Raw genomic sequence first — 72,089 nt, 5'->3', positions numbered from 1 at the left:
AAATAAGCCAGTCAGGGAAAGATAAACACCATATTATTTCACTCATATGTGGAACCTAATCAACAAACTGAACTAACAAGCAAAATAGAGACATACTCATAGGTGACAGCAGGATGAGAGCAGGATGAGAGCTAATGGTGGGGGGAGGTTAGGGAGGGAGGGGTCAAAGAAAAAGGAAAAAGGACTCATGAACAAGGACAACAGTGTGGTGATTGCAGGGGAGGGGGATAAGGGTGTTAAGTGGTAATGGAAAAACATAATAAAAAATAAAATGCAAAATTTTGGAAGGAAAAGAACAAATACCCAATGAAGTCTAAGACGGAACCGGGTGAGATCTGGAGGTAAAGAAAGCCATGGAGAGGGAAAAGCAATTACAAAGGCCTGAGGAAAAAGTGAGTCAAGTTCAAGGAAGACCAAGGAGGAAGGAAGAGCTAGTTTGGACAGTGCTAAACATATACTTGTTTTTTATAATCTAGGGAGATAACCTGTCACTAGTTCAATAACAAAGCAACTGAACATAATAGTAGGAAATGAAATAAAGTCCACAGAAGCTATGAACTTGATCTTTGACATTCCATTCTCATGGTCCTGATGGAGTATGTGAGCTTTGCTCTACTGTGAAGTCACAGTGGATGAGGGACACATATGGCCCTCAGGAAAGGTTGAGAGAACAGAGCTTTTCCTGCGTGACACACCACAGTGAGATTTCTAGAGAACCTCAGTGAAAAACAAGGATTTCCCCACTACTACAGAGAACTCTCGATTTTCCACCTTTTTTGAAGGGGCTCTGTAAACTACACAGCTGCATTTCTGTAAAACCTTCAAATACTTGAAGATGATATATGAAGGAATTAAACCAAGTGATTGATTTAGTGAATTGAACAAATATTTCAAATTAAATGAAGAAGGCTGAGAATGGAGTTCAAGATTGAATACTGAAAATTAAATATGGGAAAACAATAGGGGAGAAATAAGAAAGAGGAAAGGGGAAAGATTGGAAAGATTTCTGCTGGATGTACGCTTCTGGCAGATATCTGGTTTGTCTGGAGATGGAACTGGTAAGCTGGAGTACCTGGACCCTGGGAGCCAAGACTCCAGAAAGCCATGGCTGATTATTACATTGCTTTTCTTCTAGAGAAGATCAGTGGTCTGGGACATTGGGATATGCTCACTGCAGTCTTTCAGCTGCTCCAGAGCTAGCATTTTGTCATAATTATTTGATAAAAAGGAATAGAGGTGTGAATTAAAAAGGGGGGTTCTAAGGAAAGTAATCTAACAGGGTGATCTGATCATAGATTCATAACTGAGCAGATCATGGTGAGTAGTCATGCCTTAGGCATATAACTTTTAGCAAAACATTTATCTTTGCCTTAAGCAAGCCCTGCCAATTGTTTCTGTGTGTCTAGGCTAACATACACTTGAAATAAGCCAAAACTACGTTCAAGAAAGCACATAAATTATCCTGTAATCCAGTCCTCACCATGCTTCCTTGGGTCTACTTAATTTCAAAGACATAAAAAAAAAGCTGCAAATAGTTAATCTTCAGAGCATTTGAGATCTTGCTCTCCAGCATATGTTTCCAGTTTGGCTGAAACAAACTTTTACAAAACTTCTCTATAGGTTTGCATGTTTGTTATGCCAATGGAGGGAACATAACTTTTATATTCAAGCCTTTCTGTGGCAGCCATGGGAGCCCACCATACAAACTCTCTTCAGAAAGAACCTACTGTTAAGGCCATGATAATGAGGGTACTAAAGCTGGACTATTCCTGCCTAATGTAAATTTCTCTAGTGGGCAATCTTTGTTCTGGGGCTGCCTGTTGCCCTGATGGAGACTTTCTTAGAACTGAGGCTCTTTGTACTCACTTCTCCTTCTTCTTCCTCTTTCTCTCCCTCCACATGGGTCAATATGTACTGAGTTGAGTGGTGTCCCTCCAAAACTCATGTCCACCTAGAACCTCAAAATGTGATTTTACTTGCAAATAAATACTTTACAGATATGTTGTTAAGATAAGGTGGTCCTAGGCTAAGGGTGGTCCTGAATTCCAATAACTAGTGTCCTCACAAGAAGACCATTAGAAGATGTGGAGAGAAGAAGGCAGTGTGAAGAGGCAGAGACTGAAGAAGTGCATCTACAAGCCAAGGAACACTAAAGGATTGCTGGCAACCACCAGAAGCTAGAGCAGGGGCATGGAACAGATTTTCCTGCAGAGCTTCCAGAAGAAACCAATGCTGCCAACACCTCAATTCCAGACTTATGACCTCCCAAACTGAGGAAAAATAAATTTCTGTTTGTAGATACCCAGTGTATGGTGCTTTCTTATGGCAGCTCTAGAACCTAGCACAGAGCTCCACATTATTGTCTGAAGCTCTCCTGGTCTTCTACTCTCCTCCCCTCATCCATCCTTTACAGGCATTTCCACCTAAGACATTTATTGCACTTTTAGTTCCATCTTGGCATCTACCTTCCAGAAATTCAAACTATACAATGCCCCCCCCCCCCGCAAAATGTTATCTCAATTGTCATCTTTCTCTCAAAGTCTTCAGAAAGGCTCTCTACCATCAACTGAAGAATTGTCAAGCTGCTACTAAGCCCCAGGTACTGTGCTGAGTGAAAGGGGTATAAAAATGAATGAGACATAAGCTCTCCTTTTATGGGAGCAGTCAGGTGGCAAGGTTCAGCAGAAAATGAATTGTGTGTAACCAGTCTTAACCCACAGGGCTCATATGGGGAGAACAGAAATGCCTTCTCACCACCCCTTGGTCATCCATCTGCCTAGCTGAGATCTCTATTTGGCCATCATTGTCATTTTTCAATGACCAAATTTACCTTTATAAAATATTAACTGAGCGTCTGAAAGCTCACACCATGGCTCTACCAGGCTTAATTTTTCAGAATTTTAAATCACCCAGGAAATTAATGCACTGGAAAGGTAAAATCCAAAGTGTTTATATCTTTCCTTTATCCTTCTGTGGAAACTCCTTCTATTTCTGTTTCCACTTTCTCACTCCCCTGAAAGGGGAAGGGGTTGGAGTGAATTTTATACCTTGAACTTGGTGAATTATAGCCATATCCAGACCAATGAAATGAACTAATGTACTGGTTGTCTCCACAGATCAGTCAACAGTGGAGAATAAAATCATTCTGAAATTACAAAGTGAATTCATGGGGATGGGGTCTGCCTGATAAGAAGTGGATTTGCACAACTTTTCAGGAACACAACCGCTTTGTAAAGTGAGGTACTCCCACACTCCGTCCATCCCATGTCCTTCACTCTTGAGGCAAAAAGAGAAACTCCAGTCATCTGGAAATCAAATCTTTGGCACAATACATACTAGCCTGGACTACTGAGGAACTTGAACTTCCCTTTCTTCTTTCACAAGTCTGATTTCCTCTGATCCTGATAACTACCTCCAATCACTTCATTTCTCTCCTCCTGTTCTTTTTCTATACCCCTTTATTTGTCATTCTATAAACGTTCTGCTTAAAAATTCTCTTCAGAGGAAAAGGTTTATGTATAAATGTAACAAACAGGCCATACAGCTAAAGCCTTGCAGTTAATTCTGAGCCACATGTGCTGAGGGACAATCGGAGCTGGGCTGGGCTACTCCAGGCTGTGCTGGGCTACTCCAGGAGAACAAGTGAGGGGCTTCAAATATTTATTCAGCCTTATTCAACAAGGAAGGTAGGATGACTTATATGAACAAGAGAAGAAAATAAAGTAGGGTCCAATTAGTTTGAGAAAACCAGTTGCCTTAGCCTTTGCTATCGTATTAAGTGATCACATAACTGTGGCAGACAATACAAAGGTAGTAGCTCAAAGTAAAATTCCAATATTTTTAAAAGCAAATAGGCAGCTCTGAACTTACCAAACAATTAAGAGGAGAGATGAAAGCCCTCCTTTTGGAGAGCTGAACTTCAGCTAAAAAACAATGTCCATTCTTTCTTTGTCTGTTGTTCCTCTGTTCTAATTTAACATGAAATGGTAATTTCTAATTTTTCATGGGTAGGAAGAACAGACAGTGAGAAACAGAGAAATAGTCCATCAACCCCAAGTGCTTGTAACCTCAGTCCATGGTCATTCCAAGCCTTGGTTTCCCTTTCAAGAATGTGTCCTTTATTTCCCACCAATGTAAATGATGGAAAAGAAGAAAGAGTACTTGTTTAACAGTCAATCAGTAACACAGGGAGCCTACAGAACCATTCCCACTGTGGAGGGTATCAGTAAAATTTCCATTGCTGGATGACTGAGTGAAAACCAGACATGGTGATATATGAGATTTCTGTAGAGATAAATAAATTAGAAAAAGATCAAAATGGGTCTTCAACAAAATGGAGTCATTTCTATTAAAAAAGTTCTCCTTAGGAGAGAAGATGGTAGAAGCTGAGTCTACTTGCTCTTGCCCTCAACTTGGATACTTGGATGATTTTTTAAAAAAATAGACTGATCATTCAACAGAATCTTAGCTGATATGAAGTTTGGAAAGCCAAGGAGTACAGAAGACACTTCACAGCAGGCGGTAAGGAGATCTTAGAGGTTGAAAGAGAAATACTCCAGAAGTGGTGCCTGCAGACACAGAGAACCTGGTCAGAAATCACAGCTCTGAGGCTCCTTCCCATCCCAGGGCAGAGAACCCTCCAGACTCAGGATGGGAGTGACTTGGATACACAAAGTTGGGGAGATCCAGACTACACACACACACACACACACACACACACACACACACACACTTCAAGCAGCACCCCCATAGCTGCAATGGCAAACACCAACCAGGAGAATGCCAGAGAGAGAGAGGGATTCCATCTGCACCTGGATCAGGCAGAGACAGTCCATGGTCAGCCATGACTATGGGAGACTTTTGGATTTTTGGAGAAGTGGTGTGTGAGAAAAACTGGACAATGACTCAGTGCTGCAGTGACAGTGCTCAGAGAGACTTTTTAAAAGGGGAGCCGAGGCATGCTAGGCAGAGACCCTGTGTTCAGCTGCCCTGCCAGAAAGGGGAAAGAATTGGGGGTGTGGTTTGCTCTCATTGAGTGCAGCTGGCAGAGAGATCAGAAAGGTGCACACCCAGGAGATTTCTCAGCCCCAGCCCAGCACAACTGGAAGGCCAGAGGCTGCAGAGAGTGGAAAGCTGGAAACTGTGTCTGCTGTGAAGGCAGTGGATTGGGAACTAGACAGGCAGGAGTTGAGCACATAAGACTATTTACAGCCAGACAGAACCTCCTTCCCAAAAGGACACACCCAACCCCCACCCCCTGCAGGTTTACAAGCCACCACCAACAGGGAAGCTCTGCAAAACAGGCAGGACAGGCTCAAGAACCCTCTGCGGGTGCATATCCACAAGAGAAAGACAGAAAGAGAAACACCTAACTGGCCCATTTTGAACTTCTCTCAGAGAGACAAAATACACTGAACTCATTCTTAGGGCCCTATTCCACTGAGGCCAGCAAACTAGGCACATCAGAAATTGGTGTGGCAAGGAGAAATCAGGGCTCGGCCCAGCCTCAGCTCGCTCACAGAGCTGCCATCAGCACCAAGCAGGAAAGAGTTGACCCTCTTACACAGATTGGCTGCTCCCTTAAAACAGACAGCTAATTCAGCAGAAACTACACATTACTGGAAATAAGCTGGGACAGACCAAGGCAGGTGGTGTGGGGGCAGAGGAAAACACCCACAACTTTCCCAGAAGAATGAATAATGCTTCCCAAGGGAGACCCAGGTGTCCCACTCTCCATATCACAATAGAAGTCCCCTCTAGAGGCAAGTGAAGGTAATAAAGGAGATGCTACCAGAAGCTGGAGGACCCAGCCTGGGACCTTGGGCTGATAAAAAGCCAGAGGTGGATCCAGAAATAGAAAACAGAAGGAAAACACCAAATTCTGCTGAGACGAATCCCACCTCATGCTTCTTCAGAATTTCTGTTAATTTTTTTCTTTCACATAGCCTTTAAATACGTCTTCTTTTTTGTCCATTGTATTCCAAATAATTCACTATTCTTCATCTGTTATTTCTTATTTTTTATTTATATTTTTATATTATTTTTTATTTTTATTTCAAATCTCATATTGTACCCTTCCCTTGTCTTACTTCACTTTGCCTCCTTCCTGCCCTTTCTTATTTTTGTTGTAAATTTTATTTTTCCCTACACTATACCTTGTTCCTATTCCTTATTCTTACTATTTCTCATCCCTCTATTCTCTCAAAATCATTCTTCCTTCCTTTAGTCAGTTCCCATTATTTTTCCCCTTCTTATAATATTCTTATTTTCTTTCCACCTTTATGAATTGTGGCTTGTTTGGCATGGATATTATAGTTATTGATGTTCTTCTTCAACTGTATTCCTATTTGTTCACTATTTTTTATTTCAAGTATCATAGGTTACTCTCCCCCTGTCTTATTCCATTCTGCCTTCTTCCTGCTCATGCTTAGTTGAGTTAGGAATTTTATTTTTCCCTTTATTAGCCTGGATTGTATTCCTGACTTTTATTATCTTACCTCCCTCTATCCTCTCAAAATCATTTTTCCTTACTGTAGACATTGCACATTCTCTTTTCTCTTGTGTACTATTCTTTGTCTCCTTCTACTTTTATTAATCTTTGCTCAGCTGTCATTGTTATTGACCCTGTTGTGCTTTTTCTGCCATTTGGTTCCCTTTGGTTAACTACTTTTTAAATTTTATTTCAAACTTTATATTACATGCTTCCCTTTTCTTGCTCCATTTTGCCATGACCCTTCCCTGCTTTACTTACATTTTAAATTTTATTTTCTTCCTTTCTTTGCCTAGTTTCTATTCCCTACTCTTATTATATCTCCTTCCTTTTCCCACTCAAAATCATTTTTCTCTCCTTTAGTCATCTCATATTCCCTTTTCTCTATCTTATAATATTCTTAATTTCTCTCTACCTTTATTAATATTTGCTCAATTGCTGTTGACATTTCTCATGTGGAAAGGATATTTTTTGCTGGCATGAATTTGGTTTCTGCATAGCATTGCTTTGTTAACCAGCACCCATACAACAGCTTACAAGACTGAGTGAGGGTTATGACTCCCAGTCAGCCAGCTGGAGGGGAGAATCCACCAATGAATGAGCCATCAAGAATCAAAGCCCAAGTACAACAAGAGAGCCCACATAAACTGAACAAAAAGCTACCCTAGAGCATACAGATCAGGAGATCAAAGAGACTATACTACTTAGTCCCACAGAACTCTTACCATAGAAGCCCATACCACAAAGACTGGCAGGCAAAGCAGAGCAACTTGGAATGCAGAAACAAATAAAAAGAGTCTCCTAAAATGTGGAAACAAAGAAATAACCCCCAATCAAAAAGAAAGGAGGAATCCCTGGAGAAAGAGTTGAATGAAATTGAGACAACCAATCTATCAGACATAGAATTCAAAATAATGTTTATAAGGATGTTCAAGGAACTCAGTGAGAACTACAAGGAACTTTATGGGAGTTATAAGAAACTTACTGGGAACTATAGCAGCATAAAAAAAGGATAGAGAAACTATGAATAAGAACCAGGAAGAAATGAAGAATAAAATATCTGAAATGAAAAATACACTACAAGAAATTAAAAGCAGGCTGTATGAAGCAGAGGACCAAATCAGCTAGCTGGAAGGCAAGGTAGAAAGAAATACCCAGTCAGAACAACAAAACAAAAAGAGACTCAAAAAGAACAAGGATAGTTTAAGAGAGTTTCAGGGCAACATGAAACATAGCAATAGTCACATCATAGGAATATCAGAATGAGAGAAAATGAGAAGGATAGAAAATCTCTTTGAAAAAAAAATAATGGCAGAAAACTTCCCTAACTAGGTAAGGGAAAAAAGTCATACAAGTTCAGGAATCACAGAGGGTCCCAATTTAGATGACATAGAAAACCTTACAATCTCCACAAAAAAATAGTTGACCTAATAAGTGAATTTGGCAAATCAGCAGGATAAAGTCAATATTCAGAAATTGTTTGCATTTTTGTACACCAACAATAAAATATCAGAAACATAAACTAGGGAAAAAATCCCATTTGCTATAGTAACAAGAAAAATAAAGTACCTAGGGATGAATTTAATTAACCAAAGAGGTAAAAGACTTGTACTTGGAAAACTACAGAACACTAAAGAAAGAAATTAAGGAAGATACAAATAATTGGAAGCATATGCTGTGTTCATGGATTAGAAGAATTACCACCATTAAAATGTCCATACTACCCAAAGCCATCTATAGAGTCAACACAATTCCTATTAAATTACCGATGGCATATTTCACTGATCTAGAACAAATATTTCAAAAATTTAAGTGGAACCATAAATGACCATGAATAGCCTCAGTAATCTTGAGAAAAAAGAACAAAGTAGGAGGGATTACAAAAACAGTCTGTAACTGGCATAAGAACAGACACGTAGATCAATGGAACAGAATAGAGGGTCCAGAAATAAACCCACATCTTTATGGTCAATTAATACTTGACAAAGGGAGCATGAACATACAGTGGAGTAAAAATATCCTCTTAAACAAATGGTTTTGGGAGAACTGAACTGGTATGTGCAAAAAAGTGAAACTAGACCACCAACTTATACTACCAACTTATACACTAGAAACTCAAAATGGATAAAAGACTTAAATGTAACTCATGACATCATAAAAGTCCTAGAGGAAAACATAGGCAGGAAAATTTCAGATACACCATGTGGCAATGATATGGAATTTCCTCAAAAAATTAAAAATGGAACTGCCTTTTGACCTGGCAATTCCACTGCTGGGAATATACACTAAGAATCCCAAATTACCTATTCAAAGAACGTATGCACCTCTATGTTCATAACAGTGCTATATACAATAGTCAAGTGCTGGAAACAGCCTAAGTGCCCATCAGTAAATGAGTAGATCAAAAACTATGGTACATTTATATAATGGAATACTACACAACAGAAAGAAAGAAGGAACTCCTCCTACATTTTCAATGGCTTGGATAGAATTGAGAGTATTATGCTAAGTGAAATAAGCCAGTCAGTGAAAGACAAATACCATATGATCTCACCTGTAAGAGGAATCTAATGAACAAAATAAACTAAGGAACAAAATAGAACCACAGGCATGGAAATATGGAACAAACTTACAGTGACCATAGGGGAGGGGAGAGGGTGATAAGGATAAAAATAAGCAGAAATGACTAGACAAAGAACATGTATGAATGACCCACAGACATGGATGACAGTGTGGGAATTGACTGTGGGAATAGGGATGGTGGGATGGGTGGAGGAGGGCCAAGGGGGAAAAACTGGGACAACTGTAATAGAATAACAATTTTCAAAATTATTTTAAAAAATCCTTAGAGGAGTCCCACGTGTTAGCTCATTCTTCTAACAAAGAAATTCCAATCTGGACAAAATAGCTCTCTCCAAATTCCCTGTATGAGAAAACTGATGATTTGAATGTGATCACCATCCAAAAAGGGTCTAACATTTTTGATAAATAAGGTATTTTCCAACAAAGAATAAGATATTCTAAAACTGTTAAAACAAGTGGATTGTTTTTGTCTATTTTTGTGTACAATGTGAGTATGGAAAAAATTAGGCACTATGAACCAGCACCATTGAAGAGGTTATTAAAATAACTAAGAAATGAATTATGTGTTTTTAAAAAACACACCTGTTTTAAAAAGATGTTTGGAAGCAAAAGTTGTGACTTCTTTAATAAGAGAATTATAAAATCCAAAGAATCTAATGTAAAATATATAACTGTTACTGAACAGACCTGTGGGGGAGGGACAATATACTATTACTGAATGGGCCCCCCTTCTCCTGGGGACCCCTTGTACTAGGTTCACCCTGCCCATCACCAGGGCATTATAGCTCTCAACATCAGAGATTGGTGAAAAGGAAAGGAATTGTTTATTCAAAAGTTACACCAATTTAAGAGAATGGCTTAATGTCTTCACTAAAATCCCAAGTCCCTTAAAACACCCACAAACACACACAGTCCTTCTTTCCCAAACTTCGCCCAGTCCAGGGTACCATATCTCAGGAAAAGAAATAGAAGTCCATGAGTCAGGTAGCCCTCGGTTCTTCCCAAGTAATCTGTGCTGGGCTGGCAGGCCTCCCACAGTTCCCAGCACCATCAGCTGTGTTACCAGGATCTCCAGTTTGTAATCCAAATCCACGTGGCACCTTCTCCTGGCCCACCAGCAAGAGTCTTTTCACCCCTTTCCTTACCACAGCATCTCTCCTTCATTCTTCTAAACTGCTAAAAGAGAGCTCTGCATCACTGCTACATCTTGCTTTCCAGCTTCCTAAGCTACATGGCAAAGAGAGCTCCAAGCTCTCTATTTTTCAAGCTTTTTTGGTCTGCCATAGTAAGTCCAGGCAGGTGTGGCCTCATGGGGTGGAGCCAATCATCTCCAAGCTCTCATGCAGGCTCTGTAACCAAGGGGATTTGCCTCCTAGTTAAATCCTGGGTGGAAGTCTCCCTGGCTCAAGGCCTGGCCACAACCACTTAACATATCCATGAAACCAGCCAAAAGTTATAGATATGTTCAATGACTGTTCTAGAGGTTATTTGAAAAACTGTTGATATGCAAAATAACTCAATGGCCCTACTCCAAGCATCCCATCCTCCAATTCAGACTTGTGAGGATGAGGACATCCTATATTTTTAATATTTCCTGGACACCCTCAGTTCTGGACCCCATTACAAATCCCTCTTTTGGGGGGGGGGGGGAGGTGCTGGCTGCACCCTATTACATTACCACAGTGATTTTCCTCTTGTATATTGCAAAAATTTTAAAAATATGCAATACCTGACTATTTAGTCATAGGCACTGACCTCTTTTCCCTTAGATTATCAAATAAAAAATAGCAACAGCCAAATTTTGAAAGAGATGACAGTGGCAAGGTAGGTGGGACTGGAGCTGATTTCCCCCTGTGCACAGGTGGAATACCAGAGGAACAGAGTAAACAGCCAATGGAATTCCAGCTTACATGAAGGTCAGAGGCCAAAAATTGTAGAGGACATTGAAAAACAGATCATAAAGAGATTGTGTTCGGATGGTAAGGTCCCTGGGAGCAGCTCAGGGAACAAGGCTGTTGCGGCCCGGGCCCAGCATATGCCACAGGATCCTTGGATGAGAACCAAATCAACATCTCCCTCCCCTGCCAAACAGGGAGGTTAGAGAAGCACCAGGATGGACCTGCATGTTTGAAGTTGCTGTAGGGAATAAAGACAAAATGGGAGACACACAGGGGTAGTGTTCATCTGCTGGAACTGTGGATGCTGGCTAAGTCATTACCAGAGAAATTGGGTAGCCGGGAAACACCTAGAGAAGAGAGAAGAGTTGGGCCATGATGGGCCCTGACCCAGATAGTTGCTGGTCTGGTTGGAGAGTCAGGCTGTGTGAGAAGCCTGGCACTTATTGAGCATGGTGGGCTTAAACAGGAGGATTTCATTTTAAAAAAAAAGGCTCTCAGTGCTGTTTGAGGAACTCTTGCACAGCAGCCATCACCCACACTCTTTCGTGAGCCGTCTCCTTCATTGTGCCTGAAGCACTGCTGAGGCCAGCCTTCACAACACTGCATGGCTCCTCGCTAAGAGGAAGGAGGAGGCACCCCACAGAGGAGAGCAGCAGGGCTCAGAGTTAGCAGTCCACAGAGACACTTAACTCAGTGGGGGAACTGAACTACCCTGAAGAGACTTTGAGAGTACCCAGCACCTAGGACAGCAAAGAGAGAGTAGGTGGTGTGTGAGTTGCCCCAATTAGTGCACCTAAAGTATGGCACAACTGGTGGATTAAAGGTGCTGGCCTGGGGCAGATGGACAGTGGGGGCCTTGGGCTGGAGATAGGAAAACTATGAATATTGTCACCCAGACCTGACCCCCATCCTCACAAAACCTTAGGAAGGGAGAAAAACAGAGCTCAACCCCCCTCAGCCTGTGGCATCCAGGAAGACCAGCAGAACTTGACTGGTGGGTTTAAAGTCAGCAGGGAACTTTAAAGGAGTAAAAGACCTTTACTCAGAAAACTACACAACACTGAAGAAAGAAATTAGAAAAAACACAAACAAATGGAAGCTTGTACCATGTTCAGAGATTGAAAGAATCAACATCATAAAAATGTCCATACTACCAAAAACAATTTATAGATTCAGCACAATCCCTATTAAAGTACCAATGGTGTATTTCACAGATATAGAAAAAAACATTTCAAAAATTTATATGGAACCATAAACAACCCCAAATAGCTGCAGGAATTTTGAGAAAGAAAACCAAAGTAGGAGGGATCACAATACCCGGTATCAAACTGTATTATAAGGCCACTGTAATCAAAACAGACTGGTACTGGCATAAGAACAGATGCATAGACCAATGGAAGAGAATAGAGAGCCCAGAAATAAACTCATGTCTCTATGGCCAATTAATTTTTGACAAAGGGGGCAGAAGCATAAAATGGAGTAGTCTCTTTAACAAATAGTGTTGGGAGATCTGGACAGCTACATGCAAAAAAAAAAAAATGAAACTCAATCATCAATTTATACCATACAGAAAAACAAATTCAAGATGGATAAAAAACTTAAATAATTCAAGATGGATAAACAACTTAAATATAAGTCACGACACCATAAACATCCTAGAAGAGAACATAGGCAGGAAAATATCAGATATTCCATGCAGCAATATTTTCACTGAGATGTTCCCTAGAGCAAGGGGCATAAAGGAAGAATAAACAAATGGGATCTCATTAAAATAAAAAGCTTCTGCATGGCTAAACAAAACAGCACTAAAATGAAAAAAGAACCACCTATATGGTAAAACATATTTGCCAGTGATACCTTGGACAAGGGTTTGATCTCCAAAATATATAAAGAACTTACACAACTCCACTCCAGGAAGACAAACAACCCAATTAAAAAATGGGCAAAGGACTTGAACAGATACTTCTCCAAGGAGGTCATACAGAAGGCCCAGAGGCATATGAAAAGATGCTCAGCATCACTAGCCATCAGAGAGATGCAAATTAAAACCACGATGAGATATTACTTCACACCAGTGAGAATAGGCATCATAAACAAATCAACAAACAAGTGTTGGAGAGGATGTGGAGAAAAGGGAACTCTAGGGCACTGTTGGTGGAATTGCAGGCTGATACAACTGCTATGGAAAGGAGTATGGAATTTCCTCAGAAAATTAAAAATGGAACTGCCTTTTGGCTTGGCAATTCCACTGCTGGGATCATACCCTAAGAACCCTGAAACATTAATCCAAAGGACCCCATGCACCCTAATGTTCATAGCAGCACAATTTACAATAGACAAGAGCTGGAAGCAACCTAAATGCCCATCAGTAAATGAGTGGATCAAAAAGCCATGATACATTTATACAATGGAATTTTATGCAGCAGAAAGAAAGAAGGAGCTCCTACATGACAGCATGGATGGAACTGGAGAGGATTATTCTAAGTGAAATAAGCCAGGTGGTAAAAGACAAATACCATATGATCTCACCTGCAAGTGGAACCTAATCAACAAAACAAACAAGCAAGCAAAATATAACCAGAGACATTGACATTAAAAACAAACTGACAGTAACCAGAGGGGAGGTAGGAGGGGATAATGGGGGGAAAGTGGGAAGGGTTTTCAGGAATAACTGTAAAGGACACATGGACAAAACAAAGAGGAGGGTGGGATCAGGGATGGGAGATGGGGATGACTGGGGTAGGGGACAGTGGTGGGGGGAAAATGGTGACTGCTGTACTTGAACAATAAAAAATAAAATAAAAATTAAAAATGACAACAGCCATCACAACAATTGGCATCCAGTGTGAATGATTCAAAATTATACTTATTTTTTGTCACATTGGCAAAAAATGTAATATATTTTTGGTGTGTACGGAATTTTAGTAATTAGTTTATATGTGCCATGAGATTTAAGAAAAAGGTTGAAAATTGCTGTTTTTCCAGATAGTTTTATGAACATCTGGTAACTTTGTTGAAGCCACCTACTAATGCTGCAACACTGGTTCTGCTACAATGCTGACCTTGTACTTAGTGGAACAGGAGGTTAAAGGGGAAGGGAGGGATCCTGGGGAAAATGGAAGAAGGGACAAATGAATGACAAAAGAATGTCATCACAGGAGAAGACAACAGATGGAAGAGCAAAATTAGAAAAAGGGAGTGGCAGGAAGATTGAAAAAAGGAAAGAGGGTCTTCTTAGTAAACTCTGCCACTTTAGTGAAAAGAAAGGGTTTTCTAAAAAATAGAAACCCAGAATTTGCTAAAACAGGAACAAAATAGGTACAAAAATACTAAACAAAGGGCTATAGAAAGGGAACAGGAAATCTGCCACCAGCTAGTCCCCTATCTCTGCCGCAGGCACATTCAGCACCTTCCTGGCCATGACCGGCCACTGTTGCAACTGGATCTTGCACTTCTCTGCAAACAAACTGTAGCTGACAGAATTTTAAACGCTTGCATTCAATCAGTGTGTGTTATCAGAGCCTAGTCTCCTCCAGGCTGTCTCTAGAAACTGAGGAATCTCTCTCTGGCATTCATAAGAAGCCAGGGGCTCACAAATGGCAGGCATGTGCAGAAATAATAGTGAAGGACCTTAAGGAAGGGTAGAATGATACTAGGTGCAGGCTAGCCTCTACTTTAGGAACAGCTGTCTTCATACCCTATAAAAGTAGTCTCCTCAAACTTTAATGTGCAGGGAGTCACTTTGGAAATCTGGTTCTTTGGCAGATGCTGGTTCAGAAGGGTTAGGATGAACCTGAAATTCTCCATTCTCATCCAAGTGATGCCAATGGTGATGGTCCTCAAATGACACAGGGAGAAGCAAGTTATAGAGCACTCTGGTGAACCCCAAGTCAGGGGAAGAGAGAGAGAATATGAATGGGACCAGCCAGGTGGCTTAGTTGGTTGGAGTGTCAGCCTATACCAAAAGGTTGCAGGTGCCATCCCATCAGGGCACATACCTAGGTTGTGGGTCCCATCCTTGGTCATGGGAGGCAACTGATCAATGTTTTTCTCTCACACTGATGTTTCTTTTTCTCCTTTCCTCTCTCTCTAAAATCAATAAACATATCTTTGGGTAGGGATTGAAAAAAGAAAGGAGAAAAGAAAAGAAAAAAGAAAAGACAAAACCAGAAGCACATTCAGAGAGAAGACAGGAAGGATTTTTTTATCCATTTATTGCTATTTTTTTTTCCAGTTCCCAAGAATTCAGAGTTTCTACAGTTTCCTATTAGGACTTTCAGGCAGATGAAATTCTCTACCCATGAATGTGGACACAAAGCTATACTAGCTGTTAAGCCCAGCGAAGGTAGTGTGATGAGGCGGGCAGCATTCTAACAGTGTTTGTCACCCGCCTGGCTCCCTCCAACTTTTCCTACCTTGTTCTCAAGTTATCTTTTTTCCACCAAGGAGATAATAATTGTCTCTGGATCGTGCCTACTTGAACATCAAACATATGTTGAAAACTTGAAGAATTGAAGCAGAAATATTGAGAAAGTACTGAAAACCAGACTTCAGGATTGATGTTAGTGATTTGACTCTGATTTGTTTTCCCGCTGTAATGATACTCCTGAAATAGAAGCTTCCTCGGTGTCCTGTGTGTTTGTATGTGAGACAGAAGGTGTGGTGAATGAGTGCATGCACCCCCTCTACAAACCAGAGAAGACCAAGGAGGGGCTGTGGTCTGGCCTCACAACAGGAGTTTGAATTCATTGTCCAGTCCCAATGGGAGTGCTGTCATATTTATTTCCTTTGACAGAAACTGCAGGTTGCGTGATGCAGTGTGGGTGTCCTCAGAGGTAGCTAGCTAAGTAAGTTTGCATACTTCCTGACTGACAGAACACTCCTGCCAGTGCCTCAGGACAGGGTGGTAAGTGTCGGTGGGAGGAGTAACCAAGTTTCACTTCCTTGCGGGTTGGGGACTCACAGCTGGCTTCTCTCAGAGGAGAGTGTGAGGAGCAGCAGAGCCCATTGCTTCTTCCCTCGGCACCTGCAGGGGCTTCACAGACGTGAGGAGCGCGAATGGGCAGAGCAGAGTCTCTAGAAGGGAAGATGAGCACCCAGGATCCTTCAGATCTGTGGAGCAGATCCGATGGAGAAGCTGAGCTGCTGCAGGACTTGGGGTAAGAGAGCAGATCCAGTTTTCAAAGCGCTTCTTGAGTGAGCATTAACTCCCCGTTCCCTAACGCTCACTTTGATTAATGGTTCTCTCTAGCACTCTGCCACCCCCATTTTCCATCCCTTTCACTTGACTCATTTGTGTCTGTTAGGTGTCTTCCTGCTTGGAACTAACTGCATTGTAAAAGAGCATATTATTTTCCCAGATGTGAAAGCAGGTAGATGCAGACTATGGGACAAAATTCAAATGCTAGACAGACTCTGAGAGTAGGGACAGAATTGAAATGTGTAAGTTGATGTTGCTTGGTTTCCTTCATGTTGATCTGGTTTATAAATAAATGCTGTTAAAATATTTTATCTCTATTAAGCTGTTGCCAGTAAGATAAACAGAAAGCCTCCCCTACTGTACAGGAGAGGGACTTTTTCAAAAGAGAAAGGAGGAAGTGTCTGCAGCAGTGTCCATATGCCTTTCTTTTTCCTGACACTGCTTTTGTGAGCTCACTTATGTAGGCATGTCTGCAGGGGCAACTTTGAGCCTCTAAATATTAGCAAGTCAGAAAGAGGATACAATTTCTGCCTCAAACAGGTAATGAGTTTGAGTAGTCAGAGTGATCATAGTCCTGTCTTTAAGAATGGACCAGATGAGACAACTCATCAGGATATTTAATCAGAGAAACAAATATTACATAAGAGAGGAATAGGGGATTTCCTAGAGACACTGAAGCTTTACCCTAAAATACCAAGAACAGCCTGGTGAGGCTGCTTTTGACACCTGTGCTTCACGAGAGGCAAGACCTACACCTTCTGTCCTAGTAAACAGCTCAAATCTTCACAACAACCCAACAACATAGGAACTGCTATCATGTCCATCTTACAAAGGAAGAAAATGAACACCAAAAGTGTTGACTACTCATCCATGTCACGCATCAATTAAATGGCAGAGCTGGGATTCCAATCTGCCAAAGCCTGTTCTTAACCAGAGAAACTCAGAAGCAGGGATGAAATCTCTCTGCACTAACGTGGCAGGGATTGTGTCTTTTGTGTTGTATTAGTGTAAAAGTTCTCAATAAGTCCTATCTTTAGATTTTAAATGTGAGGTCTCAGAATCGAACTCTACCTTCAGAAGGTAAATCAGATATAACAGCTAGAATTTTCTATAAAGTAAACTCTTCTTATTGTAAATTCAGAGTTCCAGAATATCACTAACCTTCTAGATTTCCCCAAAGAGAAAAAGTAAAATGCCCCTGAGCACCCAAAGCGGGTGTCACAAATCTGGGCACTAAAGCTGGATGCTTGGGCTCTCAAAGCCTTAAAAAATTGTTAAACTATAATTCTTTAGTACATGCTTCCTTATCTATATTCCCACCCATGATCAGTAGGAAGCCTCCAAAGAGAAAAGAGCCAAAGGAGATATTCAACTCTGGCCCTTTAATTTAATAATCCTGGAGCCTAGATCCTGTGTTTGAGTACCTTGTCACTCACTTAGATGACAAGGTAAGCTATATGATGTCCCTTCTCCCCACCACAAAGCCAATGGCAGGAAGCAAGTACAGGTGAAACCCACAAAGAAACAATTCTGTGTCTTCTCTCCATGTGCAAAGAATAGACATTCAATACAATCCAGAAACACCCCAAAATGTGCTTTATGTCCAGACTTCTCTATTCTAGAAGGCCAGGTAATTTATTAAGCACCTGAGGATGGTTTCTGTAACAACAAGCAAGCTACAATTATCTGGAGAGATTGCTCCACACTTGTGGTTCTAAATGTTGGTGGAACACTGGAATCACCCTAGAAGTTTTAACGAAACTTCCGCCCAGGCCACAGATCAGACTAATGACATCAGTGTTGTGGGAGTGTTTTCTTATTAAACTTTCCAAGTGATTCCAGAGTGACACAAAGCTTGAGAATCACTGCATAGAATATAAGTCCATCAGAAGGGCTGAGTAATATGGCTTCACCTTTCATTTATCGGGTATGTATCTGAATCTTAAAGCCATTAATACATGCCAACATTTTGTTTGTTAATTCAGGGACAATTTGTTGAATAATTTTATTGAGGTATATTTTAGAGATTGTAAAACTCACTCATTTCAAGAGTATACAACTCAATAATTTTCAGTGACTTTAAAGACTGGTACAACCATCACCATAATTCAATTTTAGAACATTTTCACCCCAACCCCATAAGACTCAGAAGAGCATGGTTGATTTAAATATACTCAATAGTGTGCTGATAAGCCACATGGACAAGGGGTAGCCCTGATTTCCAGAGTCTGCCTATCTCCCTGGTATAAATGCTCTTACTTTGGACAATACCAAACCACCAAGGATTTAACAACCAACTTGCAAAATTCCTGAAAATGTACTAATGGCCTTGAGCCAGTACTTGCCCCTCCCAGACATCACTGATATACCTTTTATAGGTAATAATTTCTGAGAAAACTTGAAAATAACCTGTTGCTTCTGGCAGAATTCTGAATATAATAGAAGGATTTTTTTCCCCAACCATTAAGCCACTGATTAGGTATGACCTATACCAAAACTTCTGGGTAATTTAGATTTTAAAAGCTCCATAGAAGCAAAAAATGGCTTAGAGTACTTGATAGATTAAAATACCTCGTTTTGAAATGATCTTTAATAGGTTGTTTGATTAAGTAGATAGATTTTTACATTTGTATTTCTAACCCATATAGACATAATACGATGATTAAATTAGACAGATTATGTCTTTGTTCTCTACTCCCTGTTTTTCTTCAGACTCAGGAATATGGAAGCTCTATAAATGAAACCCTGCACTGCAGCAAATCCATCATTTGCCTGCCTAGGACACACGTGACTTGCTCAGAGCACAGGCTTATTCTTTCTACAGTACTTGAATCAAGTAACTCAGATGGATTTCTGTCTCATTTATAGCGTCAGTTTAAAAAAACATTCATTTTCTTTCATCTTAAAGGTGTTAGTGTGTTTTATTTCCTTCTTGGAAGAGGAAATAAAACAATCTGTGGTTGTCACTCAGCCTCACCGGTACCTTGGCAGTGTGGGAGTGGGGGAGGAGTGGGTAGTGGCAGAAGAAGGGGCGACAGGGTAGAAAATGGCCTTGAGAAGCAAGAGGTGAGCTGGGAAGGGTCAGGCTGTATGCTGCTTTCAAAATGAAGCAATGGGGAAATTAAACCAGTAATGAATATTAGAGTCATCACCTAAGTAACAAACTGGTGTAGAATTGCTAGTCAATTAATAATCTAAAATTCCAGAAATTCTTTGACTGCCACAAAGTTTCCTATGAGATAATTAGGAACAGTATAGTTATATAGTTTATAAGGGAATAAGCCTTTATAAACTATATAACTACAGACACAAAAGGGATACTGAGAAATACAAATATTTTAGGATATTTTTAAATTAGATATTCAGATTATCTAGTCACACATATTCCCTCAGGTGATAAATATAATAACTATCCCCTTTTCCATATAATTTCCCAAATCTTAACATTTATAAGAAGTGTCAGTGTTTGGCTGACCAGTGTCAAGAAACTAGACTCTAAGCTCTGGATATTTAAGTAAATAAGTCAAAATACCTCTCATTTCTTTACCTCTTATCCTTCACATATAAGAGAAGATTAGAATAGATCAGGGATTAGTAAAATTTTTTAATAAAGAGCCAGGTAATAAATAGTTCAGGCTTTGAAGGCCTTATGATCTCTGCCAGAATGTCTCACATATGCCAGTGTGGTGAGAGCACAGCCCGGATAACAGGAGCAGTGACCATGATGGTGTTCAAACAGAAAGCTTCTTTTGGACACTGAAATGCAAATTTTATATAATTTTCATGAGTCACAAAATCTTTTTTCCCCTCCCGACCATTTAAAAACATAAAACCATTCTTGGCTTTCAGTCTATACAAAAACACATGCTCTGGCAGGAACTGGCCCTTGGGCAATGATTTGCCAGCCCAAGGAATAAATAACCCAAATGAGTTCTTATTATGAGGCAGACATTTTGCACACACCAGCTCCGGTCTTTAATAGGTACTGGTATTCCAACTTTACATGAAAAGAGACCCATTAGCAGAAAAGTCAGGTTGCCCAAGTCCAGTGAATCTGGGTCCCCGGCCCATGTGCGGTCCACCAAACCAGGATGCTCTCATGTCACGATAGTTATTCTTCACTGAGCCCCTACTCCTTGCCTGCACCATGCCATGTGTCATTTAGCTTTCACAGTGACACTTTCAATAATATTCTATGAAATGCACCTTGTGTATTTCATAGATGCACAAGGTGACATCAAATAAGTTCAGTGAACTGTCCGGGTCACTGACCTCCTAAGTGGGACGGCTGAGTGACATGCCTAGGAGATTACCCCAAAGCTGATACTCTTTCTACTGATCCAAGAAGGTGTATGTTCTAAATGTGGCAGTCAGTACTTACTGGATGCTTGCTCTGTGTCAGGCACTATTTTAAACCCTTCGTGTGCATGACTTTTAAATTCACACATCACTGTATATAGATACTATCACTAATGTCATTCCCATTCACAAATGACAAAAGTGAAGGACAGAGCTTTGATCACATGTCAAGTTTACATGCTCAGAAACCTTCAGATCCAGTTTTGCTCCAGAGTCCATGTACCGGTCCACCAATGCAACTTCTTAATTTCCATCAAACTTCTTTCTTCTTACACTAGCACTATACACAAGTGCTAGTGTGAACTGAGACAAATAAAAAAGTTCTGTGATTACTACAACCAATACATTTTATTACTAAAAGATATTAATTATTCTTTCACATGATTCACATTATACATATACATGATCATGACAAAACCAAGTTAATATCCTAATTAATAAAAACTTTATTGAGTTTTGTAGATTTCATTTTGAGGTCTAGACAAATTGACAAGGCTAAGAAGAAGAATAGAAAAGTCAAACCTTTATAGAAACCTGTTTACAAATCTGTGATACCAAATAGAGCAATAACATTTGTTTCTCTTTTGTGCACAATTCTGTAATCTTGGAGTCTAAAAACGGAAGGTGAGTCTCTTACGGCGGTAGGAGACTAATATGTAACTAGTGTACAGTTTGCTCTCTCTTTGAGTCAAGTGAATTTCCTCTTCTGTTGTTTTCTATTCCTCTATGGCTGATGTTGTCTTCCTTCTACTTACATGTGGAAAGCTGTCCACCCAGGTTCTCCACACTGAGTAGGGTCACTTTGCTTCATTCATTCACTTTTATGCCCATTCATAATCCATCTGTAGTTAAAATTAAGAAAAAACTCCAGGAGTTTACAGTACAGAGGACAGCAAAGGCACATGTGCATACAGTTAGAGGATGCAGGGTGAGAGGACTGAGGGCCACAACAGCATCTACATAAAGCATAGCTCACATGGCAGGAAGGAAGGAGATCTCTGGAGAAGATGGTTTTGGAACTGATAGGGGTTTTGTCAGCTGAAGTCAGAAAAAGAAGACATTTGCTGAACTTAAAATGGCATGAGTAAAGTGGTGAAAATAACTGAAGATGTGACTATTCAGAAAATAAAATAGCCCGCATGGACTCCACCTTCCCAGTCTCTGGCATCCAGCAGTTAGTCAGCAGTCGGTCTGGCTCTGGTCTTTACCTCTCAGAGCTCCTTCCTTCCGCCACATTCTATGAGAAAGCTTCCACCTGGCTTTCTTCTTCTGGTTTTCTAGTGTCTTTATCATACCCTTCACTATAAAAAAAATTATTGATTTGAGAGAGAGAGGAAAGGAAGAGACAAACATCAATTTGCTGTTTAATGACAATGCACTCTAAGGACAATTACACTGAAGCAACCTTTTAAAGGTATAGGCTGCAAGAGTACCCAGAGTAAGTGCAAAGTCAAGCTTGATTCTACCCAGAGATGAGTCCTCCTGAGAGAACCTCTGGCTCTGGGTTTCTGTGCAGCCATTCTAGTTCTTCCTAAGTTCTTATTTTTTCTAGTCAGTCTTCAAGCTTTGGGTACCAGTTCAAATCAAACATTCCCTGGCCCCAGCCACTGGGTGAGCAGCGACATTCTTACAGCCATTCCTGCACCATGCAGGCTGACCAGGGGACTGGACAGAAGGACCTCTGCTGGCACGAGATGCAATTTGCCACCCTCCCTCCAGTCTCTCCAAGTCTGACAATCTGGGTGTGTTTACCCACCTTTGAGTCAGGCCCTGTGGGTCTCTGTGTGTCTATGTCCTTCTTTCTGTTTGGCTTCTGCCCTGTCTTGTAGACCACTCTGTTTGAATCTTATTTGTGTTTATCAGTCACTGTCCTGTATGCTTCTGACTATCTATGGGAGCTGGTATGCCTTTCTCTATCTCCACATTTTGGTCTCTATCTTTCTGTCTGTCTACAGCTCTTAACTTGTGGCTCTGACTCTTTGTGTCACTCTGTGTCTCTGAATCTCTAAGTTCCTGTCTTTCTCTCTGTGTTTTCATCTTTCAGAACTTCTTTCCTCATTCCTCAGACTCCCTGGAGAACAGGTTTATCCTGGTCTCCAACTCCCACAGAATTCTTGTCTTCCTTTCAGTCCTATTTCCCTTTAACTGAGCCTTGACTTCCACCAAAACAACTTGGGGCCCGCCTTTAGTTCATGTTTAACCAGATACTCACATGTCTGCCTTTGTCATCACTCAGGTATGCTTTTTAAAGCCTGGGGCAACTGGTCTCATAATTTAGCTCTGCTATTAGCACATGCAAATTTAGAATGACAACATGGAAAGCCACAGACAAGCTGGGTCCATCATAGAAACCTCCTTATTGGAAAGGCTCTAGTAAGTCTTTTTTTTTTTCAGTCCCTCCTATGATCACACTTTGCCTATCTGAGGCCTCATTAGAACTTTTGGAATCCTATGCAAAGCCTTTGCTTGATTCTATGTACATTGACAGGGCCCATAGCTATGATCAATGGGAAGATAAGCCCAAATTTGTGAATATGGAAGTTAATGTTCATGTATAGACAACACCATCTTGTCCTAGATATCTCATGGCCTGACTATAATACAAATTACAGCATGGATAGTTCTTGAACCAGGTAAGACATTTCCTCATCCTAAACCATGATTTCTGATGGTGTAGAGGTTAAATGTTCTATTTTTCACAAAATCAAAGGACATAACACCAACCCAATAAACTAATGACCATGAAGAAAATCAGCAACTAAGCAATCCCATGGAATAACTCAAGTGCTAAGGACATATTAACCTAAGTTAAGGCTGCTCAGAGTGGGATTCCCTAATAGATTCACCTCATGGTCAATCTCTACTCTGTTCAGAAAGATTCTGAGGCCAATTATAGGCTTAGCAAGAAAGAAGACAGATCTTTGAGCCTTATCTATGGCCTTAGAAGCAGGGAGTAGCATCATATGCTGTGCATTTGTCATCTTTGGTCTAGAGAGTTCACAAAGTGTGCCAGTGTCATTTGAAAGTGAGAATAATTTTGCAAATGAAGAAAAATTCTCTGGAGAACAGAGCTTTTGTTGACTGTTCAACTCCAGGACCTTTCACCTGCTTTCACAATCAAGGGTTGAACCTGCTGCTTGGGGTTGAAATGTATGTTCTTACATTTCAAAATGTATGTCTCATTACAATTCTAATGGGACGAAATGTAGGTTCTATGTTACTTCTCTTTGCCAGGAAGGAGAAAATATGCCATTAAATATATGAATAATCTGTAGACATGGGTTACTGAGGAATTTTATCACCAACAAATACATAATCTAAATGGATGGATGGCCCATGTTTTAATGTGAAAGATCACTTTCTGTGCCTACTGTTCTTCTAACTTCCTTTTGCATCCCTCCTTGGTGTAGACCTTCTGTTCCAGCTGATGATCTTCCTCCTCCATGGAGCTTTCCCTGATCACCCCAGCCTGCTGTGAAGTCCCCTTCTGTACTACCTACTGTCCATTTCACTAAAATGGCAGCTATTTGTGATTTCCTGACAGCACTGGCCTGTGAATCCTTCTCACTCCCACCCCCACCCCACTGATACTGTAAAGCCACTTAGTATTGTGCTTTGACCTCTTTTTCTTCCTCTTCAGATGCCACAGTCTGTGAAGGCAAACCATCAGAGTTATAGAAATGAATTAACGTTTTTTAGGACCAAGAGTTTTTTACCTTGTGATTTTCAAAGTATAAACTGCATATCAATCACATGAGGCTGTTGCTAGATAGAGGTTATAACTCAGCAGGTATAGGGGGTCTGATAATGCGAGTTTCTAACAATCTCAGGGCACTAAGTAGCAAGGCTTTGTATTGTTTTCAAACACCAAGTGCAACCCATTAGTGTTCTTTAAGCCAGTTTAGTGAATCACGGTCAATATTTGTTATAAAGAAATAGAAGAGAAAAAATAGTAAATAGCATATAGAATAGTATTTTCTCCTATAAAATTTTTTGGCTTTTTTGTATGTTTGTAATGTATGTCTCTGCATGTGTGTGTGTGTGTGTGTGTGTGTGTGTAGAGAGAGAGAGATACAAAATGTGTTTTATACCATAGACCAATCCAAAAAGTTAGAAAGCCTCTGCTTTAAAGAACAGTGGAAATGAGATATAAACTTCTTTCAGCAAAGTAAGGCAGCAAAACCTGATGGGATAAGAATTTATGTAGGCTCCAAAATGCTGGGGCCATTCCCCAGAAGGTTCTAGCATGAAGGGGTACTGGGAAGAAAGAAGAGGCTGAATAGGGGAACCAGTTTTCTGGATCTAGCTTGTATTTTTTCTCTGTGGTTGGGCTTATTTCCTGTACCTTGCTGAGAGACAACTATGAAAATTCTTTAGTGGGTGGGTGTTTCCTAATTTGTTACTGTATCACGGAAGGGATAATACCACTGTTTCCTTCAAGGTCAACTGCTGGTTTTGATAATCTCAAAAACCCAGTACAAATATTCTTTTAAAGCTTGAGAAGCCTCTGCTCTGTTGCCTCTGTTAGCCTGGAGACACAATAATGGCAACGTGTGGGCCTGGGGGAAAAGCAGACTATGACATTGCTTTGCGTGCGTTGTTATAAACAGTAGTTCCTTGTGCTTTTTCATTTCTTCAGGGAAAATGAAACCAAATTTTTTTTTAAATTTTAGGAAAAAGAAACTTTATTCCTAACTATTCCCAGCACCTAGCACAATGTCTGGCATATTCATAACATGTGGTATAATTAGTAAATCTTGTGTTCTGTTCTCTTCTACAAAAGTTAAGGAAGCATATTAAAAGTTTATAGAAGAAGACTTCCAACATATGAAAATAAGAGGGTTTTCTTGCTAGGCATTATTATTAGTCACCTTGACAGATAAGGGGAAACTGAGGTTGCTACTTGAGGGGGTCACAATGCTAATAAATAGAAGTCATTGGCGTGGATAGACTAGCTGGGGAAATGACTGGCAACAAAGGCATTGTCTCTTCTCCCCAAAATTCTCACTGCCACTGCTTAGATGTTCCAGATGTAAGTGGCTGCCTGTTAGCATTTCTTTTCACTTAGCATTTTCCAGTAGTAAAAAGGTTTCTTCTTGCACTTAACTTCTAAAGACGTCACCCTTCAAATGTAGCTGGAGGAGGCCTGACAGAGTAGCAGAAAAAAATGACCTACTTGGGAGATTTAATCAGTAAGTTGAGTGTGAATCAGCAGCATGATGCAATTGTCAAGAAACTAATGCAATCTTGGGTTTCCGTAATGCAGACAGCAGCTAGAATAAGGGAGACTTGTGAGGCTTCGTTTTGCATGTCAGACCTTAGCGTTAAGTTGATTGTAACAATTTGGAAAGTAGTCAAAGGAGGTAAGTTTCTGGGTAGTAAGGTCCCTGGGTGCTAAAGGGACTGAAAGACTGTCATAAAAGGAGGAGTTGAAGGTGATGGAAAGGGAAAAGGATACATTCTAAATGCTCTAAAGTACAGTGTCCAACACAAATAACGCCATTTTTTATTACAAAATATTTTACTATAAAATCGTAAGCATGCAATTCTGTAACAAACATCACACTCAAGTGCACCATATATTTTAGATGAAATGTTCAAATTAAAACTATAAATTATTATACCCATTTTATTACTCTACCAACACATTCAAGCAGGAGTTACTTCTGCCAGACCCTGTATTTGTTTAAGTTGTCATTTTTTTTTTTTAAGTTTAACACCAAAAAGTAGCTCTTGGACCATCTGTTGAAAGCAGGAAGTAGCAATTCTTGGAAATAATCATGGAACTACTGAAGTATGGAATGAGCTTACTTATGAAATAGTGAGTTTCCCTTCATTAGTAATATGTAGGCAAAGGTTGAATGACAGTTACATAAGGGTAGATTTTATTCACACACTATACAAAATTTGAAAGAATTTTAATCAATCTAATGGTTGCAACAGGAGATTATACATGACTTTTACTTATTAGGGTAAACATTTTAATTGTTTAATTTAAAAATAAAAGTCCTACGCAACTTTTATAATCACTAGAGATGAGTTTACTGTGAAGACAATGAAGTTGCAGCCTCAGGGCCCCTGCTTGGTGCAGACCCTGGCTGTGTAGTTAATCTCAAAGAGTATTTAATATTAGTCCCTGTACATAACATTTCAAATGCTCTGGAATCTTACAGCTTACATTTGAGAGAAATTTAATGGAAGTTCCCAAATTTGCCAACAATCTTAAAAACTTTATTACCAATAAAGCTGAAAATAACTTTTCTATACTACCAACAATTTTAAAAATTATTCTAGGTGAGGGACTGAATTACTGTTTCAGTCTCTCTCTAAAAAATTAGACTTTAAAATTGTTACTATATGAAGGAATAATCAATGATAATACAAAAAAGGGGGAGGAGTATGGACATGAGTTAAACAATAAATAAAAATTAGTTATTTTTCACAGATTCGTGATGTTTGTGATATTCATCAGCTTTTTTAATTTGAGTTTTTTGTGATTTCTCATTCTAAATATTTTCTTATTTTTTGTAATTTTATATTAAATATCTTAATGAGACATCCAAATTTTACAAGCTTAAGTTTCTTAAAATCTGACTCTTCCCTCTAAAAATCATAACAATGAAATAAAAGAAAACCTTTTAAACTCAATTCCAATTACAGGAAATTTAGGTCCATGTAATTAGGACTCCATGTAATGAACTGTTGGAGGTGCATTTTAAGCCATAAAAGCTCTATCAATAAAGCCTGTGTAACAGTGGCCAAGGACCTGCAGGTATCCAGTGTCAAGCACAACACAGCATCAGTCTCCTCCCAGCTTCATGCCACCATTTGTGACCACTGCCCTTTGGCACTCCTCCTGAACCAGACATACCACCATGCAGTGCTCTGATCCTGAGCACAGCTAGCATTCCATTGTCGCTAGGCCTTGGCTCTGGTTATTTGCTTCCACTCCCACCCCACCCTCCATCCAAGTGCTGGGCCAACTCCAACATTTAATGAACAGTAGATGAATAAATTAAAAATAAAACTAATTATTAACAGGGTTATCTTTGGAGGTTGGATTATGGAAAAATTAACTCTTTTATTTTCAAATTTTAGTTACCCAATAAATATATGAATCAATTTTTTATTAGAACAAGCTATATTAGGAAAATTTGATCAAGCTAACGTCTACTTTAACAACACCCTCAATCTGGTTCCTTCCATTAAGGAAACCATACTTATGACTTTGGTGTATACTTTTATTTTATGCACTTGCCTGTCATTATACATACACATGTAAGTGTTGAATAGTTTAGGAAGAGAAGGGTGATTTTATACAACTAGTGGTATCATTCTGTCCCTACCTCTAATTCCTCTAAGTTAACACTATGTTTTGAGAGCTATCAACTGATAATGTGTGTGTGTGTGTGTGTGTGTGTGTGTGCAACACCCCCAGTGTTTCTCAGTGGGGGGCGGGTAACTAGTGTTCTGAGCAGGAAAATTCTCGGTTGCTCAGAACTCATCATTCTTCATTAAAATGTGAAGCATTCCTGGCAGCCCACCTCACAAAGTGCTGACAGCACCCAATCCCCTGCCCTCATCATTTGACAACCAAAAATGCACTCACATATTTTCAAACACTTTTGGTTAACTTTTTACATAATCTCATCCATGAGCACTCAACCTTGTCATCTCACTGTTACCGGGTATTTACAATGGCTCCAAATGTTTACTCTCACAAACATGTCTGCATCAAACACCTGTGTTCATCTTGCCTCCGCTCACACGTGAATTCTGCTAGGCGGACACGAAAAATGGAGTCGCTGGTCACCTGTGCATGTCCTGTTACACTGGATATGCTGAATTCCCCCCCAGTTTATATTCCTCTTAACCATGGACAATAATATCCATCATCCCCAAATTCTCTAATAGTTAATAATATCTAACTCTTCAATTTTAGTCAACCTAATTGATAAAGAAAATGGCACATTTTTGTTTTAATGTTCATTTCTCTGTTTAGTACTGAGACTTTATTTAAAACACATAATTCCTCTTCTGTGAAAAACTTTCACTTTCTCTTCTGTGTGTATATATTTTAATTTTTACTACATAAAATTTATCATAAAAATTATACATACTAAAAAATAACTTGCATGTCCTTGAAGGCCTACTTTGACATTGGCTCATTTAGGGAATGGTCTTGATTTTTCTTCCCAAAACCTCTGTTGGGTGCTTCACTCTGTAGTATACAGTGTGCAAAGTATTTGTTTCATCCTTCTGACTAGATTAATGGTTTCTTGCAGCCCAGACTTGGGCTTTTCCATTTCTGTCCTCTTGATCTACCCAGTACAGTGCCTTGCACAATGCTTTGCACAGATTTAAGGCTTAATAAATAAAGACTTATGAAGTTGAATGATACAGGGTAGAGAAGATGGATTGTGAGGAAACTACCAACTTTAATTTTTAAATTGGTAGGAAACTACCAATTTTTAACCTTTAGTTCTTCATGGACACAGGTGGATATATTTCTATAAAAGATATGTAATATTATTTGGGTGTATAGTCACTTCCCTGGAAGATATGCTCATCCTAAGTTTCTGGAAAAGAATTACTTAACTCAAGTAAAAGATGAGGTTCAGGCATTTATGGGAGAGCTGTTTGGGAAATGAGGATCCTCATTGCCTCATAGTCATTATGAAGTGTGTGAAAGTGGTTGTCTGGTAGGCTCTGTCTTAGGTTTGCCCAGGCTTAGGACTTGATAAAATACAAGAGACATCAAAACTGACTCAACAAGCTGCTACCCAGAAAATAATATTCACTGAGACGTCCCAAATTGGAGCACAGTTTGCTTCTTCTTGCTTTATACTCAAGTAATTTTTACTATTTATTTACTGTATTTATGACATATAACTTATTAAAAGATTACCATACTAATTTTCTTAGAAAAAAAAACTGCCATCTGGTTGTAATTATCAGAAGAAATTTGTAAATGTTTTAAATACAGACTTCAGATCTCATTGAAAAGAAACCAAATGAATAACCAAATCCTTTATATTTTAGAACTTTGTTGACCAAATTTTGTTGTTTCAAATTCATGATCTACTGGCTCAAACTAAATTTTATTCTGAAATGTTCATCCAAAATTTAGTTATTTAGTTCTTTAGTTGGCACAAAGAATTTAAAAACTTGCGACCTTGTGGAGATGTTAGCCGTCAAAGGAATTAGAATTTTGATTGTAGTCAAAACTGAAGTATTTTTATAGCTTCACTTTTAATTCCTCTAAATGTCTTTTTTTTATTGAAGTATAATTGGCATACAACATTATATTAGCTTTAGCTTCCAGTTGTCCTTTGAAAGCATTTTGGGAAGATGTGAGTAGTGAGAAGATGTGAACTTGTCTGTGAATCAGTCCAATGAATGAAGCTGTTTTGTGGGTAAATAACTCAATAGGTTTTCTAATAAAATGCTTTTCCTTGTAATTGTTTTCAGCTAGCAAATACATTTCTAGTACAGGGTGGAGACATCTCTGCCCCAAAGAGGAAATAAGCTAAAGAAACACATATTTAGCAAATAGCTTAGAGACCTATGAAGAATCTTCCTTCCACAGATAGTCTTGTGTTTAGTTTTTCTTATCAGGCTAAAATTTCAAACCATGGGGATATCACAGTGGACACTAGTATGGCTCATGACAGCAGGGTCTCTCATGCCCAGAGTTAGGCTCTTCTTCTAAATTCTTGTACACTATACACACTTCACTAACAGTACTTCCTTTATTGACATTATTTGTATAACTGCCCATGTCCCCTTCCCCCACACTGCCCTGGACTATGGGTCCCTTTCAGTAGCAATAGTCCCTGGTACCTAGCTTTCTGTTATCTGAAATAAATTAAAAGTAATACAAAATTATATATGAGCAACAAGAAAATCACACCACAGAGGGATACATCATAAGTTATGGTTTTGTGGATCTCAGTGACTTCTTGCTAACGACTGATGTGTACTAAGTTTTGCTGTTTGCCAGGGCTGTTTTGACCATTTCATGTGTCTTAATGTGAGCAGTACTCATACCTGACCCATGAGGGCTATTATGAATCCATTTTAGAGGTGAGAAAGCTGAGGCTCAGATTGGTTTTGTAACTTGTAAAGCTACTAAGAGTTATCACTTGGATAGGGATTCGTGCAAACCAACTCCAGAAGCCACAATCCTAATCACCACCTTGTACTGCCTCCACCAAGTCTTTTTTTAAGTAGAACCTTTTTTATTCAGGAAAAAAAAAACAAACAAAAAATTTTCCAACCACACACAGGAGGAGGTATCTGTCGGTCCAGCCCTGGCCCCTAGACCATGTGGTTTTGGCAGCAACAAAAGGTGTAGGGTAATGGCCCCATAAATAAAAATGGTGTATGTGTCTGTATGGGAAGGAGAGGGGTGCAAAAGCAGTGAGGAGTGGTGGGGGGAAGGGAAGGCCAGGTCAGTACTGGGAACGTCGCAAGTGGCAGGTTCCCAAATCTTTAAGGGAACAAGAGCGAGGTGCAGAAGAGTGTGCCTAGAATGCTCTGTTTCCATGGAATTGGGAGAGGGGGCATATCTGAATGTCTCTAGATCAACAATTTTCAACCTTTTTCATCTTGTAGCACACATGACCTAATTATTAAAATTCTGTGGCACACCCAAAAATATTTTTGCCCGTCTGACAAAAATAGGTATAATTTTGATTGATTTACAAAATAATAGTAATTACCTACTCTTTTTGCTCCAAAGTGACTTTTTAAAAATCAGTGCCTATACTTGTACATAAAGATTTCTGGTACCAAGAATTAACCAATCAGACACAACCACATTATGCAACATGACCAATAAGATGCAACTCCTATGTATTTATGGTTCAAGTCAGGACATTCACACCAGTTGGCTATTGTTGTGTCAGCTGTTGTCATTTTTCTATTTGATGATCTAAAGGAAAAGAAGTCAGTGCCCCTGAGTAAGTAGTCAGGGATTGCATGTTTTAAAAACTGGTGTGGCTCACCAGTGTGCCTCTTGCAGCACACTGGCTGAAAAATCACTGCTGTGGATGTATAGGACATCTCTTAGGAGGAAACCCAAGAAAATGGTTAGCACTGGTGTCCTCTAGAGGAAGGAACAAGGGAACTGAGCATTAAGGATGAAAAGAAAGCTTTTTTATTTTCACTATGTCTTCTTTTGAAAAGCATTTGGGGTTGTTTTCTTCTATCATGGATATATGTTACCTTTTCTAAGCCTTTTTTTTTAACCCGTAGATCGATTTGAATATCCTTGGGACTTCCTCAGCTCTACAGATATTTGTCACTTTGAAACAATACTTAATGTGTCTTGCATCTCATATAAAACATCTGAATTCCTCATGACAATGGACTTTAGTATTAAATACCTCAGTGGTTTCCACACTGCAAAAGGTGGTGCCACATTTGCAGGAGAGACTGTGAGAGAGAAAAACAAATGAAAGAAAGAAAATTGGCCAAAGCCTATTCTTCCAGTTATTTTTGACTTGGACTTTTAAAGATTTCCTGTTTACCAAATAATTTTATGTTTGTCTGTTAAGGCTACCATGACAAAAATATCGAAAAATGGGTGACTTAAACAGAAGAAATTTCTTGTCTTACAGTTCTGGAGGATAGAAGCCTGAAATCAAGGTGTCGATGGGTTTGGTTCCTTCTGAGGGTTGTGAGAGAGGGTCTGTTGCAGCCCTCTCTCTTTGATTTGCAGATGGTTGTCTTCACATTTACACGGCACTCTTTCTATTTGCAAGTCTTTCTCCAAATGTCCCCTTTTTACAAGAGGACACCAGTCATATTGATTAGGGCCCATGCTAATGACCTCATAACTTCCTAAAGACCTTATCTCCAAATAAGGTTACATTCTGAGGTTCCGGGGGTTAGGTCTTCAACCTAGGAATTTTCAGAACACAATTCAACCCATAACACTTCTTTAGTAGCCAACTCTCTCTGTTCTTCCCTTTAGTCAAGCCCAGTGATTTCCTTGTGCTGTTGTTTCGGCTGAGAGCTTGGTCTTTGGGCCACCTATGTGGGGAGTATTGTCAAGGTGATCTCTGAGAGGAAAAGCCAGTAAAAGAAGGGTCACCCTGCAGTTTGCCCTGAGTGAAAACACTGTTCTCTCCTTCCTAGGTGGTATCACGGCAACCTGACTCGCCATGCGGCGGAGGCTCTCCTCCTCTCAAATGGATGTGATGGTAGCTACCTTCTGAGGGACAGCAATGAAAGGACTGGACTGTACTCTCTCTCTGTAAGGTAGGATGCATAGTCACTTTATGAATTCAACATGGTCCCATTTCTTAACTTAGAGGGCCACTGATTTTATTATCACATTCAAATAGTCAGATAACAAAATCTTCTTGGCTCCTGGTAGATTAGCCAGTCTAAGAATTGCAAGCTCTGAGCAATGAGACTGTAAAACACATTCTTGCCCTTCCACTAGCAAGTAAAAATGTAGGAGCTGAAGGAGACTTTATGAATTGTTTAATCCAAACCTCTGGCTTGGCTGATGAAGAAACTGAAACCTGAAGTAGTAAACTGTCTTGTTCCCAATAAACCAGTGATACAAACAGCACCAGAATGTACAGCCCTGAATGCAGGCCCAAGTGTCCTTGCTTCCTCTGGAAACTCAGAGTGATTTGTGTCTGTGCAACTTTCACTATCACAACCTTATGCAGGCATTCATGCAACTTTTACTTTTTCTCGTCTGTGAATGGGCTGACCTTCTTTCTCAAGGTTCCGTTTCCCCTGAAGGTTAACAAAGTTAATCTAGTCCCTACTAGGTATCAAAAACAGTGACTGCTCAGTCCTGCCAGGGTCTCTCTCCTCACCCCTCCCCACTGGATGGCCTTCCTATCAGAGAGGTTGGCCTTGCCATGACATAAGCAGGGGGAATCAATGGTTCTCAGTCAGCATCTGTCACTTTCCCTTCTGTTGGCAAGTAACGAGTCCCCTTTGTGGGTTTGTGGCAGTTGCCCCAGGCTTAGACTAGGCATGCAAAGACTCCATAAAACTGCCTTCAGCCACCTGCCCATTAACCACAACCTATTACTTTTTTATTACTGCTCTGATGGCACCTCCACATACCCTTGAAAGAAAGCAACAGGTCCCCTCCCTGTTTCAGCCCCTCACATTGATCACTGATTCCTCATTAAAAGTTTTTCTTTTTCTTCTTGCTCAACATGGTTCAGGCCTCCTTGTCACTATCCCAGTAGCAATATATACACTCCTTTCTCTCTGAATCCTCATTTCTATCCAGTGTGGCAATATATTTTTTTAAATCTCCTTTCTCTCTGATAGGGGAAAAATGGCTATAAACAGATTTCCTTAAATAATTGATGGCAGGCTGCTATGAGTGCAAAAGCCAAGAATTAATGCATTTTCTTATCTTCTATTTGAACTTGGGACCTTTAATATTTTCTATACTACAAAAATATAGTACAGAAAATGTAGGGTAACAAATTACCCTACATCTTAGTGGTTTAATACAACATAAATCGATTACCTCACAGTTTCTGTATATCAGAAGTCCGGGCATGATATGGTTAGATTCTGTGCTCAGCCTCTTACCAGGTGTGAAATATAGGTGTTGGTGAAGGCTGTGGATTCTCTGGGGCTCAGTATCCTCTTCCTTCACTCTCTCCTTTCTTATTCATTCATGTCCTTGTTGCTGTAGGACTAAGCTCCCCATTTTTCATATAGCTATAAACCAGGGACTACTCTCAGCTCCTAGAGGCACTCACAGTTCCTTGTCAAGTGGCCCCATAGGCAGTTCACGTGAACATTTGCTATTTCCTAGACCGTTAGAGCATATATCTCTGATTTCTTCTTCTGTGACCAGTCAGAGGAAACTGTTTTTACTAAAACTCTTACATGATTAGTTCAGGCCCACCCAATCTCCTTATTTTAAGGTCAGCTGATTTGGTGCCTTAATTATCAGAAAAAATGCCTTCACAACATCATTTACATTGGTATTGTATTTGGGTAATTGGGAAAAAGTGTGTGTACTCCAGGAGTTGAGAACTTTGGATCTGTGTTGGAATGCTGCCTGCTATACCTTCCATTCCCTGGCTCACTGGAAGTCTGCAGGCTACTCTAAGGGAAGCGAGAAAAATAGGTGGGAAGGTGGTGGGGTAAATAAGAGGGTCACAGAAAAAAAAAGCATTAACATTTTTATGTTACTCAACTGTATTTTCTTTACAAATATTCTAAATAACATTTTTGGGAAAACTATTAATATATATTTTTTTATTTATTTATTTTTTTTAGGGAGGGAAGGGAGGGAGATAGAGAGAGAGAGGGAAACATCAATGTGCAGTTGCTGGGGGTTATGGCCTGCAACCCAGGAATGTACCCTGGCTGGGAATCGAACCTGGGACACTTTGGTTCCCAGCCCGCGCTCAATCCACTGAGCTATGCCAGCCAGGGCTCATTTTTGGGAAAACTATTAATCAAAAATGGAATTCTGTTTAGGTGGAAGCATAAACTGTGCATTTTTGGTCAAAAACAAATGTTAAAAATTCATCAAGTGGTTATATTATGGATTCCTTATTGTATGTGTCTCCCAAAAATCTCAGACAAACCTGTGGAATTATGGGATCAAAGCACATTAACTTTTCACCTATATATGTTTCATCTGAACAAACGGATTATTAGCTCCTTACAAATAGATGGCATATATATTACATCTATATACAAATTTAACTATAAACAATTAATTTCCATTATAAGTACTTGTAAATGCTTTAAAACACACATCTGTGCACACACACATAGCAGATGTGACAGGAATCATAGACCAGCTCATGATAATAAATAAATATTTAAGAGCATCCACTCTGTGCCAACCATTTTGACAAGTCTTATAGGAGATTCAAAGAATTTGCCCTTAGGAAGTGTAGCATTACATGAGTAATAAGGTATTTCCAAATATGTCACTACAAAGTAGAGTGCAATAAATAACATGAAAGACAGCAAAATAAGTGCTTGGATTCTTAGAAGAGAAAAAGCAAGTAACTCAAGCTGGACAAATCTTGCAATATTTGTCAGAGTAGGTGGTATTTGAATAGACACTTTGTCAGAAACAAAGAGGAAAAAGTTGCAGTGAGGGGAACTGTATGAGCTAAGGGAGAACGTGAAAAGTCCTAGAAGAAATGTAGGTCCAACTGGACTAGAGCAACAGTTCTCAAGGTGTGGTCCCCAGACCAGTAGCATCACCTGAGAATGTGATAGGAATGCAGATTTTCAGGCACCATCCTGGACCTACTGAATCAGGAATTCAGGAGGTAGGGCCCAGGAATCAAGGTTTTAACAAAACCTCCAAGTGATTCTGAATTTTCGTCAAATTGAGAGACAGAGAGAGACATCAATTTGTTGTTCCACTTATTTATGCATTAACTAGATAATTCTTGTATGTGCTCTGACCAGGGATCGAACCTGAAACCTTAGCATATCAGGATAATGCTCTAACAAACTGAGCTACCCTGCCAGAGCTGATTCTGGTTTCTGATGCATGTGACAGCTAGAGCTTGCCCTGCACAGACGAGAGGAGTAGTGGGATTCAAATAAAATGTAAAAGTGTGTCCATAAGGTATCCAGCCATGTAGTATAAAAAATAAAGACATTTTTTGAGCAAGATATAAGATACAAGAAATACTGTACATAGGACAATAATGCATCAGCCCCCTTCAAAGTAGGTGACTTGAGGACTCACACAGTTCTCCCAATTGCCATCAGCTGCCCCGTTGTATTTTCCTGAATCTTATTGATGGTCTGAAATTTCTTCCCTTTCAAAGGTGATTTTAGTTTTGGGAAAAGCCAGAAGTCACAGGGTGCCCAATATGGGCTGTAGGGGGACTTAGTCAATGGGGTGATTTGATGTTTCCCCAGAAACCCTGTATGAGACATGATGCATGAGTGAGTGTGTTGCCATGATGAAGCTGCCAATCACCAGTTTCCCTTAGCTATAGCCTTGTGAATCATCTCAACCACTTCTGCAGAGAAACATTTAAGCTTAACACAAAATTTGATGCAGATTCATTGCTCTACTCACTCAGTCATTTTGAATACGATGGCCACACAGTACACATGCTCACTCAATGGTGTCTACCACCCCCACTTACTAGTATGGGGAAGTTGTCATTGCTCATGCATGCACATTCCAGTCCACTTTTCTTGGATGCCACGTTATATCGATGTTGCACAACCCATTCTCATTGTATTAACATTGGCTGGACTTTTTCTGGACAGATCTTATATATACTATGTATAATTTATAATTTAATACTCTGCCTCACTCCAAAAATGAAGTGGAATATGAAATGTAGGGAATTTGATATTTTAGTCAGTAGGCAGTGGAACTGGCATGGGAGGAAAAGGGCTGGACTCACATAACTAATTCTTGACAGAAGTAGAATTCAGACTGACTGCCAAACAAGTAAGGAAGTTAGGCCAAGGACAGAGGAGAATGTGGGGAAGATGTGACCTGTCATTTCCATCATCTCTTTTCCCTATCCTTCTTAAACTCATGCTCTTTGCAGAGGTTAATGTGCAAAGACTCTTTTGACAAGTGACAGAATGCACAGGGACAATTGTCTCTTATCTTCCATTAGAGTGAAAAATTGTTAAGAGCACAGTTTGCCAAAAAAAAAAAAAAAAACAAAAACAAGCAAACCCTGTGCTTTAAAAATGCCATTGATTTCAGTGATTGTGTCATAATTGGCAGTTTTTAGGGGGGTTTAATGGTGATACAAATACCTATTTTCCTTCAAAAATGATATTTATTTGTTAAATAACATTATGTATTTCTTTTTTCCTTTCAGAGCCAAAGACTCTGTCAAACACTTTCATGTTGAATATACTGGATATTCATTTAAATTTGGCTTTAATGAATTCCCATCTTTGAAGGATTTTGTCAAGCATTTTGCAAATCAGCCTTTGATTGGAAGCGAGACAGGTAAGCTCTGAACAGATGGACACTTGATTTATAAGACATTGTTTCAGGATGGAGGAGCAACAGGTGGATATCAATTAAACACTTGCCCCTTCTATTGAATTAGGTGAATATGGCATACAATTGGATATATATTTAGAAACTTTTTTCCAATAACTGTCTCATGTGCTACATTAATAAATTACATATATATAAATTCATATTTGCATGTATTTAAGTATTATTTTTAGGAGAAAACAAAGTGCTTTGCACAAAGTAGAAACTTTTTGTCAGAATGTCATTTATAGGATTTGATTATAAGCGCACAATTTCTTTAAATTGACCTATTCAATTTATAATAGTATATATATAAAAAACAAAGAAAGAACACAGTAAGAACAACTTTTTGATCCCTCATAATTTTAGGTATGGGTAGTTTTCATATTGGAGAGACCCATAACAGATAATTCTGTTCTTAAAAAATTAAATTCATATTTAAATTCCCACAAAGATAATTGAATATTGAAAATATTGACTAGCAATTGCCCTTCTGAGCAGTTCCTTCATTTTATATAATTCTATTTCTCTTGTCTTGGTTTCGCATAAGTTTTTAAATTGGATTTACATATGGCTAAAAAATTTTAAACTTACCTATTTAAGTTGTTAGAGTCAACCCAAAATCTACAAGTTAAAAAAAAAAAACAAAAAAAACACTATATTGGTATTTGAATCATCAAGATTTTTTGTTCATACAATTTAAATAAAGTAAAAGATCATCCCTATATTTCTGATATAAAGTCACAATTTTATATGTAATGGTAACTAAATGGTAACTCTCAGTTAATCAAGAGTTGGGCAATTCCAAGAACCTGTGGCTCAGAGGAACTCAAGACTTAGTAACCCAACTGGTTACTGTGAATTCATACCTACTGTTTTCTTGGTAAACATGGCCATGGAGTTTTTTGTTAACTGCAGTGTGGTGGGAAGAAATTCCATTATGGCTTTTTCTTTTGTGCTGTTTCTGTGGTCTGGATAGACCCTAATATAAATCACACAATAGAGAGTATAGATGAAAAGCACACTGGAAACCATGAAATATTTGCCTTACTTAATACTGACCACACAAGGCCTATCACAGAATATTCAAAACTACAAAATTGAAGCTGTAATTTTTTTTCTGATGGAAATTCTCTCCATCAGCCCTGAAAATTACTTCACCACTTAGGCAGAAGTAGTTCTCATAAGCAAATGGCAGGCAGGGTTGTATTTATTTCCACTACTACTGTGGCTTTGGCAAGCATTTCAATTTCTCAGATTCCTTCACTTCAGGCTTATTTCCTGCTTGTGCCCAACTTACACTCAATTTTGTTCAAATCTTGGTCACTGGCAATAGAGAGGAGATTTTTTAAACCAAAGACTCATTCTGTCTACCTCTATTTTTGTCCTTCTGCATGTCCCTCAGTGCATGGCACTTTGGGTGAATAAATGAATGGATGGATGACTATGAGTAGGAAATCTTTGAAGCCATTATAATTGTTACTTCCAGCCTGCTCTTCTTTCTCCATGCAAAGGCAGCTCCCTTCTTCTAAATTCTTCTACTAGACTCTATTTTCAACCCCTTTGATCATTCTCTGTACTCTTTCCTGGGCATTCTTGAAGTTAGGAAAATGTTTCCCATTCTGTCTACCAACAGATTTCAAAACAATTTAAGATTAAAGTGAATGCAGAGATTTTTAGTTGAACTTCTCTGGTACTTATCCAATTGCCAGTCAAGGGGGTCACCTCAGACTACTCTAAAGGAAAGGCTTCCTGTCATTGAATTTGGGACAATGTTAAACTTCCCAGTAAATATATTAATCTAGCTAAAGAATATTTATGATTAATGCATTAGGGGTTATAAGGATTTGTAATCCTGACTCCTACAGAATTCTCCAAAGCTAAAGCTTGCTCTACCATTATCATTACCATCTCCTCTGTTCTATTCACTATCCAATAAGAAATTTGCTTCTATTTGAATCCTTGCTACAGGATCCTGGTGCTGATGGACATACACTTGACTTACTGGCTTCTAGCTCTTAAGTTATATTCTACCAACTCTATGAAATGTGTCTCTTATTTACCCCATCCATATGAAGGCAAAGCCACTAAGGCTGGGAGCAAGGGGCAAAACCCATGACAAACAGGTGTTCCAGTTTTGCCCCTCTGGGAGTAATAGGCTTCAGGAAACTAGATAAGGTGCTGAAGTCATGATGACTCGAGCCTAGAAGTTCCTCAGAAACCTCGGAGTCATCACTGTGACCTATGAAGAATGGTGAATGGAAACTAGAATGCCACCTCCTAAAAACAGGTGTATTCTTGTTCATTTAAGAGTTAGCTTCTGTCCTGGCCAGGTGGCTCAGTTGGTTGGAGCATCATCTCGTACACCTAAAGGTTTCTGGTTTGATCCCTGTTTGGGGTACATATGGGATGCAACTGATCAATGTTTCTCTCTCTTTCTGTCAAAATCACTTTTTAAAAAATCCTGAGGTGAGGATTAAAAAAAAAAGTACTGGCTTCTGGAGCATGGTAATGGATTTATGGCAGGCTCTTGTCTGTGGGCCTCTCATAGTATACCCATGCCAGAGTGAATTGCAGCCTTGAACCATTGCCCAGCCTCCTTACCTGTGGGCTGTGAGCACTGAAGAGGGTTGTACAGTGTTAAGAAAAAGAAGAAGAAGAAGAAAGAATTGGCTTCTGGTGTTGGCTGCCTATGGTCAACAGACCTCCAAGTTGATGATCCCTTGAGCACCATTAGAAAAAGTGCAAATTCCTCTTCAAGTTTTTGTTGTATAAAAGATCACCAGAGGAAGGAATCATTTGCCTGCACAATGGAGGAGGCCTAACCAGGGTTCTCACCGCCAGATCCTCAGAAAGGGAAGGACTGCTTGGGTATTTCAGGCCTCTCCTCTCAGCCCAAACCCCATTCAGGCCAGCCTCACCATGCAGGGCCTGGAGAGTGAGTTTATTTAAGAGGGACTTTCTCCCACTCATCCACTGGAAGGGATGGAATCACATCTGAGGGCAACAGAGAAGATCTTCAAATAGCCAACAACCTTACACTTTTGCCTTGCACTTATATTTAATGTCTTCAGTAGAGTGAAACCGAGAACATTTGGTTCTGGGTCGTAAGAAAATATTTGTGCTCAGGATAGGTGACAGTATTAATCTAAAGGGATGAATACTATTTCAAAATATCTTTCTTTTCATTCTATTTCTACTCCCTATTCTTTAAACTCTAGGAATTTCTGTCTCATACTCTGAAGAATGAAGATTTTCTAAATGAGATCTAATCCTCCTGACGACCTTAAGATTCTATTAACATAATTTCCACTTTCCCCTGCTATAATCTGCATTTAAGTCTCTCTAATCTCCATTAACGTTTCTGTTCCCTCTAATTTCTCCTCAATACCCCAAAACACTTTTAAACTATTTCCAGCCCCTTCTTGCCTGTAAGGTCTCTTTGGAGAAATCAGCTGACAGTCTGATGGGAACTCCTTTGTAGGTTACTGTCCCCTTATCTCTTGCTGCTTCTAGGATTCTCTCCTTCATTTTTACCTTGGCTAATGTAATTATGATGTGCCTTGGTGTGTTTCTTCTTGGGTCCAACTTCTTTGGGGCTCTCTGAGCTCCTTGGATTTCTTGGAAGACTGTTCCCTTTGCCAGTTTGGGGAAGTTCTCCTTTATTATTTGTTCAAATAACTTTTCCACTTGTTGGTCCTCCCCTTCTGGTACCCCTATAATTCGGATGTCAGCTGATTTCTCCAAAGAGACCTTACAGGCAAGAAGGGGCTGGAAAGAAATATTCCAAGTCATGAAAGACAAGGACCTACATCCCAGATTGCTTTATCCAGCAAAGCTCTCATTTAGAATGGAAGAGAAGATAAAGTGCTTTTCAGATAAGGTCAAATTAAAGGAGTTCATCATCACCAAGCCCTTACTTTATGAAATGCTAAAGGGACTTATCTAAGAAAAGAAGATAAAGAAAAGACATGTATAGTAAAAGGACAGCAAACTCACAATTATTAACAACCACACCTAAAGCAAAACCAAAAGAAACTAAGTAAACAACTAGAATAGGAACAGAACCACAGAAATGGAGGGCACATGGGGGGCTAGCAGTGGGGGGGAGGAGGAGAGAGGGGGAAAAGGTATAGAGAATAAGTAGCATAGAATGTAGGTTGAAAATAGATAGGGGGAGGGCAAGAATAGTACGGGAAATGTAAAAGCTAAAGAACTCATAAGTATGACACATGGACATGAACTAAAGGGGGGGAACGTGGGTGGGAGAGGGGGTACAGGGTGGAGGGGAGTGAAGGGGGAAATGGGACAACTGTAATAGCATAATCAATAAAATATATTTAAAAAAAAACTATTTCCAATTCTCAAAACCCAATCATGTACCCTTTTGCTTTACTTCTCTCCATGACCCTTTTATCTTTTAACATATTTATAACTCACTTTAAAAATATTTGCTGTAGTATGTAAACTCTGTGAGAAGGATTTTTGTCATTTTTGTTCTTTAGTATGTCCTAACATATAAAAGAATCAAATTACTCACACATTTCATGTGTGGTACCCATCCCATTACCGATGCCTGCACTGCAGCTTAAGGGGCAACAACACAACCAGCAGACTCCTGATGATTAACATTCCCTTCCAAAGTTTATACAGAGAATAATTTGAAATGATGTCATGTGTATATGTATGTCAGTAATGATTAAATTCAGAATTTCCCTTTCATTTTTAAAATATTACATAAAACATCTCTTCATATTGTACATAGTTTCAAAATTCAACTCAGATAGGCTTGAAAATTTGAGACTTTTTATATGTTTAATTTCTTATTAATTTTTACTGTATCCTCTTGTAATTGGCCATTTCCTATATGTTCTTGAAAATATAGACAACAATTCTCTTTATGTTAAATTCTAAATATTATTACAACAAAAATTACCTTCCCCTTACCTTTTGTTTCTATTGCAATACTTATGTATATAAAATTGTCATGTATGATTCATTGTAGGAATCACTCTGTTGTGACTTTAATCACCTAACAGCATGAAAAACTATCATATTAGTCAAGTGCTTCATTTGTGCTTACCCTTTATAGTAATTGGTTCTTAGTTTTGAAGATACTATCTGGTTCTTTCTTAAATGTCAAATTTCCACTTCTCCTTTTGTTTTGTTGTGGGGATTCCCAACCTCTTGATAACTACTACAGTTGTTATTATTTTATTTTGTGACACCAGCCACTTTGCTCAGGTACCATTTTTAAATAATTAAGTTAAAATTATCTTTAATTTGAGAACTGTGTGACGTTTCTGAAAATAATTGCTGACAAGTTGAAATTTTGCCAAACCATGATCAGGAATCACTTCTTTTCATTTGTGTTTGCCAAAAATATGTATTTTCTTAGTATGTAATGAGGTGTGTTTGAAAAAGGAAAAGGCAAGCAAGGAAGAGAATGAAGCCAACATTTGTGGAGTGTTTACTAAGTTCTAGGCATTCTATTAGATGTTGTGACAAATATCAAATTATTCAGTCTTCTGAATCACCCACAATAATGTGTGAAGTAGTGCCATTTTCAAATGAGGAAATCAAAATTCAGAAATTTTAAGCTATTGTATTTCCCCAAGTTTGCACAGCTAGTAAACATCAGAGCTGAGGCTGGAATGCAGACTAACCTAGTTCTAAAGTGTACATGTATTCCATTCCCAGTGCTCCCTCCTGAGCTGCTCTCAGTGACACTGGACTGTGTATAGTATTGCCATAGCACAGCATGGCCTTGGGTGTGTTTGGATGGGAAGAAGCTCTACTACAGCATATGATAGGATGTTTATAGGATATGGCTGGGCTGCAATACGTATTTCAGTCCTATCCCTCTGTTTCTAAAGTCTATAATAATATTTTTGGTTTGTGATGTAAATCCATTGTTCTAAAGAATGCAAATCATCTTGAACATCTATCTTTATATTTATTGCCATTTGAGAAACTACACATATATTGGAGGAAATCTTAAAACATTAAAAGACTGACTAGAAAACATCCCCCAAATACTTTGGACCACCTCACTCCTGTCTCTCCAGAAAGTATATAAAATGACCTATGTAACTATAAGAAGACAAAATAAAATTTAAAGTTTGATGGAGGGAAATAAAAATGAGATGCAAGATTACATGACATCAGGAAAAAAGCATTTAAAATGAATATTGTACGGGTGCAGGAAACAGGACATGCATTTAGTTACAAAGCACTCTAACATTTCTTCCCCTCAATGGGGCCTGTGTGTCTAACTGGATCTACAGATGTTAGAGTGGGCAGGGATCTCAGAGGCCATTTAATTTCTTCTGTACAAATGAAGAAACTGAGTGTTGGTAAGAAATGTTGAGGCAAAAAACTCACATCTTTTTTCCTAAAGCTTTCTCCTGAAGAATCCATTTCTTTGAATTTTGACTTAGACATATGCTCTCTTGTCCACACTACATAAAGTACAACTCACATGCCATAGACAGTTTCCATGGTGGTGACCGCACCGAGGCTCAGAACAATATAGAGTATAATGAGTACACATGAATTCCCAATTCAACTCCCATCTCTGTTGTTTACCAACTGTGTGTCTTCCTGCAAGTTATGTAACCTCTCTGAACTTCAGTTTCATCATGTTATAAAACTGAGCTGATGACGTAATAGTTCATACCTTAAAAGTTCATGCCTTGCTGTGAAGATTGAATGAAATTATGCATGTAAGACATTTAGAATCATTCATGGCATGGCATAAATACTCAATGATTATTATTGTCATACCAAAGTCCTTTGGGGGATAATTCATTCCATATTATATACAAGGGCTATACATTCTTTGATATACCATGAAGAGTTAGTTTAGGGACAGCTGAATTTATATTTATCAAATGTTTATAATATTTTTCAAATTTTAAGTCCCTTTCTTTGTAAATGAATTGTGTTTCAACTAGCACCGTTTTATGATGAGCTAAAGTCCACTTACACAGCAGGTTATAAAGAAGAAAGGAGATAAATCTTGAATATTTCTAAACCCACCCCGTGACTCCACCAGAAAGCTACTTCCCACTGGCAAAGCCTGTTTTCTGAGCCTGAGGTCAATAATGAAACATGAGTGGATGTGATCTTATGTTAATATAATTCATCAAATAGACACTGAGTGCCAACTAAAAACTGGGTACTGTTAGCCACTGACAATCTGGTGATGAATCAGATATCATCCTCGCTGTTAAACACCTTACAGTCCAGCTGGGGAACCTGATGAGTAAAGCACTAGATTTAGTGCATAAAAGAAATATCCTAAAGTTTCCCCTTCAGGAGTGATGTATGTTCTTGCACTATACTGTATTTCAGATATCACACTGATACCCTGAGCCTGAGACTGTTCTTACTCTTTCTGCTCCAATACAAGATGAGTTCCTCCAATGCAGCCTCACATGATTACATAGAGAGTAGGTGTCCTATAAGTTACAGTTTAGTCAAAGCAAATTGAAATGCCTACCTCAGCCCTGCTCTCATCACCTCAAAAATGTACCTCCACTGAGCATTTCTGAAACCAAGTTTCAGTCAAAGGCAGGAAACAAGTCTCCTTCATGTAGCACAGAAACTGAAGTGAAACTAGCAGCCAGGTTTCCAAGACCTGTGGTTGCTGATCCTCCTCTCTCTTCTCCTTCTACCAGCCCTGCCTCCAGTTGATTTTTATCTGAATCTTCCAACTAAGTCCTGGAGTTAATCTGTTTGGGATATCATTAACCCGGAGTTCCTCTCCTATGGAGCCAAGGCACTATCTCAAACCTTGAGTGGAAATTATAGTGAGTCTATAGTGGCTTAATCATATAAGTTTCTTTTGATTGAAAATCACAGAAACCAATGCTGACAAGCTTATTTAAAAAAAAAAGAAGAAGGATATAGGAGAGAAGTGGAATTTTTTGAAAGAATATTAGTATTTCCTCCAAGAATATAAGGACAAGCTGAACAACAATAAGGAACCAGCCCAGTGATCAAGACAGCTCTGAAGCTTTCAGAAAATTGAAATGCTTGCCTTTGTCCTGCTCTGATCACTTCAAAAATGTACCTCCACCAAGTGTTTTTGAAACCAGGCTTTATGTCAAAGGCAGGAAAGAACAGTTTCCTTCATGTATGTATATACTTGTGAAACTGAAGTTATGGACCTTCTCTCCACAGACATAACTAAACAAGTCTCTAGGAAGTGAGTCCAGTGAGTGCAGCCCAGATGAGGTGTTTAGGGAAGGGCCAGGGTCTGGGATCCACTTCTGTATTGGGATGTGATAGTCTCTTCAGAAGGGGAAATCATTGTAAGTCTAATGGCCATACCAAGAAGTCTGTATATTGGCCCTTCCTTGGGCAGAATGGTCAGCTCAGGACAACTGTCTCTTAGGAAACCAAATTTTTATCAGGGGAAGTTACCATTTTTTAAGTAGTTGATCATTTTCTTCATGCCACCATTCAATGTAGCCTCATTTATGGTCTTACTAGTTAAAATTAATTTTTAACTAGTCAATAGTCAATTTTTAACTGGTAGAATAGTCAATTCTACTTTCTTGGTTGACTCAATATCATTTCATTCAGTTTAGCCTTTATTGGTTAAACTTTAGAAGAGGATTTCAAAATAGAATTTGGGTGCCCCCAATGGAGACTTGGAAAGCTGCACTTGAAGTTGTCCTGTCAGTGGTCTGGGTCAGGATGGTTGTAGACCTTGGAGGCTGGTCCATCCCAGACTCTTTCCTGCCTTACACCTGAATTACTGTGACATTCATTCATTCATTCATTCACTCACTCACTCATTCATCCAGACTTCATTATGTCAGAAACTCTGTCAAGAGATGGGTATACAAAGATAAATTTGGAACCATACCTGCTCTGAGGAACTTATAAGGTTTGAAAATGTGTCTGTTGTAAAGGCAGTGGCTTTATAATACCAAGTGGTTACAGCACTGCACTTTCTGGGAGCAGCACTAGCCCAGAGATCCTTACACAGCAGTGCAACTGTCCCTATAGCTGTGCTCTTCCAGGCACCAATACTGTGGTAGGCAGGATAATGGCCCCCCAAAGATGCCTACATCTCTCCCTGGACCTGTGAATAAGTTATGTTACATGGTGAGAGAGAATTAAGCTTGCAGATTAATTAACCCTACTAATCAGCTGCCATTGAGATAGGGAGGTGATTCTGGATTATCCAGCATCCTTATAAGTGAAAGACAAAGGCAGAAGAGGAACAACCAGAGACATTGCCACATGAGAAGACTTGACCCGCTGTTGCTGGCTTAGAAGGTAGAGAAATGTGGCCACCAGTCAAGGAATGTGGGCAGCCTCTAGAAGCTGGAAAGACAAGGAATGGATTCTCCTCTAGAGCCTCCAGAAGGAAGCTAGCTCTGTCAATTCTGTGATTCTAGATTAGTGAGACTCATTTCAGATTTCCAACCTCCAGAACTGTAAGATAATAAACTTCAGTTATTTTAAGTCACTATACTTCTGGTGATTTGTTAAAGCAGCAATAAGAAAATAGAATCAATAGGAGTATGCCTGGGGCATGTGTGCTTGGTTACATGCAGAAAGAAGATGGAGTAGGTTCATCCTTCTAGAGCATCACTTAAAAAAACGATTTTTATATGGAGCAGGATAAAAATTTAGCATCATCTTTGAAGATAAAGCACAAGATTTCACATTCTTTCTAACTCGTGAGCTGCTTTGGCACCTGCACTCCAGTCCCCCGTCCTCCACTGTCGTACGGAAGTGTTCAAGAGGCACTGACGTGTCTTACCTCTGCAGTCAGTGACTACCGGGCAACTGCCATTGTTATTCTCAGCAGAATGTTGCACATTGGTCTTTTTTAACTTAACATTTTAAAATTCATGTTCCCAAGGATGAGAACATTGGACTTTATTTTAAGGTTTTAAAAATATTCTATATCAAAGTATAACAGCTAACATTTTTATAATCCTTTCACAAATAATTCTTCTTTATTGGTGCTTAAAACAACCTTGTGAAGAAAAGGTCAATTATTCTCACTTGCCAGAGGAGCAAACAAATGCTAGAATGATTGTCCAAGGTCAACAGGCACTGAGTGGCAGTGTTGGCTATTTCCATGACACCAGGGTGACTGACGGCAGGAGCATTGCTGGAGGGTTTGGAGGGCCACATAGGGGCATCTGCCATGTTACAACTGTGTTCACAGAGCCCAGAGCCTGCACAACGGCTGCTCTTCATTTAGGTGTCGCTGCTTTCATTATGACTGTGAAACTAACCAGACCCAAGTTCTGTTATGACTAGATCTGTTCTGATGAAAGGATCACATTGACAAAAGAGGCACAGACAATGTGTGAGAGCAGGACTGGGACTTCTGATAACTGCACAAGGCCATTTTCACTGTGATCCCCATGCTACCACCATGAGCTCAATGCAGAAAGAGGAGGAGACCAGAGTCTCCCATTCTTTACAGGAAACAAGATTAGAAACCCTCCTTTGGCCTTTCCCAATGCTCCTTTCTATTCTCAGCAGTGCATCATCTGGGTCCACATATTAGAAGCCCCAGTTGTGTTTGCCTCGTGAGTGCATTTGTGTGTACCCAAGCACCACAAAAATGTTTAATTCTGTTTGCAGGTTTATCATTATTAATAAGGGTTTTATAACTACACAGAAGGTATTTCCTCATGGCCTTTCTGTTACTCCATTTTAAGGTCTCTACTTTCTACAATCCTTCAAATTACCTTTTCAAAGGAGTCTTTCTGACAACCATACAAATATTATCCTTGCCCAATCCTATGCTTTTTGTCTCTATTCCTTTACTTTGCTCTATTAGTTTGTTCAAAAACATTTTTCTCACCTGATATATTCTTTTTTTCAATTTTTTCTGTCTGCCCTGCCAGAGAGCACATGCTATATCTCCTTTGTTTGCTGTTGTATGTAGACAAGTAGCTGACATATAGTAGAGCTCAGTAAATATTTGTTGAATGAATCACTGAATTCTTTAATCTCCCCCAGTGTCTAGTATAATCCTAAACCTGCCATATGAGAGACCCTGGTAAAATAAAAAGGAAGCCCTATTTAAGGCGAAAAATCCCTTAACTTACTTATCTGCAGTCAAAGTTTCTAGTTTCTGATTGACTGATTGATTGGTGGAAGGAAAGGGTCAGAAGGGGGAACCTTCAGACTTTGGGGCAGAAATGCAGAGACAGAACTGTTCTCAGCCCCTGAATGATGTGAACCAGCCCCCCAAACCTGGTCCCTTCTTCCAATAGAAATGAGTATTCACATTATGTTTTCTTAAGACACGCAAAGGCTTTGGTTAGCTTATTTCATTAGTTGGGTGGTAGGAGATAGTAGAAAGAAGCTGTGAGTTCAATTTTTTGAGATCCAGTGATTTGTTACAAGTTTGTTCTGAAACTAGGAGGAAGTAGTAAGAGCAGTGAAGTAAGTCCTCCTGTATCCCAGTGAGTATACTGAGTTTGTTTTTATGGGTTTTGTAAAGTCTACCTGAAAAATTTTCAGTCATTGCTTAAGGTCTAGATCAATATCACCTCTTCTAGAGGGGCTGTTCTTCAGGGCCTCTGGGAGCCACCAGTGTGCTTTGTTCCTGTGGCTGACATTGTCTCTTATCCTGTTCATTTAAATGACTGTTAAGGGATATCCATTGATAGTTCTCTCTGAGCACTAGGGGGCCAGAAATCATCTCACCGTGCTTTGTATCTCCAGTGTCCTGCTTGACTGCTTGGTACATAGTTGGTACTTGAAAAAATGTTGAGAAAATAGACAAGTGAATGCATGAAGAAACAAGGGACTACAGTCCAGACACAATTATCTGGTTGTTAACATTTGGACCTTCTCTCTGAGGAAACTATTTGATTATGGTTTCTCGCTCTTCCTTCATTCAGGCACTCTGATTGTTCTGAAACATCCCTATCCAAGAGAAGTGGAAGAACCTTCCATTTACGAATCCGTCCGGGTTCACACAGCAATGCAGACAGGAAGAACAGAAGACGACCTGGTGCCCACTGCACCTTCTGTAAGTGGCAATTAATCCAAGCCAGCTCTCTCACTGTCTAAGAGCGATAAAATGCAATAGAATGATATAATTTCAAAGTATGCTTATTCACATAAAAATTCTAACTTGGGATATGAAACCTGGAAAGGAACATAAAGTTTGAAGCCTATGACTCAGTTCATTTGGTTCAGCATAAATTGTTAAAAAAAAAAGAAGATTCAATGCAATTAGTGAGGAGATCTTAGAAAATGACACAAATTCCTGTCCTTACTTAGCCAAACTAGTTCATACTAGAATGGATGAGAAATGTTTAAGTTCACATAGCTGGCTGAACTATATTATTCTTCAACAGATTTCTAAAATGAATAAAAAATGTTCTTTTACCTTTGAAGTGTAATGAAAGAAAAATCTTTTTCAAAAATATTTTACCGTAAACCCTTGGGATGTTATTTTCCTAGGCTTTTTTTCCTTCCCCGAATGAAGGGCACAGACAGAAAACACCTGCACGTCTCTGCGACACATGCCATTGCACGGGTGCCGTGAGCCCAGGTCTCTCATTGTTCTTCCAAGAGTCCGTTGCTTTTTGTTCTGTGAGCTGTGAGCTGCAGAGTCTTCTCTACTCCTCTGCCCTACGTTATGCTCAGGGCTCTCCTATTCTTTTTCTCTTTCTTGCTGAACATTCCTGTTATAAGACATCTGGATTTGTGCAGGTGATAAAGAAGACAACACTCTAATGAAATATCGAGAACTAATTCTAGACAGTAACCATCACACTTAAAAAATGTTCACCTGGGGACAGTTATATTAAAATATTAAATTATATTAAAATATGTGTGATCTTTCTGTCTCTTCAGTACTTTTTGCACTCTGCCACCAGAGACATCTCTCTTAAAACAGATTCACAGTATGACCTTCTTGCTTAACACCCATGGTCCCCTCAGCCACCCTGGACCCTGCTAACCCCTCTGGTCTCACCACATGCTATTCCCACACTCACACTGTGGAACCTGCCCCCCTTAGCAATATTCATTTCTGATTGTGCTCTTCCTTCTCACCCTACATCTGAAGTGCCACCAACACCACACTGCCCTCTCATTTTTCAAGTCTTGCATCAAAGATCAGTATCTTCCAGGAAGAGACTTCCTAGCTCCTGCTGGTTTCCTGTAAAATGTCCCTCTTCTGTGCTCCAAAGTGCCCTCTATTTGCCTTTATTCTGGACTCGTCATACTGGAGGCTAATTACCTGCATGTGTGCCTGCCCTTAGCCGAGTGACACTTCCGAGGAAAGGAATTAGAGCTTGTCTTTGTAGCTTTATAGCCTAGTCAGGCTCACAACACACATTACCTTCTTATTACTTCTTGCATCTACTCAAAATTAAAATCTTGGACATTGGTTGAGAAAGATATTTTAGCTTTGTTAGAGTTGGATGAAGAAATATCAGATCTCACAACTAAACAAATTTAGGGAAACAACAAAAATTGTCATCAGACCAAGAACAAATCAAGACCTACCTCCTAATCTTTGTTTTCCAGTTGATGCACTCATTCCTAACTTCTCTCTTTTCTTTACTCATCCTTACCCCACCACCGATCACTTCAACATGTCTTTCATTTATACCCTCAGTTTAACTTCACCATCTCCTCTTTTACCCTTTCCCTAAAGATCTCCATTTAAAGCCAATCATATCATACCCTGCTGTGTGTGTCTGTCCTTTATCAACAGTAAAATGCAAGGTAATATCTAATTTGAAGAGTTGGTATGAGCTTGAGATGCAGTATACTTAGGTAAAAGTAGACCACTTTAGCTCTGGCTGGTGTAGTTCAGTGGACTGGGTACTGGCCTATGAACCAAAAGGTTAGTTTGTTACCCAGTCAGAACACATGCCTGGGTTCTGGGCCAGGTCCCCGGTAGGGGGCTGTGAGAGGCAATTGATTGATGTATCTCTCACACATCAATTTATCTCTCACACATCGATGTATCTTTCTTCCTCCCTTCCCCTCTCTTTAAAAATAAATAAATAAAATCTAAAAAAAATGTTAAAAAAATTAAAGAAGAAAACCACTGTAGACCAAATCCTGGAAGCCTTATTATTTAATAATATCTTTGCTCACTCCAGGATCAGATGATTTACCTGCCCAAGTATCTAAATATGATCACACATAGAAGGTTCTGTATAATAGAGCTTTGTTATCAGTTGTGAGTGAATGGTTGATAACGACTGCATTCACACTATCTAATAAGAAGTCCATGAAGTTTACTGTGCATTAATATAGACAGAAAACTATGAAGGGCCCCTAAGGGATAGCAAATGTCTCTTATTACTCCTCCCTAAGAAACAATTGATAACTAGACCAGCCAACTGGGAAAACAGTTCTGATCAGATCAGATGCTCGTGTCCCTAACTGAACATAAGCGTCCTCGGCCTTCATCGTTACCTCAAATGCCAACATGATGCTGTACCTCCATCTTCAATGAGAGAGCTCTGAGGCCTTCCAGACTTCTCTTTTTCCTTTTTTAAGGATGCTGGTCTTATACAAGCTCTGGCAGTGGAGGGAGAAAATTAAGTCCTGTTTATAGAAAAAAGAACTTCTTGCTTAAAGTGAAAATGAAAACAGATGTCCTATTGCCCAGAAATATAAATGCTTATGTAACACTGTTAACAACCTTTGGCAACTGCATTTGGGGAAATTACTATTTATGCATGTTATAAACAACATAAAATTTGGTTCCTGAGATAGGATGAAATTTAACTATTTAGTTATTTAAATTTTTTAAATTGAATTTATTGGGGGAAATATTGTTAATAAATATAGATTTCAAGTGTACAATTCTATCACACATCATCTGTGTATTGCACTGTGTTCACCACCCAAAGTCAAGCCTCCTTCTCTTACCATTTTTTCTTCCTTTACATTCTTCTACCTCCATGGACACATCCCTTTCCCTCTGATAATCACCATGCTGTTATCTTTGAGGTTTTTTTCTTTGCTTAGTCCCTTCACCTTTTTCACCCAGCCCCAAACCCCCTCCCCTTTGACAGCTGTCAGTCTGTTTAATATCTATGAGTCTGTTTCTGTTTTGTTAGTTTATTTGGTTCATTAGATTCCACATATAAGTGAAATCACATGGCATTTGTCTTCCTCTGATTGGCTGAGTTCACTTAGCATAATGCTCTCCAGGTCCATCCATGCTGTCAGAAAAGATAAGATTTCCTTGTTTTTTTTATGGCCAGGTAGTAGTCCATTGTGTAAATGTATCACAGCTTTTTTATCCACTCATCTACAGATGGACACTTAGGCTCCTTCCAAATCTTGGCTACTGTAAATAACTCCATGAACATAGGGGTTCATATATTCTTTCAAATTAGTGCTTTGGGCTACTACAAGTATATTCTCAGAAGTGGAATTGCTGCATCATAATGCAGTTCCATTTTTAATTTTTTGAGGTAATTCCACACTGTTTTCCACAGTGGCTGCACCAATCTGCATTCCCACCAGCAGTGCAAGAGGGTTCCCTTTCTTCACATCTCGCTAACACTTGTTGTTTGTTGATTTATTGATGATAGCCATTAAAACAGGTGTGAATTGATATCTCATTGCAGTTTTAACTCACATCTCTACAATGGCTAGTGAAGTTGAACATCTTTTCTTTCATATATCTATTGGCCATCTGTATGTTCTCTTTGAAGAAGTGTCTATTCAGGTCCTTTGCCCATTTTTTAATTGGCTTGTTTGTTTTTCTGGTGTTGAGTTATACAAGTTCTTTATAAGTTTCTAATATTAACCCCTTATCAGATATATCATTGGCAAGTATGTTCTACCAATCAGTGGGTTGTCTTTTCATTTTGTTGATGGTTTCCTTTGCTCTGAAAAAGCTTGTTAATTTGTGTAACCCCATTTGCTTATTTTTTTTTCTTTTGTTTCCCTTGCCTGGGGAGATAGATCACAAAAAATATATTGCTACAAGAAATGCCTGAGATTTTACTTCTTATGATTTATTCTAGAATTTTTATGGTCTTGAGTCTAACATTTAAGTCTTTAATCCATTTTGAGTTTATTCTTGTGTATGGTATAAGAAGGTGGTCTAGTTTCCCTTTTTTCACATATTTGTGCAATTTTCCCAACACCATTTGTTGAATAAACTGTCTTTACCCCATTGTATGTTCTTGCCTCTTTTGTCAAATATTAACTGACCATAAAGGCACAGGTTTATTTCTAAAGTCTCTATTCTGTCCCATTGATCTATATGTCTGTTTTTATGCCAGTATCATGCTGGTTTGATTACTATGGCCTTGTGGTATAGTTTGATATTAGTTAGTGCGATTCCTCCAACTTTGTTCTTCTTTCTTAAGATTGCTGTGGTTTTCGGTATCTTTTGTGGTTCCATATAAATTTTTGGAACATTTGTTCTAGTTCTGTGAAATATGTCAGTGGTATCTTGGTAAGGGTAGTGTTGAATCTATAGATTGGTTTGGATACTATGGACATTTTAATGATGTTAATTCTTCCTATCCATGAAGACAGTATATGCTTCCACTCAACTTGTATCTTTTTCCATTTATTTTCAGTGTCTGAGTACAGGTCCTTTACATCTTTGGTTAAATTTAATTCTAGGTATTTTATTTTTTGAAGCAATTTTGAATGTTTATTTTTAATTTTCTTCTCTGTTAGCTCATTATTGGTATATAAAAATGCAACTGAATTCTGGGTATTTATTTTGTATCCTATTTATTCTGTGAGTTCACTTCTGAATTGCAGTAGGTATTGTGTTCTTCTTCCTTTTTAATGTTGTTACTGTCTTTAATCTCAATGAAATATTGAAGTGTGTAATACCCTATTCTTAAAAATGATACTGCTTCTGTCTGCATGTTAGTGATTTTACTCATAGTTTTGTGAACTTTTGTTCTTTGTCTCTAGTAGAGTAACCTCCTTGAGTATTTCCTTCAATGGAGGGTCTTCTGGGAGTAAATTCCCTCAGCTTCTGTATGTCTGAAAAAGTCTTTATTTCTCCTTTACATCTAAAAGTTAACTTTGCTGGATATATTATTCCTATCAGGTAATTTTTCTCTTTCAGTAGTTTGACTATTTGAGTCCACTTTCTCCTAGCTTGTAAGGTTTCTGCTGAGAAATCCGATGATAATCTATTGGAATTTCTTTTATCAGTTACTATCTTCTTTTCCCTGGCTGCCTTGAGAATTCTTTCTTCTGTATTAATTTTTGACAGTTTTGATACAGTTTGCCTTGGCAAACACCTTTTTTGGGTAGAGATAATTAGGTGTTCTGTTTGCTTTTTGGGCTAGAGGATCTAGCTCTTCCTATAGGTTTGGGATGTCCTTTTCAACTCTCTGTTTGAATAGAATCTCTGTTCCCTTCCCCCTCTCTTCTTCTGGTATACCTATTATTCTTATATTACTCTTTCTTACAGAGTCAGATAGTTTTCATAGAAGTTTTTCCTTATTTTATGCTTAAGTCTCTTTCTTCTTCCCTTTGTGTCATTTCTAGATTTCTATCTTCAATATCACTAATTCTTTCTTCCATCTGGTCAGCTCTATTCCCTGTGCTTGCTAGTTCATTATTTATCTCTTTTATTGAGTTCTTCATCTCCAGATTTTCTATTTGGTTATTTTTTAAAGTTTCAGTTTTGTTCATTGAAATTATTTCTGAGTTTATTAAACTGCCTATCTGTGTTTTCTTGTAACTCACTGAGTTTTTTCAGAATGGCAATCTTGAATTTTCTGTCATTTAAATCACATATCCCCACTTTTTTATGTTTATTTTCTGGAGGCTTCTTTTTTTTTTTTTTTCATTTTCTTTCTGAGCTGCCTTGTTACCTTGGTTATTTGATGGATTGTTTCTCTGTTTAGGCATGTATGTATGAATGGCACTTCTCTGGCAGATTGATATGAAGTCTTTCTATGGTTTTCCAATAGGTGGAGCTGTGGGCCGGAAGATGTCCTGTGTTACCTGAGAAAGTGGGCATCCCCTCTGTGTTCAGGTCACCTCAGTCTCAGGGCATCAACCTCGCAGGGAAAATGTGGTGGACCATGGGCTTCCAAATCCGTGAAATCATAGTTCTGAACCCTGCAGCCAGATGCTGCCTGGCAATGCAGCCTCAATGGATGGGGGTGGGGTGAGATGGGGGAGGCTGACCAGTGTCTCTGTTACTTTGTTCTCCCAGTAATGGTGACTGGCAGACCTCAGCAACCTCCTTTCTGTATCTCCCCCAGCCCTGGGATTAGTCACAGAGTGTACCTGTGCCTCAGGGAAAAAATGTTTCTGTAGTACCAGTTTTCAGGATTGTAGATAATGGGCTCTGCAACCCAACACTCACTGCTACAGCTGCTTCTGGGGCCTGCTGCTAGCTCTGGGAAGGTAAGGGGAGGCAGCCAGGCTCTGTGACTTTGTTTTCTGTTTGGAATTCTGATTGCCAGACAATTGTGGCCACATCTCTGTGCTTCCTGCCTGCACAGGTCACTGAGCTCAGCAGCAGCATACTGATTACTCCTGCAGGAATGCTCATTTTATTGCTCCGTGTATTCTGGCTTAAGAGAGTGCCAGCGGCAAACTGATTCCTCCCTTCTCTGGCTGAGCCCTGCAGGAAGCTCTAGGCTGTTAGCTCCGGGCTGCATATCTCCTGTATCATCTCAGTTCTTCTCCCTCCCCACCTCCCTGCCTCGCTCCCACTTGCACACCTTCAGATGTGTCAATACATGGATCTCTCAGATGTGTGTTGATCATGGAATCATCTTCTGAATTATAGTTGCTCAAATTGTTGAAATTTCAAGGGGAGAGACCAAGGGGACCTCTCATGCTGTCATTCCTCTGACATCTTCTAAACTTTTTTTTAAGTGCCTACAATACACCCAGTTTTAAGCACTGGTGTTAGACAAAGGCTGTCACCTCAATGAGCCCACATTTCAGGGGAGGGATCACAGGCATTAATCAATGTAATAATATAAAACCAATAGTAATACATCATAAAAAATAGAAAGCAGGATAAAGGGAGAAGAGAGATGCAGGGGAGCCTTCTTTGAGGAGGAAACATTTGAGCAGAGGCTTTTCTGAAGGAAAGGGGAGACTCCTGACAACAGGTGGGAAGGTTGCAGGCAGAGAGAACAGCACAGAAGCCCTATGGTGGGAACTACATTGAGATGTTTTAAAGTCTACCAGGAAGATCATACTGACGGGCGTGGAGTGAGCTGCACGGAGGGTGGCAGGAGATGAACCTGTTGAGGTAATGAGGAGTCAGATCATGAAAGGCGGTGGCATTCGCAAGAGGAAGTACTGTTCAGCTAAGTGTTTGGAGATTTTTTGGAGTGTTTTAGTTGTCACTGTGCTTTGGGGCACTACTAGCATTAGTGAGTGTCAAGAACTGTGAGGAATCTGAGACTACCCTACCTGCAAGCTAACAAGTTAGCCTGCCACAGTTTCATGAGTGCCGATACATGGCACCAGGCTTCTGGTTGTCTGCTTTTTCCTCCAAAGGAAGACACTTTTTATCTTCGAAGGCTGTTTGCTATAAAAATATGCTTTAAAATTTGGTGTAGGAAAACCAGCTGTTACTGCCTTGCTCATAAGACATACAGAAACAGGAGAGACCCCTGGAGAATTGTTTCCCAACAATGAGCAGCAGTCATGGAGGCCACACACACTTCCATACGTGGGGAAGAAGCATCTGCCCACAATGCCAGTGTTCCCTCTTCACACAACACAAAGGGTCGTACAGGGCAGTATAGAATTTATTTTTGTCCTAGGCATTCATTAGAAATTTTAATATTTTTGAGTAACATAATTCATTTTTAAGTTTGGGAAAAAGGGTCATTATTGTTACTAAGTGCAAAATGGAGTGGGGGCAAAGGCAGAGGCAAGGAGACCAGGTGGGAGACTGTGAACAGCAGAGGAGGTGAAAGATGGTGATCGTTGAAACTGGGGAGAGGAGATAAGAATGGGCACTTGGAACAGGAGGAAGGGATAACTGGTCAGTTTTAGAATGTGTGTTGAATGTAGCAGAGACAAGTCTTACTGTTGGGTTGAATGCACTCTGTGAAGGAAGGAGCAACAGGGTAAATGCTTATTTACCGAGATGGCTAAGGCTTCAGGAGGAATGGGTTTAGGGGGATGGGAATGAGGAGTTCTGTTTTGAACCTGGGAAATGTGAGATACAAATTAGTTGTGTTGATAGAGATTACGTGAGATAATATATTTTAAGTACTGACACAGAGTAAGTCCCATCTAAAATGTTAGCTTCCTTAGCTTTCCTTTTGTGGTATTTGACATTTTTAACAACTTCCTTCTAAAATTTCAGTTCCTTTTGCTTCTGTGACATTGTTCTGTATTCTGTTGTCTCTTTAACACAGTTTATACTTCCTTTTCCTGGACACTCCCCTTGTATGTTTGCCATTTTTTAGCATTCTGTCATTGAAGCTCTCTCACAGTTAACACTTCAGTGTCTATCCTTCTAGCCTTTCTGTTGAATAAAGATTACATATTATATATATATATATATATATATGTAACATACCTATTATATATATAATGAGCTCTTCATTGTAAATAGAGTTACAATGTGCTTGTTTAATTATCTTGTGAACATCTTCCATGTCACTACATAGTTTTCTAAAATGTCATTAAAACAAATTCCTAAATATTCCAATATTTAGATATACCATAATTTATTAAGTTAATCCTCTGTTATGTTTTTACATCCTACTTTTGGTGGTTGTTCAAAGTTTGTTAAAAATTTATACAAGCTATTTATTATTTTAAATAAACTCAAACTGACAGGGAAAATTGCAAGAATAGTACAAAGATTACAAAGATATACCATACACAAGAATAATCTCAAATGGATTGAAGATTTAATTAGACTCGAAACCATAAAAATCCTAGAAGACAACATAGGCAGTAAAACCTCAGACATTTCTCATAGCAATATTTTTTCCTGATATATTGTCTCAAGCAAAGGAAACAAAAGAAAAAAAACAAATGAATGGGCTACATCAAGCTAAAAACTTTTTGTACAGCAAAGGAAACCATCAACAAAATGAAAAGAAAACCCACTGAATGGGAGAACATATTCACCTGTGATATATTTGATGGAGCTGATATTCAAAATTTATTTTAAAAACCTCAATTACAAAAACCCAAACAAGCCAATTAAAAAATGGGCAAAGGCCCTGGCTGTTGTAGCTCAGTAGATTTAATGCTGACCTGCAAACCAAAGGGTCATTGGCTCAAATTTTAGTCAGGGCACATGCTTGAGTTATGGGCCAGGTGCCCAGTAGGGGCATGCAAGAAGCAACCACACATTGATGTTTCTCTCCCTCTCATTCTCCCTCCTCTTTAGGAGAACCTCTCTCAAAAAAATTTTTTTTAAATAATTTTTAAAAATGGGCAAAGGACTTGAATAGATGCTTCCCTAAAGAGGACATATAGATGGCCAATAGATATAGGAAAAGTTGTTCAATGTCACTAATCATCAGAGAAATACAAATTAAAACCACAATGAGATATCACTTCACACCTGTCAGAATGACTATCATCAATATATCAACAAACAACTACTGTTGGCAAGATGTGGAGAAAAGGAAGCACTCATGTATGGTGGGAATGCAGATCAGTGCAGCCACCATGGAAAGCAGTATGAAATTACCTCAAAAACGAAAAATGGAACTGCATTATGACACAGCAATTCCACTTCTGGGAATATATTTGAAGAAGTTTGAAACACTAATTTGAAAGAATATATACACCCCTATGTTCACTGCAGCATTATTTACAGTAGCCAAGATTTAGAAGAAGCCCAAGTGCCCACCAGTAGATGAGTGGATAAAAAAGCCGTGGTGCATTTACACAATGGACTACCACTTGGCTATAAAAAAGGAAATCTTACCTTTTCTGACAGCATGGATGGAACTGGAGAGCTAAGTGAAATAAGCCAGTCAGAAAAAGACAAATACTGCATGATTTCACTTATATGAGGAATCTAATGAAAAACAAACAATGTAGAAACAGACTCATAAATAAAGAGAACAGACTGACAGCTGTCATAGGGGAGGAGGGCTGGGTAGGTAGATGGGAAAGGTGAAGGGATTAAGCAAAGAAAAAAAGAAAACTCATTGACACAGAACAGTATGGAGGAAAAAGGGAGGAAGGGAGGAAGAAGAGGGTAAATGGACAAACGGTGATGGAAAGAGACTTGACTTGGAGTGGTAGACACACAATACAATATACAGATGATGTGTTATAGAATTATATGCCAGAAACCTACGTAATTCTATTAACCAATGTCATCCCAATAAATTCAGTAAAAAAATTGTAAAGAAATAGAACAAAGGAATGTGTTTGTTCCTGAGCCATTTGACAATAAATTGCTGACACGATAATATGATAATAATATTACAGTACTTCAATATGTATTTCCTACACACAAGCACATCTGCCTATGTGACCACATAGAGCCATTCCCATTAGAAAGCTAACAATGTGCGCCGCCCCATCCGCACATCTCAGTCAGGATTCACCAGTTTTCCCAATAAGTTTCTATAGAACAAAAGGGTTCGGTCCACAATAACAAGTGGTATTTATTTCTCCCCACCTCTTGAGTATTCTTCACTCTGGAACACTTCCTCAGTTTTTCTTTGATTTCATGCTTTAACACTTCTGAAAATGAAAGGCCAGTTACTTTGTGAACTGTTATTCAACTTTGATTTGTCTGTTGTTGCCTTAAAATTAGATTCAGGTTTTGCAGTTTTGGTAGAAGTGCCGCAGAGTCGGTATTTGCCCTTCTCAGCATATCCTCTTAGGTGAAGCGCACTTTCAATGTGTCTCAACATGGTGTGTTTGATTGCTCGATTTTGTGGTGTCTGCCAGGTTTCTTCACTCTAAAATCACTTTGTTCCCTTCTTTGTTATTAATGTTTTGGGTGAAGGTTGAGACTAAGTAAATATCCTGTTCCTCATTAAACTTTTATCCATCAGTTTTAGCATACATTGATATTTCTTGACTATTTCATTATTGCTATAGTGTTACCAAATGGAGCTTCCGTGATTCTATTTTTTCTTTTACATTATTGGCTGTCATTCTACTATAAGAAACAGCTTTTTATTTTCTGAAATTCTGCAGTCATTTATTTTTATATCATTGGGCTATAATCATGACTATCATTATTCATTTTGACCCTTTAAATTTTCCCAGGTTGGCCATTAAGAGCTCATTCAAGGTGACTTCCATGTCATTATAACCTCATAGTTCTTTGAGAATTTTTTTTTTACTTTCTGTTATAGCAAAATGTTCTAGGGTTATCTTATACATTCCTTGCCTCCATTTCTAGAATCAGTTACTTCTCTAAGAAATTCTGTTCTTTTTTCCTGGAGAGTGTGTTACTTTAGAAGCCAAGATCTGCCTGCTACGTGATTATTGTTATTAGGATGTCACTCTCTCAGCCAGCTCTGAGAGCAGAGCTAGCAAAATATGTATGCATATACACATGGGCACACACCTATATTGATATCTATATTTAATTCTACTTCTCTCTATATTTGTCTACCTATCATCTATCTACCTCTATCTATATCTCTATATCAATCCCTATGTATCAATCATCTATCTATGGGGTCATGCCACTACTTCCAATCCTAATCCAATACCAAAAGGCTCATTCTAGTATTTTCACTTCTCATATTTGTAACTCCCTTCTCCCACAGTGAAGAATGTGGATTCCATTATCTTCAGTACACTTACTTATTTGTGATTGATCAAATGCAAGCAATCTCCTATCGCCCAGGGACCACAGTCTGGCCATTGCTACTCTTATCCCCACCGCAGATGCCCACCTACCCTGACTTGGCTCTATCACTGTGCCCTGTCTGACCCTTCCATCCCCTCAGGCAGAACCGCCCCCACCTTCCAGGCTTCAGTACCTCACTCCAAGCCACTGCAGCCACTGTTGCCAACACAGCTGCTCTCTGTACCCTGCTGTGTCCACCCTGTACTAACATGGAATGCCCTGTACACACTCACACTGGTGCCCACCTTGCTTCACCTCACCCAGTGACTTTTGACTAAATTTATGGCAGGCAGACACCCAAGCAGATAGGAAGGATGATAGGAAGGCTAATCCTTTCTTTTTAAATTTTTAAGTGTGGTTTCCAATTTGAGACTCTTATAAATAGCTTTCCTGTTATAGATCATAATTTTTTAAAAAAAGACAAACCTGCTATATAATTATTTCCCTCCTTACTTCCTGAGACCATGAATAAAATTAATATTCTCAGCTCTTCCCTCTCAGCCTTCCAAGTATCTACCAAAACCTTAGGAAAATATTAGACTTATAGTATATTGCTTGGGTGGAGGCAAGATGAAGTGAGCAGTGTCACTCCTTAGCTTGATTTTAGTGAACAATTCTGTCAGGGTCTTCTGTGTAGCAGTTTACCCATAATTACTTTGTCTCAGCAGACTTTAACCTGCAACAACCCAAAGTCTTAGTTTTTGCCATTTCCATAATAACTGAACAAAGTTCAGTCGCTTCAATTTCTTTTAATGTCAAAATAAGTCAAGTGATTACATTAAATTAAATTCCCCAATATTGTTTATGATCATTTAAATGAACACTTGAGAAGTTCATCCCTACTTTAATGCCATAAGAATTGTAAAAGAACTGGTTATATATTACTTCTTGCTTTGACTCTTTTTACTGTGATGGTTATTGTTCCTCTTTTTATTTGGTGGAGAGAATTTACCTCAGGAAAAAAAAATACTCTGGAAACTCCCATAAAAAGAACCTTGACGTCAACTAAGTTATTTCCCAATTATTATTAATTTTTCCTTATTAAGATAAATTATAACACTGTATCACAACAAAATATCTACCACAAGCTCAATTTCTGCAGAAATCTATAAAATTATAAATTTCTTCATCTTATGGTCCTTATTTTGTGCAAATTTCTATGAACACAGCCCTCTACCATTTGTTACATTTTCTAGTTTCTAGAGAAGTATCTTGTTACCTTTGCATTACTGATGTGTGAATTAAAAGAAATGATTCATTCTCACTTCCAATTCCTTTTGGATAAATCAAGCATGAGTAAATCTGCATTCCTGAAACTCTGTCCCATGGAGTACAGGTCTCAACTGATGGAGTATGAAAAACTGAAGAGGGGATTGGTGAAGGATTATGCAATAAAATAAATATTGGAATGACATTGCTAATGTTCCCTCTTAAAAATTCACAAAGCACATTAGCGTAATACAGACAGACTCTAGGAAGCATGGAAGTAATAAATCCCTTTACTTGCTCAGTCCAGACTTTCCCAAACCTGCTGACATGGTATCAACGTGTGTGAGCATGTTTATGTGCCTAATACCCTAGTGACAATCCAAGCAGGTGGGTTTTACATGACACACTTTGCCCAACACTAAGTTTTATAAGTGGCAAGATGTGTTTTATTGTTTGTAAATAGCAAATTGCAAAATTTGCAAAATTTTGCAAATTGCAAGACGGAGAGGATCTCAGTTGCTGCCAATTGCTGCAGAATTACATGGGACAATCCAGTCTGACAGTCTGTAAACACAGGCAGGATTTTCCAGTGCCTAGGTGAAACATAAAAGCTGATTATTTAAAGATCATAGGCAAACTTGTGCTTTATTTAAAACCAGGTCAGAAATAGAAAGACAAAGATCATGTTGTGATAGTTCTGGGCTTCAGCTTGTGCTTTTTTCTTTTTCAGCTGGGCACCAAAGAAGGATACCTCACCAAACAGGGGGGCCTGGTCAAGGTAAGGAGGCATGTGTTGGCTAGTGCTCGTCACAAAGGAAGAAAACCTGTCATGCACACTCAGTTCTTACTTTGACACTTAAGTAAAACATAACTGCCTGCCCGCTTCAAGCCAGTTATAACATTTACCTGTTTCTGGAGTTCATCTTTATGGCCGTTAGTTAAAATTCTGGAAAGTTACTTGACCATTCTTTAACAAAGTCAAATGTATCAGAGTAGCCTACAGTTAATGTCCAAGAAAAAATACAACCCTTTTTTAATGGTATAATGGAGGATGAAAGTAGCAAGTTAACTCTAGCATACTCCTTTAAAAATTTTTTTTAAACAAAGAATTTAAATTGTATAAAATGTTACTTAAAAGTAAGCAAAAAACATCACTGGCATTAATGTAACTATGTTTTAAAAAACCCCAAAGAAAACACAATTTAGGACTTTACTAGTCTGGAAGTCCAACTGTCCCTCAATTTGTGAGATGGTGTTTTCAAAGTTACTCTGTCTCATTTAACTGTGCCAAGAAGACCTTCATGAAGTATCTCTATTTTAAGAGTCAGGGCACTTAATATCTCTCAAAGGTATTTCCTTGCTTGAACTGAACCTGTATGTTTAGTTATATGTGTCCCTACTAGACTAGATGCCCCCTAAGAACACGAAGTATTCATTTCCATAGCAGATTTGTTTTTAAATCCATTGCTATTACTTTTACCCAGGCACACTGGCATTCAGGGTGAGAAATAAAGGATGGTGGGGAACCACAGTTTTTGTCATCGATGTTGTGGAATTCTTAGACAAGGTTTAGAGTATCATGTGGTTAGAGGTTCCTAAGCCTCAAATTTTTGCAAAATAAAGATAATATTTGGCATTGTAGAGGGAAGAGGGGTGGAGGTGGGGAAAGGGTGGGAAATGGGGACATCTGTAATAATGACAACAATAAAAATAAAGAAAAAATATTTGGCATTGTATAAGGATTGGCTATAATATACAGAAACATCCAAGGGTACTATGTAGCCCACATCAAATGCTCAAAAAATGATACCTATTATTATTATTACAGACTTCATAAGATGGCAACTTCAGTGTTTGTCATAAGATACCTTGAATACTTTTGATTGGCTGTTTCTTTTTATGTGTTTAAATATGCAGGTGATACCCCTGCCTTTATTATTAGCTTAATGCACAAAATCGTTTTCATTTTTGTAGATATTTTGAAACTTTTTTACAGAAATGACACCTACCACAAGAATATTTTATTGTATCTAATGGTTTAGATATTTTTAAAACAAAAGGGAATGATCTCATTCAAGTATTGCATTTCTGTTTTCAAAACCCACACATTCTGATTATTTTCCTCAGACCTGGAAAACAAGATGGTTCACTCTGCACAGGAATGAACTGAAATACTTCAAAGACCAGATGGTGAGAAACATGATAATACATTTTTCCCTTTAAAAATCAGCTCTCTAGATGAAAGGAACATCTGCCTTTAAAATGCCTAAAATTTTCCTTGTGAGCACCTGAAACACCTGCTAAATGAGTGAAGGTGTGAGTTCTTGATTCCTGATGTGACCCATGTTCTTTTGCAAAGATGAGATGTGTGTCCCAGAAACTGCTCTGTGGGACAAGCTAAACTGTATCAACTTTTGCAGCAATTTCCTCCTTTGTTAAAAGCATGCCCATTTCCCATGTCCATTTCATTAAGCCAATTTAAATTTATTTTGTTTCCTCTCACTTTCCCTCTACAAAGTTTCTGAGAAAGTTGAAGTGTCAAGACATAAGAGAAAAATGACTCCCTTCCATGTGTTAAAATCGATCTCCATCAAATTAAAATTGATAAATCAATGTCTTCTTAGTACCCAGTTTCACGAAAAGCCAACTTCCAAACCAGGGATGCGTTACTTCCCTTAGTAGACTTTCTATTATCTGTCCCCATGGAGAAAACAAAATTGAAAGTTGCACACAGTGAAAGATTCGTTAGGGGAATAAGTGATGAACAGATTTGTGTGTTTTTTGAATGACAGGTTGTTGTTGTTTTTTAAGTCTCCAGAACCAATTCGGATCTTGGACTTAACAGAATGTTCAGCTGTACAATTTGATTACTCACAGGAAAGGGTAAACTGTTTTTGGTAAGTTGTTTCTTAAAGGAAATATTTTTAAAAGTCTTCTTGCCACTTATTTTAGCTGAGGAACAAAACCTGTGTGTCTTCATGGGTACAGCTGCTTTGGTCTGAGTGACGTGAGTGAGCCGCCACACTGGGCACTCGTGGTGGGATCGTGTGTCTGCTGGCACGATTGGTTAGCTGTACACAGTCCATGTACGGTAGACTTAGGAGGACCCCATTCACATCTTAAACAGCTTTATTCCTTTGGAGTTTTCCCCGCTATGAAAACTTCGTTGACTCCAGCGATGGGTGATTTGAATTGTTATGACAATTTCTGGAAAATGGCGCAAAAGTGTTTTGCTCTAACATAATCAGCATAGCGTGACAATTTTCTAACTGGGAAAAGTAAAGTATCCTGAGGAAGAGGTGTCTTATTTGCCACCAACTTTTATTTTAAAGTTTTCAAGCATACCAAAGTTGATAGACACATACCCATAAAGCCCTCACCCAGATGCATCCGTTGTTAATATTTTCCCATATCTGCTTTCTCTCTGTTCACTTTCTTACACCTGAACCATCTGAAAGTGAGGCGCAGACTTCATGGCACTCCCCCTGAATACTTCAATGTGCATCTCCCCAGAATAAAAACATCACTCAGAGAACTACAATACTATTATCACACCAAAAAAATTAACACTAATTCTACAGTATTAACCAAGAGTGGATATCTTTTAAAATTTGCATAAAGAAATTATATAAGCTGGCAGGGGTTTATCGTGTTCATATAACAAAATGTAGAGAGAGAGACAGGCAGCTGTCCTGACAATGTCAGGCCCTGTGTCTCTAAAGTCGCTGGCCTGTTCCTCCTGCTCGCTACTGCAGGGTTTGTGTAAGTCATGACAGAAGGTGTAGGGATGGCACCAGCCACATCCACCCGTTTTTATCAGGAAGGCAGACATTCTCCCAGAAAGCCTCTGATCAGATGTCCCCTCTCATCTCATTGGCCTGGACTGGGCCCCATGGCCGTGGCCAGCAGCAGAGGAAGATAAAAAAGGGAACTAGCATGATTATAATTGCCTTCAACTAATTATAATATACCACGTGGAGTTCTGTTGGTAAAAAGAAAGGAAAATGTTATCTGTATTAATAGTCAATCAATAATATCTCCCACAGGGAGTGCCAAACAATGACAATTCCAGAAACCAGTTTTGTATAGTGTGTGCACAGTAGCACTTCCTACCCCTGCACCACCCCCTGCTGCCCCCCCCCCCCCACACACAGACTGTCCACTGACCAGAACTCACATCAGGGTGTACCTTCTGTTCACAGGGGCTGATCTCCCATCGATTTGACATGCATTACTGACACAAACTGAATATTCTGCTTAGGCTTTAGGATATAGAAACCTTTCTGAATTTCAGCTCAGGACTTTTTTTTAAAAATCATAAAAGGGAAAAAGATTTTTGGCATATTGCATCTCAATGGTAAGGACAGAAAGTACTGGCAAGGTGTAAGCTACCTTATTAGTCAAATGATTTGTCTCTACAGGCAAAGAGACAATCAAATGAGCTACCATGATCCTAGAACAAGTCTTTTATACTGGTAGGAAAGTTCATCTTCCCTCCAGCAGAGACTGACTAACTCACGACCAGAGTGGGTGGAATGACTAACTAGCTAAGGAGTTTCGTTGTCTGTGTCTCCTGTCCTCCACATCTAACTCTGCCCACGTCCACAGCAGGCAGCCTTTTCCTCACTTCAAGCAAGTTCACCCAAGTGAGCTCCTTCAGCTTTCTTTTTTGTCTGCTTATTCTTTGAAACATAGCACAGATTTTTGAGTCATTTTATAGATAAGCTGAATAAATATGAAAGTCTAAGTATTGTATGCAGTCTAAGACAAAAGGATATGGGGGTGTCCTGGACATTTTTTTCTCTTCTTTAAATTCTAATTAGAAAATATAAATCTGGCCCACAATGATAATATGAATATACAGCATCCTTGACATTTCTGCAGAGTGCTGGCAGAAATAGCTCCATATACACTAGTTCTCAGATCACTCCCCCAGGCCTTTTGTCTATTCTTGTTTTCTTGGAATACTGTAATTAGTGTTCAACTAATGTATATTCAGCTAACCGCCTGGAGCATCTTACCTTCTTTCTTTTGTTTTATCAGCTTAGTATTTCCATTCAGGACATTTTATCTCTGTGCAAAGACAGGAGTAGAAGCTGATGAGTGGATCAAGATACTACGTTGGAAATTGGTGAGTTATACAAGTTTTCTGGATGGATGCCTAGTACTCTGAAATAGCATGGTGATGATTTGAGACATGTTTCTGTTGAGTCACAGTATCCCTGAGAATCACTGGAATGTCTACTTGCAGGCTTGTGGAATAGTTCATTCTTCTGGGACATGGAAAGGCTGCAGAAAGGGGTAAACAGAGAAAGGATGAATCTGCACTGAGGTCTCAGCCCCAGAGAGTTTGCCTTGCACCTGAGTGTCTATCAGCCTTCCTTTAAGTGTGCAAACTTGCCCAATTTTGCCTGGAGGAGGACAAGTGGGATAGGAAGGTCAGAGAGAGGAAAGCTGACATATTTCTACAGTAGAAAGTCCTTTTAAATCAGAGAAGAAAGCTTGCCACAGGAACTTAGCTTAATTTCCAATGTAAGCATTATTTTTTACAGGTCAAGGACAAGAGCTAATTTATTTTGTCTGCTTCCTATGTACCTCCCAGGGGGAATATGGAATGCTTATAAAAAGTTATCAGTCTCATACATTTTTCGTATGTGTTTGTAAGTCAATGAACTCTTTGCCTAGAACTTGTTCTTAAAGCTTCCTAAAATTTCCTGTAGATATAGTATCTTGAAACCCATGATATTTTTAAACACACACAATTTTTCCTAATTAATTTGTTATGAAATTAGCTGATATATTGAATCTTGTTGAATCTTCTTTTCTATATACTGGGACTTTTGCTTTGGTTGTTTTCAGTTTGAAATCCAAGTAAATATACCACACATTTTAAAATGGCTCCAATATATTTGATATTTAGTGAAAAACTTTTTTGCCATATGAAATCCTTACTGATAAATGAGTCGATTTTTTATTTTTCCTATTTCATAATCATGCAAGCAATATATAATCATTATAGAAAAATTAAGGTTAAAAATACATCAAATGTACATACTTTCAAACTTTTCCCTGTGCCAATAAATAATTTAAAATAAAATTAAATTATTCTTAAGTGTTCTTTACCTGTTCACTCATTCACCTATTACTATATTATGAATATCTTTTCTTATCAATAAATTTAGTTCTATATCTTCTTTTGATTCATTTAATAGTATTGCATTTTATGAATTACTGAATTTGGCCAAATCCCAATTTGCACAAGTTTTAGCCATCACTTTACTATATTTCTCTTGAGAAAAATTCAACAGCAAACAAACAAACAAATTAAAACTTAGGAAGGGGGAACATGATTATTAACTTATTGTTGCATGGTTTCCTTACTAATCAGCATGTCTTGTTTAATATTTGTTAAAGCCAGAGATAGTTACCTTAAAACTGCTTAATAATACATACACACATTTGTGCATTTTATTACAGTCTCAAATAAGAAAGCAACTGGACCAAAGGGAAGGCACAATCCGATCTCGGTCGTTCATCTTTAAATAGACCTCTCCTGCCCGCTGCCCTGGCCGGAGCAGGGTGGCATGCTCTCTGATGCCGTGATCCATAGCAGGCTGCAGCTGAAAGCTGACTGCGGATTTTTCTTTAAAAACAAATCAGAAGCAGATGCTGATTTGGATCTTTCCAAACACACCACATTTGCTGATGCACGGGGAACTGCTGCCCTTCAGGATGTTCTCATCTCCTTCGGAACACTGAGTGGTCACCCTTCGGATGGAGGAGACCGATGCAGCCGCCACACCTGGTGTGCTCACTCTTAGTACTCACAGTAGAAGATAAAGGGTTTGTATGCTCCCTCACCGTCGTCCTCAACCTTGTGGACATTATTTGCCCAGAGTCCCACTCTGTCATGGTCAGCTTCTCTGACATCCACATTGAGCTACTAACCAGGAAGGAAACAGCTATGTACTTGGAGGCTTAGTCTGCCTCTTTAGAAAGCACATTGAGATAGCAAACGTCAAAGATTTGGTTGGGGAAGGAACAGAGTTATTCTGCTTTTTTCCCCCTTTATACAAAAACCAAAACAATTTCCAAAACTACCATGGAGAATATTTGCAATATTTATTTTCTCTTTATAAAAGGCTTAGAAATCTGGTAGGTTCTTCCTTCTCTTCAAATGGTAAACCTGTGAGAAGTAAATGTCATATGGATGATTAGGTAGGATGATAAAGGAAGGTATAATCTAAAAACAGAAATATCTTTTCATCATTTTGGAGAAACATGTTTTAAAGAAGGAGAAAACGTAAATCGAGGAAGGGTAATGAAATATAGATGATGTAGTTTAATGATAATATTATACATATTATTATAACAATAATAGAGCATATGTAAGCACTAAGTTATTTTCACCCAACATTTCTCCAAACAGACTGAAAGAGCCTACTCAACAAGACTCTGTTACAAAAGTTCCCTCCCCAGAGTAAACTGTAGGTGTTAGCCAGAGAGAAGTAAGAATCACCTGGCACTGAGATGGCTGAGCACCTTACACCTTATTCCAGAGCAACTTCTATTGCCAGTTGAGGGAGCAATACCAAATCCTCATGCAGGGTATAAGGGTGTGTTTGTTAGCCGGCATTTTCAAAATAGAATAAGGGGTTTGAAATAGGGAAAGGAGATACTGTCATCCAGAGCTCATAAGTAGATTCTATTATCTTTATTAATACTTCTTTTTTTAGACAGAAGTTTAAAGGGAGAGAAAGTGGAGGAGGAACACCAAAATATAAAGATTATGGTGCAAAACTGTGATACAACACTGCTCTTGCAGTCCAAAGAAATACCTTGTTAAATACGTTTGTCTATTAAATATCTAGGTTTCAGAAATTACATTAAATTTTTGTATATTTCGAAAAGATGCTTACCGTATTTTGCTATGTTTTTATCATGTGAGATAAAGCAAATGTGAAGTTAAAATGTATGAAGTTCTCAAAGTAAGGAGATACAAACAAACCCTTACTTAAATGTACTGTTTTGTGTTTTGTTTTCTTAGAACCAAGAGAATTACTTTGTGTAGGCAATACTGTTCTTACCTTTTGTAAAATATGTTTATTTATAGTTTTGGGTTACATTTATTAAAAAGAGTATGATTTTCTTTGCCTGAAATGTTTGCTATTAAAATATATTTTTCCTATCTGTAATTTAAAAGAAATTTAACTTCCTAACATCACAAACAGTAATGAAGAACCCACATCAGTTAGACTATGAGCTACAAAGGATTCAGAGTTGAAGAAGTAGCCTGGGTCCCTGAGAATTTTATTTGAATATAGAAAAGATAATAAAGACGTGGTAATGTATAGATGGTAAATACTGCTGGTGAGGCACATAAAGCCATATGCAGGAGAGTGTGCCACAGTGGTGATAAAGCTATTTCCTTGAGCGTTCAACAAGAAAAAGGCGAGCTAACTTATATCTACTATGTCATTAGTACTATGCCAGATCTTGACCTGCTGTCAGCAGCCCTGGGAAGTGGGCATGATTTCACCCCCTGAGAGGAGGCCCACCGCTCTTTCTGCAAGTGCAAGGTGAGGGAAAATGTTTTGTGCCAAGGACAGATCTGAGTGGGGTTGTCTGGGAGAATAGCCAATGGTGTGCCTGTGTCAGGCCATGTCTGCTAACAGGTATGTGCTTATCATAAAGGCAGTACTTCTTAAGACACAGCCCAAGTAGAGTGGTTGCAGTAGTCCCCCCTTATCTGCAGGGAATATGATCCAAGACCCCCACAGGATGCCTGAAACTGCACATAGTACCAACTCTATAAATACTGTGTTTTTTCTATACATATATACCTATGGTAAAGTTTAATCTCTAAATTAGGCACAGCAACAGATTAACAATAACTAGTCAGAAAATAGAACAATTATAATGATATACTGTAACAAAAATCATGTCTCTCTCTCTCAAAATATCTGGCTCTTCCATTTAATATTTTTAGACCGTGGTTGAATACTACTGTGTTCTCACAATTCCCCCCACGAACATCTTCCCCCACAGAAGCACTGTTTCCTCTGGATTAGGAGAGTCACCCCCGTGGTGGGGATGGCTATTCCTGCTTCTGAACCCTGCCCCTCTAGTCCAGAGCCACTGGACATCAGAACACTGAGCAGGCTAGAGCTCTCATCTTCCCACCCACGTGGCATGTGAGCGAGTGGGCTCTTAGATTCTCGCCTGGGCGCGTACAGTATTCAGCAGACTTCTGGGCTCAAGTCTGCACTGTTCACAGTGGATTCAAGCTGTTAGAGCATGAGGTCAATCAGAGTTTCTTAAATCACCTGTGGTGAGGGATCAGCTGTTCTTTTTCTTTTTAATTTCAGACTGAAATTTTGTAAAATCCAATAAAAATAAATTATTAGAAAAGTATAATAAAAACATAATATCCGATCCCATTTTTTATTATCAGGTTCTACAATCAAAAATCACTATGTCAAATTGCTGTAAGATTTTACAGCTGATGATTTCTGTACTTAGCATGACACATACTGACAACAGCCCAGTTTGCAGACCCC

At 38.9% G+C, this 72,089-nt stretch overlaps 1 protein-coding gene and 1 non-coding gene across 2 annotated transcripts; both read left to right on the top strand.

Moving 5' to 3' along the window:
- The first annotated feature begins 15,883 nt into the window (after positions 1 to 15,883).
- Positions 15,884 to 70,689, top strand: DAPP1 (dual adaptor of phosphotyrosine and 3-phosphoinositides 1). Its single transcript, XM_028506877.2, has 9 exons — positions 15,884 to 16,130; positions 32,675 to 32,797; positions 37,363 to 37,496; positions 49,424 to 49,554; positions 63,260 to 63,307; positions 64,657 to 64,719; positions 65,341 to 65,426; positions 67,573 to 67,660; positions 69,007 to 70,689. Exons 1-9 carry the CDS (start codon positions 16,030 to 16,032, stop codon positions 69,073 to 69,075), a joined length of 843 nt encoding a protein of 280 aa, XP_028362678.1. The 5' UTR covers positions 15,884 to 16,029; the 3' UTR covers positions 69,076 to 70,689.
- On the top strand, positions 40,033 to 40,169 carry LOC114493678. The gene has a single exon (XR_003684290.1). It is a non-coding gene; the product is annotated as a small nucleolar RNA SNORA42/SNORA80 family (small nucleolar RNA).
- Positions 70,690 to 72,089: the final 1,400 nt, after the last annotated feature.

The sequence above is a fragment of the Phyllostomus discolor genome, chromosome 1 (assembly GCF_004126475.2).
Source record: "Phyllostomus discolor isolate MPI-MPIP mPhyDis1 chromosome 1, mPhyDis1.pri.v3, whole genome shotgun sequence".
Taxonomy (NCBI): domain Eukaryota; kingdom Metazoa; phylum Chordata; class Mammalia; order Chiroptera; family Phyllostomidae; genus Phyllostomus; species Phyllostomus discolor.
The sequence above is the reverse complement of the archived record's forward strand: the minus strand, read 5'-3'. Positions and strand labels throughout refer to the sequence as shown.

Excerpts from the sequence above, each read along its gene's own strand:
- DAPP1 (XM_028506877.2), top strand. The coding sequence starts at position 16,030 with ATGGGCAGAGCAGAGTCTCTAGAAGGGAAGATGAGCACCCAGGATCCT. Across the intron at positions 64,720-65,340 it reads AATACTTCAAAGACCAGATG|TCTCCAGAACCAATTCGGAT; the intron begins GTGAGAAACATG and ends TTGTTTTTTAAG. Across the intron at positions 67,661-69,006 it reads AGATACTACGTTGGAAATTG|TCTCAAATAAGAAAGCAACT; the intron begins GTGAGTTATACA and ends ATTTTATTACAG.